Genomic DNA, 60,390 nt, shown 5'->3' with positions numbered 1-60,390 from the left:
CCATTATTCATTTTATTACTTAGGCAAAATTCTCATTAAAGACTTAAGGGATTGGCTCAAGACTTGATATTTCAAAGGAGACTGCATTTAGAACAGAAAATAGAAGCAAAATCTCCGCAAACATCCGAGCGTCTCTTTAAACTCCTTCTACAAACACATTAAGTCCATCCACTGTGATGCAAAGAGGGAAAGTTAGTTCAGCCACAATCCCCACTCTTCCTGCATGCCAAGAGATTGCTACATGGATTTGTCCTGAAGATAACATTGTTTACGCTCTACCGAGGTAGCCTTAGCACAAGCCCGCTCTGCTGCTTATCGTCCTGGCGCCTGAGAAGGTCTTGGATAGCCTGCAACTAAAAACACGGATGGCGATAGAGCCCTGCAGGTGTGCTGCCAGAGAACCAACGATGTGGTCGCTGGGGCAGACCGAGATGAAAATAAACAGCGTACAGATTTCACATTGGCCCGAGGGTCCCCAGAGAGAGATTGAGGGAACGGTGCGCAAACCGATCAGCAGGCATCGCTGCTGCCTGCTGGGTGTATGTGGTTTCTCCTCCAACGCAGTCGGAGAAGTATCTGTGTACATGCGAGGTACTGGGCGATTCTGCAGGTATGTTTTAATACTTAATTGGATGTTTTTAAAATATGGAAGTGGTTTACCCGTAATACATTATGCTTCCATCAGCCTTTGCCTAGATTTGACAATTCCTTAGGGCAGGAATTATCTTTCGTTGCAGCGTGCATATGGATGACAATTAAAAATTTAGCAATGTATGTGAGAACTGGAAATGACTGTAATTGCCTCAGTGTTTCTGAAGAGCCTTGAAACTTGCTTCTGCAGACTCAGACTAGAGTAGCTCTACGTTTGTACGGAGCGAGCTATCAGATTTCAGAGGTCAGTTTTCAATGTTAGAGTTTCCTACTGTAAGTTAAACCACCTTCCATCCCCAAAACAAAATCTCCCTCTTCATCCATATATAATCTCCCTCTTCACTCATATATCAAAGCACAAAAATGACATCATTCTCTGAATTCTCAAAATTAAAGTGATGAGCAGGAACAGTTCAGGAAGGAGTGATGTAAATTTTACCTTGTCCAGGCTTCTTGATAGCAAAGACAGAAAATGTATTTTTTGAGTATCCAAACCAGCATGAGAGTGAAGCAACTTAATTCACTTTCCCTCGATACAGCCTTAAAATTTTGAATTCGCATTGTCCAGCATGCACAGAATTCACATTGTCCAGGAGAGCAGTTTTATAATTCTGCAGTGTATTCCCCTGAGTCAAGCCATCATTACCTGAAATGACACTCTCAGCTGTTCAGCCAGAAATACATGTGTAGAAATACTCATTTAACTCCAACTGCAGGGCTAATCCTGGCGGATCAGCATTCAAATAAAATGTGTGTCTGCTAGGTAACTTCGTTTAACAGCCTCAAATTGCACCAGGGGAGGTTTAGATTGGACATTGGGAAGAATTTGTTCACAGAAAGGGTGGCCAAGCAGCGGAATATGCTGCCCAGGGAAGCGGTGGAGTCCCCATCCCTGGAGTCATTTAAGAGATGTGTGGACATGGCACTGAGGGACATGGTTTAGGGATGGCACTTGGTAGGTCAGGTTGATGATTGGACTTGGTGATGCTGAAGGTTTTTTTCCAACCTAGACGATTCTGTGATTCTCAGAATTGTGTAGGGACTATCAACTATGGTTAGAGGAGACATTTTTCTCTCCCCTTCCTTCACACCAATGTTCAGCAAACAGCCGTTGTGCATATAGACAGTCGGCTTGCCCATAATTTGTGAACCTGGACAACGCCAGCATATGTCAAGTGTTCCAAAATGTCTTTTCTGTATGGTCTGGGGGAAAAAAAAAAGAAAGAAAGAAAAAAAAAAGAGTTGCAGAGAGAGATCAACATGTGATCACCATATTTAACATGCATATTTAACAGACAGGCATCTGAGTCCATGGCCTCGGTGCCCTGCTTGTCCCCATGTCACCATCCTGCTGGTCCTGAGCGCACTGTGTCCTCCTGGCTGCCCTGGTGTGCTCGGGCACCAGCTGTACGCCAGGCACTTTTGCAAGCTTTGCAAGGGAGTTGGACAGTAGGTGACAGGTTTTCAGGGCAGCCTCTAGGTCACCTGCCGTGGGTCACCTCCCCACACGGGGCTGACACAGCGCTGGGACGAGTGAATGAAGCGTCGCTCCCTGCTATTAGAGCAGTGCAATCCATCCCCAGCCTGACCTCATGCAAACCCTGCTCCTGTATTTATAGAGTGGAAAGAACAAGCACGGCCACTGCCAGCAGAGCCGAAATGCACGGGGTGGTGCAAAAATCTTCCCTACAGGTCCAGATCTGCTCTCACGCTGACAGGGGCTGCCCAGCTCCCCATACAGATGCTGCCTTGTGCTGCCCTCTCCCCATCTGGCCCTTCCCTCACCTGCCCCTCTCTTCTGGGAATGTCCTTTGCCAGCAACAGTGAGGGATCTCCCTCAGCATACAGCAAGCAGCACCCTACAAAATATAGACAAGCTCATGTAGACAGAGCTAAACCTCCCACAAGGTGTAATTTTTCCACTTTTGTTGCTTTTAAATGCAAAACCAACATAAGAAATGTATACAGGAGGTAAACAAGCAGGAGAGAGACCTTGAGACCTGTCAGCTCTGCATTTGGAGAACCTGAGCCCTCAGCAACATCTATGCTAAAGGTTATTTCACAGTGGCTCAAAGGAGAGGCTTAAGGATTTAAGGATTTTGTTAATCAGGCTGCGACACACCTCGAATCGTTCACCTCCGTGGGCTTCCTTTGCAAGAAGCCCGTGCTTTTCCGAACATTTCCAAGTGTAGTTCTCATTACAGCAGCAAGGATGAAAGCAGAGCAGAAGCAGGTCGCGTAGCTTGCAGGCACAGCAGTGCTCGGTGGTTTCAGGGTCTGCGCTAGGGATGGAAGAGCTTTTGGAGCAAGCACCCAGTGGCCACCAGAGCAGCCGCTGTGCCACGCTGCCAGGCTACAGGCTGTGAGAGGCTGGGCGATGCCTGAGGGGAGCGGATGGTCCAGATGATATTCCCTTGCATGCGTTTTTCGGGTGGCAGCACCACAAGAGTATGCAAAGAGCGAGAGGTTTTTTTTAGGGATGAAGCACCTGCACATTTGGACCTTACGACTAATTTTGGGCGGCTTCACTGAACTTGAAACAGTGTAATAAAATGTCCACCATAAAGAAATCGTACTGTAAAAGAGACTCTTTTTTACCGTCTTAAGACCCTGATCGGATGAATTATTAATTACAGGGTCTTTCTGCAGTGATCCTTTCCTGGGTTCCCCCCTCACCCCCAGGGAGGTGCCAGAAAGAGCGAGAGGTGTCTGTTAAGCAATTTTTTTGGCATCCCCAGCTCCAAGGCAGGAAGCCTGTGGTTATATTAACTCTCTGGATTTGGGGGGCAATGCACTTAAACTCCTCTCTCCGTCAGTTACCCTGGAGCAGCGAAGTGCACCCCTCTTTCCGCAATGATTTTAAAGCATTTTGCAAGGGGCAGGCTCCACCAGCACATGACGTGAAAAGGAGAGGAGCAGCCCCAGTGTAAGGGAGGAGAAACAAGCACAAACGTGTCAGATAACCTGCGTAGAGCTGTGCGGAGAGGAGGGTGTCCCTCAAGCCTCTTGCCCCGTGGACATCCGCAGGTACCTGAGCAGCCTTGGCTCCTTGGGGTGTCCCTGGCACGGCACTTCTGGTGTGGCAAGTGACTCATCTCCAGCCTTGCTAAGCAAAAATCATCATCTGTGATAAGCCTGCACACAGACCGTGGCTTCCTGCTGTACGTGACAGATAAAGAAAAACAAGAGGCTTCCAAAAAAATCGCAGAAGTGGTAGAGGAAACTGTTGGTGTGTGCTACAGCCCAGTGAGCACACCTTTTCTTTTTCTGCGGGTGTTTCAGTCTCGCTGCTTCGAGGTGCGCTGCTGCAAGCTGCGTTTCCTATCTGCCTGCCTGCACCCTGATGGTGTGAAAGCTCCACGGGGACAGCAAAGCTGCGGCTGATGTGAGATACAGCCCAGCGAGATCGGGCTGCTCGCTTTGTTCGCACTGTTTATCTGTTCCCCTGCCAGCACGCTTCCCCGTGCCCCTCTGGCGTGCTTTAGCACAAGCCAGCCCTGCGCCATGATTCCCCTCATGCACACAGAAACTGCCCCGGGCAGTCATCGGAAAGCCAGGCTTAATTTAAGTGAGGCATACTGGCAAGAAAGGACAAAGGTGAAGCTTTTTGCCCTCAAAAAGTGTGAAGCTGGCTGCTGCAGTCTGCTGCAAAGGAGATTTCATTTAGGAGCACACACACAAACGTGGCCCAGTAAAATACCATTCAAACTGTACTGGCAGCAGATCGCATTCTTGATGCTGATGTGGTACAAATGGCTTGATGTTTAAGTCAGACAAGAAACAAGATAAATAAATGTATCTACTGCTTTTCTGCCTTTCCATTGGGTTCACACAACACTGTCTGCATCCCTCTTTTTGGCATCACTCCCCCTCTCCATAAGAGGGGCTTTCTACTTCCCCGTGCTCTTGCCCTTTGAAATGCTTTCATATGAAGTGCTGTGGGTCTCTTGTGTTTAAAGAGGAATATTGATCACAGAGGTATAGAAAATACATTGGTACTTACAGTTGAGTTGGAAAAAGTGCTTCTAAGGTATCGTTACTTTGCCACAATAGGATGCTGCAGAGACTTCCATATTAATGTCTGATTTACCACAGCATGACTGATGGAAAATGAGCAATGTGCAAGTGCTGCGACACGGGACATGGAGAGAACAGCAAATGTTTTCATGCATTGATCTGTCTGATGAGTTGATAAACCAGTGAGTTCTGCCTTTAAAACACACTAGAAAAGCATCCGAGGCTTCAGTTTGAAGATACTAGTCTTTCCTTTCCTGGGGCTGAAATGAGTTGAGATTTTTGTTCTTGTCAACTCAACCTCCGTAGTGAAACTTCCAGTGAAAAAGTTTCCAGTGTGATGATGACGATGCCCGAATGGGACACCCAGCTGGGAGGGCAGGAGTGGAAACCCAGCTACAGATAGTCCCAAAACTGCCATCAGGCAGCATTTGGGCTTGCAAAGACCCGGTGAGAATGTGGTGGCTCCATGAGCTGAACCTGTTTGGAAATACACGTATGGAAAACTCCCCAGACAGCCCTGTGTTCTGCCCCTGGGCAGAGGCTCTCCCCCTGCGTGGGGTCAGATCCAGAGTTTGGCTAGCTACAATTACGCCCGCTCTGTTTAGCAACTTCAGCCTTAATCTTGAAATGTTCCCTGGTGCTGGGTATCCTTGAAAGACTGCCTCCTGCTTTCAAATGTCACTGCAGAACCTGCCTGAAAGTCCAGGGGATGGAGGCTTCTCAAGGGTTCAAGCACTCCCGAAGATGTTCTTCTGTGCAGGTAAGGATTTCTGATCCTGCCCCTTCCTGCCCACGTAGCTGTGCCAGATGCTCCTCTACTCTGTTCGATGGTAATGGTCTTTTTGGGGTTGTTTTTCTTTCTGTACCAGGTTGCAACATGAAATGGAGGCGGTTTGCATTGTGAGCTCCCACTTGGCTTCCCATCGGTCACGGAGGATGTTGTGCCTTGGTTGCTGTCAGCTGGTATTACGGGAGCTGCTGTGATGGTTTATTCGTGCTGCATTGCTGTGCCTAAACTCAAAAAAGGAGGCTCTCTTCCAGTATCGACGAGTTTGGCAAACCACAGTGATATGAGGCTAACTCTTGTACGTGGTCCGTGTGAGACTGAACTGCTCTCTCTGCTGTGGTAGCGGGGTTTGCAGCACCCCAGTCTCGCTGAGCGATGGAAATACTGGCAGCTCTCACAGCAGAAAAGGGATTTTCTGCCCAGCATAAACCATTAGCAGAGCTATAGCATATTTGGTAAATAGACTAAGAAGGCGAAGCGAAGCTAGCAAGCCACTATACAACAGGAGGCGTTAAAGAAACCACCGTGTTCCCCAGCTTTGTATAATTAAATAGCTGCTCTGCTTCACTCCAGCCGTGGTTAATCTGCAGCAGTTGTTGAGCCACTTTGTTTGTGTAATACGCAAAGGCAGCCTGCAACGGGCTTCGGTTAGATGCAGAGATTGTATTGTCAAGACGAATAACGCTTGATTACTAAGAGATGGAGTCCTAGCCAGGAACAATACATCTCCAAGTTTACGCCCGTACGATCGGAAGGATAATCTATTGATAATCCAGTTTTTAGGAAGAGTAACTGGAAAAACAGTGTGAGCAGCTGAGATGGCATTCTGCTGTGTGTGTTTGGTGAAAGGATGTATTAGCACTGTCCCCAGCACTTAATCATTGAGTGCAATACACAAAAATAGCCAGGAAAGTTGCAGACTCTGCTGAATGGGTTGAAAGGTTGTGGGAACATGTTCTGGCACAGCCTTGTGCTGTGGTGAGACACACAACAAGGGAGAAAGGATAAACCTTCGTCTCCCTTTCATTCAGCATCAATTCGCTTCCTGGAGCAGAAAAGAAATTCCATTACTCATTTAGGGTAACACTTTTCTAATGAATATAATGTGGAAATTTCTCAGCTGTAAATCTTCGGTCCTGCTCAAACACTGGGAAAAAGCTTTCGTATATTACACAGTGAAGTATTTGTAAACACAGATGAATTGAGTTTAACAGGAACTTTGGTCAGCTGAAAAATAAACCGACAGCGTATTACAACATGACAGCAGACAAGCCAGGCACGGAACCTGCCTGCGGCTCTTAATAAAACCGCCGCTGCTGTGAGTAAAGCCCGAAGCCCGCTGCTGGAGCGAGTTGGAGAGCAGATACCCAAGGAAATTAGGATGAAGAACCACCTGGTTGGCTTCCTGTGATATATGTGAAGAAAAGGTCTGTAAAAACCAGTCATTGTGCCACAGTTAACATCCAGTTAGGTGCCTTGATGCCAGCCTGGCCAAGGCATGAATGCTAACAGTGCCACGAGCTGCTGCTGTGCACACAGGCCGTGCCGTGCTTGTCGCTCTCATTGTCGCTGTTTTCCACCTGACGTAGCTGGGGGTGCTGGGACGAGGACATTCAGAACTTGCTTTCATGTGGAAACACTTCCCTGTTGCCTTCTGGCTAGGAAGCATTTCTGGTTTTACGTAGCACCAGTCACCCAGCGGCCTTGCATCCCTTTCTGAAACACTCAGCCAAAACTGACCCTTTCCAAGGGCAGATTAGGTTAAATCAGAGCAGGCACTCCCTACCCTGGAGTAAGAGCAGCCTTTCAACTTGCATTTGCTCTTAATCAGGTTGGACTGGCAAGCGTGGACAACTGTCCCATTGCACAGAAGAAAAAAGCGAGAGGATACAGATAGCAGTCTGATATGGAGGCACAGAGCAGGCCTCCCAAGCCCTAATCTTTCTTTTATGTACCTAACAAGTGTGAGAGGTTTGGTTTCTCCTGCCAATGGCATCTCTTATGCAATGTACTTTGTCCTTTCAGTTTTGTTCTTACATCGATTATTTGTACCTCTGCTTACTTCTGCAAACATCAGCTTTCTCTTTATCATTCGTCTCACTTCTTAGAATAGCTGTGTGTGTACAAACAACTGACTTGTTGTGATGCAACACTCCCAATTTTCACATGACCACCTTGCCATCAACTATCTACAGCAAATCAGTCTCTGCAGGCAAATCAGAGCTTGTTTCATTTATTTCAGTCACATGTTGTTTTCAAGAATCTGATGGATTCCTTAATCTCACCATACACATGCTGCCATTTCCTCTGTCAGTAAATCCATGAAAATTAGCAGAACAGAAATAATGGTAACACTGAATAATTCAGTAATACACCCTGACAATATTTGCTAAGCTCCTGTCAACACAGCCTACTTGGCTCTTGCACCAGCACGCAGTGTAACAGTCCTATGGACTATTATTGGTCTGTTTTTTTTAGATACCTAACACCTTTTGCAGGAATATAACAACAGACTGAGATTATATCACACTGGTGTTAACGTTAGAAGGATAAAACCCCAAACCAACAAGGGTGCTCTCTTATTTTGCCAGTTACAGGTAGGTCGATGTAAGAATGACTGACCGGCTGTACCCAGCTTGGTCTTTGGTGCTTGGATTTGAGTCCATCTCCTCCTCTGCTGCGCTCTCAGCAACAGCACCTGAGAACACACTCATGGGGCAACCAGGCAGTTGCATAATTTACGAGACAAATAATAAAAAAAAAAAAGGCATGGTTACAGAAGTGGATGATTGAAGATACTTTACAGAACAATTCAGCCATTCTTCCTTAGACAAGAGGGGAGAAGTAAATCATAAAGGTGAGTCCTTGAGGTAAATGAAAGACAGAGTGGCTTTGTGTTAATACCGGTAGAGCTACTGCAGTGGCACCTTGATGCGAAGGAATGCAGCGCTTCCCTAGCTGTGGAAATATTTTGGTCTTTTGTATGAAGAATCTATTTAGCTCATGAAAGAGACTGATACGTGTTTCAATCTCACTTCTGAATTTCCTACATATTGGATAAAATACCTATAGCAGTAGAACTATCTTTAACAGAGACCAGAAATAAATAATCTGAGCTAATAATTGAAAGGCAAAGCAAAATGAGTCAGAATCTTTTCACAGTATTTCACCTTTAGAATAATTTATATACAACTGTAACAGACTTGTGATCATTTAAATTCTTTAAATCAAGGGTGAACTGCTTCAAAAAAAAATAACTGCTGTAGCTTCAACACAGTTAAAGGCATGATGTTGAAATTACTGAAACAGGATATTTGAACTTCATTATACATAATCCTTTCTCGACTTTAAGTCCAAGCCTAGTTGTACAAGCCTGGAGTAGTGGGTCTTCATGTTGTAACCCTGCTATACTTGTAGTTCCTAAAATTTTCTTATAAGGCTCAAATTAGGGTGGAAACTTACTTGCTCTGATTTAAAAATAAATAAACCAATTTGAGGCTTAAAAATGAAAAGTAATCCTTGGCTTTAATTTTGCTTTGTCCTTTCAGGACAAAGCTTTCCTAATAACATAGCGCATATTCCTATGAAATAATTGACATGAAATGTTTCTTGTTAAGGTATTTTATAATAAATTATACATGGGCTCCTTGCTGCACTTCATGGTTGCTTTCTCCATTTCCTTGCTTTCCATCATGTTTGGTATTTTGTGCAGTGCAGGTGGAGCACTTGGTGGTGGTTAAAGATGGTTTTTGAAAGTCAACCCAAGAAGGATACCACATAGGAGCAGAATGTATTTTATTTATTGTAGACTGGGTCACAGATGAATCACAGAGAATAAAAAAATGCAAGCCATTGGGTTAACTGTTACCAGCAAAATGTAGAGAAACAAAGTGTGATTATTTCAACTCACTTGGAAAACTGTTTAGGTCAGCTTCAGAAAGGAAGAATGAAATTTGATTGTCATGGACCTGAAGATGGTCCAAACACTGTTTTTCATTTACTGCCAAACCAACATTGGCTACAAAAAAAGTCTTAATACTTGACCTTGAGGGATGTCTTTAAAAGACATTCTGGATGCAAGGCCTACATATAAACCCTTGAGTATTGGGACAGTTCTAGCCAGCTACCAAACGCTTTTGGTAAATTCCTAGCTGAAAAACATCTATTTCTAAACAAAGCTTATTAAGAAATTATATACCACATACAGAGAGCACCTAGAACCTTTTTTCTATGGCACAACAGTGTATTTTCCATCAACCTTTGTAGATCAGTCTACAGGGTGGTATGAAGGTAAGAAATCCAGATTTCAGCCATGGTCAGCTGTGCCAAAGGAAGACTTTAGCAATCCCTGGCCGACAAGAAGTTACCAATTCTACGCTTCAAGAAGTAGTTTGATGGAACAGTCCCCTTAGTGGGCATTGGTGTCCCCAGATTCTCACTTCCATCCCCTCAATGGTTTTGGTACAACTGTCTACCGAGTCAGGGAACTGTGGCAATTCAATTTTTGGTTTTCTTTGTAGTTAGCTTCCCCAAGAGATTCTTAAGTAGGCACTGTTACCAGAAGAAATGCTTGCCAAAGCCAGCTGACCAGGCATCTCTACAGAAGCCAGGAGTACCTCTTTACTTTTGCCAAGTCAGGCTAGCTCAAAGCCACTGCCAGCCTGTAAAACTGCTAGTAAGCTAAACTAGTTGACTGCTCAGAGCTGAGCAGTGCACGGCATAACTTTCAACACAGCATTAGTAACACCTATTGGAAACCCTATTGGTAACCCTATTGGAAAGGGTACTGTCATAAGCAGCCCTGGCCATTCCCAAATCCCACTTGGCAATTAGAAGTTAAACACTGAGGAGAAAGATATCAGTAAGCAGTATCTTCTGTGTGGAAAAACCTGCAAAATAAAACCTGCATAAGGTGGGCTCGACGTACATATGGGGTTTGGGGAATAATAACTCAAAAGAAGATCTCTCGCAACCATGTAGTACAGAATTTCTGTCAGTCCTTTAGAAGGAAAGATGATTCAGAGATATAGCTTGCTAGCTGAAAATAAGAGCTCAGTTCCTTGAAGGCATAGCCCCTGGTGCTTAGTTCAGCAAGTGTCTCAGGTAAAGACAGCACCTGTTACCTTAAACCACTTGACATATGATTTGTATCAGTGATTTGGTGCTCCTGCAATCATGACTCTGTCACAAAATCAAGGCACTTTGACATGGAAGAATAATAAGCTTCAGTTACTTCTCCTAGGCTCTGAACCAGGCTTCCGCACCCTAAGGTGACAGGAATTACAGCCTATGTTCCAGAAAACAAGTTATCCTGCTAAACAGGTACTATTTAGGAGGTGAAAATCTCCCATCCCCACTAATGGTTACCACTGGGATGAACAATCTTTAGTGTAAATCATCTCTAGGTAGTCATTTACAAGATACAGGAGATAATACTTTGAGTGTAGAACATTCCTGGAGGAGGAAAATATTGTGAAATATATGGTGGAACGTGAAATCCTATTGCTGTTGAAATAGCTGACAAGACACTCATATACTTTAAGACGGTCCTTATCTCCTTATTCTGCAACCTGTTATGGAAAACTGGCTGTAGGCAAGGCAGTTTGAACCCTAAGCAGTCGCTCTTATTAATTACAGTTAAGACAGAATTCAATCACAAAACTACCAGATTGCCTTGTTACATTTCTGCTACTTCCACCTATACAGCTCAATATCCAGAAGTAGGTTAATATTAAACTAACAGATTTTTTATTCCTGTTTCACTCAAGATATTATCAATTCAAATAATCAATTTAAAAATCCTTTTTTTTTTTTTTTAAAAAGAGCACTACAAAAAAATGCCCAAAGCACTACATTACCTTCCCCACTTTCTTCTAACTTAATGACATCTCCTCAAAGGTCATGGGATGATGGCTTGTAATTCAATAAAGAAGAGGAAGTTGTTCTGGTCCCTACACATACCTGAGAGAGGGCCCTTCCAGAGAAGGGCGACCAAGCTGGTGAGGGGTCTGGAGAACAAGTCTTACGAGGAGCGGCTGAGGGAGCTGGGATTGTTCAGCCTGGAGAAGAGGACGCTCAGGGGCGACCTCATCGCTCTCTACAGTTACCTGAAAGGAGGCTGTAGAGAGGTGGGGGTTGGTCTGTTCTCCCACGTGCCTAGTGACAGGACGAGGGGGAATGGGCTAAAGTTGCGACAGGGGAGTTTTAGGTTGGATGTTAGGAAGTACTTCTTTACCGAAAGGGTTATTAAGCATTGGAACGGGCTGCCCAGGGAGGTGGTGGAGTCACCATCCCTGGAGGTCTTTAAAAGACGTTTAGATGTAGAGCTTAGGGATATGGTTTAGTGGAGTACTTAGTGTTAGGCCGGAGGTTGGACTCGATGATCTTGAGGTCTCTTCCAACCTAGAGAAATCTGTGAATCTGTGAATCTGAGTGCTCCTGCTAAAAGCTTCAACTTGATGATGACTACTGTTGTGGTTTTTTTTTCTTTAAATTACATTACCCATTTATTTTTGCTTTGTAACTATAAGAGACCTTTCATAGAAGCCAGTTCTTTCATGTATTTTACTTCCTTGCAAAATACAATCCACAGCAAAACACAAACCAGCATGTTTTCTTCTAATCCCTTTCAGCTACCATAGTAATTCAATGATGCTGTAAAGTAGGTCTGAAATTTTCAGACAGAAAACATGAGTTAGTTGGAGCACATCCCCATCAAATACCTCAATACTTTCGCAATATAAAGACTTAATAGGGATTCTGAGGTGCTATTTATTTATTTCAGTTCATAGGAACTATCATACCAGAAGACAGACTAAATGCTCCAATCTAAGATACAGATCTTTTACTAACCACCCCTCTGGAAACCATGACCACAGAGTTATTATCATTAGCCAGCAGGACAGTGATCTCATTTCAGCTGGTGACCTTGTTCTATCAGCATCAGTGATGACTTACAGATGGCAAAGCATGTAAAACATTAATATGTAAACGTTGTGAAGTGCTTTCTAAGATGTGAAGTGCCCCCTAATTTACTAGGTATTATTTTATAAATACTGTATTATAAGTGTTATAAAGGTATTTTACAAGCAGTTATTAATGCCTTTGCTGCAGGCTGAATCTGTAAGAAGTTTCTGAGCAACCAGCTGTTATGGAGCACTATTTAGGATAGATTAAACTAACTTTTGTAACACACCTTGCCAATATTTTATGTTGGAGAAGTGACAAGCTTTTGGTCTCAACAGCTGTAGTGCTGATGGTCCAAAAGCCAGCTAAGTTGGTAAATACAGAAGTTTTCAGACTTGGAGAAGGAAGGGGGTGGCAAGAGGAGTACAGGTATTAAGTACATGATTATACTCTCTCTCCTCTTGGAATATAATCAGCTGTGCCATTGGATGGAGGTGGATACAAGGGCATTTGAAAGTCTTCTGTATTTATTTACACTTTCATGACTTCCTTGCTCGGTTGTTGTTACTGTATGAGAGGAATAACTGGAAATGCCATTCACCATGAAGTGGCTCAGCTCTACCTCCAGCACAGGCTTCTTGACACACAACACTTGCTTTTCTGGAGGGTGCAATGCTTCACGCAGTACTCTTAAGCAGAGAAAATTTCAACAGCAGATTAGTAACATTAAAAGACAAGCTTCATGTACCTGTCAACAATGCACAGCAGAGCTGTTGCTCAATTTGGGATATAACAGTTGCCGTGTAAAAAATACTCTGTTTTCTTTACAAAATAAGATCCATCAGCTGAAGTGATTAAGAAACCATGAGTCTCTAAGTGTTATGATAATTTTCCATGCTCGGCCGATTTCAAATGTTAATGGTTTAAAAAGAGGAGAGTAAAAACCCAAGTTTACTGAGGTCTGAAAACAAACTGTGTAATCCCGGCACATTGCTCTGGCAGTGCTGCTAAATCTGGTCTCAATACCACAGTGTCAACATCCATCAGGTGCAACTGCCACACACTGCTTCAGTCATTCTGTGGCTTTCTGTGGAAGTATGTGCAGATCTTCCTCATGGAAGATGGAGTGGTTACAGCCTAGAAAAAAAATCAACAACAAACAAACCACAAAACCAATAAGAAACGTTTCTTGGTTAACAGTTCTCATGCTGCAGGAGTCTTAAAGTCTCCCCTCCGTCATTACTCCACTTTGTTTAGCTTCCCAAATAAGATAGGAAATGAAAGGTTCTTTACTGTAATCTGTTTGTCTCACAGATAAGAAGCTTACCACCTACAGGAAACACTGGCGAAAAGCTGGGGTTGTCTTACTGCTGTAGGAAATGCACTCTGGCTGCAGCTCCAGCTTCCCTACTGCAGATTACAGGGCTGCAGATCCCCGAGATGTAACAGAGCAATGAGCGCTGCTGCTACTCTAGGCACCTTGGCAAGCCTCGGGCGTAGCACAGGCCATGAGCATCACAAAATCTGAACTAGAGCATAATGGGCAGGACAGATGATTGCTGAACAGTAATCTCTCTCCAGGGCAAATCTTTACATCTTGTGTTTAAACCCACACTATAAGTACTTGTAGGTTTACTATAACCAAGTTTTCTTGGCACAACAATAACATGAATAGCTCAACTGCTACGCATAACCTAAGGAGTGGTGGCTTGCCCACTTCACATCTGCTAGAAATGCTGGAAGAGGTGAAATCAATTAAGACATGAGATACTTCACCAAAATAAGCCTTAAACTCGGCAACAACTTCTAGCATCAGATGTTCAGTTGAGAGCACAACTAAACTGTGACAACTGAAAATTTACCTGACATTTACTGAAATAAGACTCAGTCAAAGAAACTGTTGGACGTCAAGTCCAGTTTCAGAGAAGAGACGAGTTTGGTTTGTTTTTAAAAAATGTAATTATCATTTTTCAGTATGCATGCTAAATCCTCAAGCCCTCACACCAACTTTTTTAGCTGCTTTATAAGCTTAACTTTCAGATCCTAGGATGAGCTCAGTGCCAGGCTTCTTGTACATCAAAAGTAGGATTATGTAGGTCAAATCCTGTCCTCTGTCTCTTTTGCAATTTCTTTGTTTTCTGACAGTTTTCGATAGAATGAACTGAAGGCATTATTTAGCCCAGAGTTTTAAGATAAGTAACAAATTCTTTTGCTACCTGGGCTAGAATAAAATTTAGCTCTTTCTTCCAATGCTAACATGTCTTTCCAGTAACGTAAACAGGCAGATGTGACTGTGAACTCATAAACAATAGATCTGCCAGGAAAGGTGCTGTCATTACTGTGCTTCTTAGAGAAGAGCTGTATTACAGATGACAGCTACATCCTTCAAACATCCAGCTGGGGACTACGAGGATTTCTGAGCTCCTGTGTGCTCTAAGTTCCTTTCAAAGGATGGACAACACCATCCTAAGAATTCTCTTCCTGCACAGAGGGGATTAGTAGATAACAGCATTAATGTATCTAACTTAGTAGGCCAGAAATCATCTCTTTTGTCTGTAATCAGATAATTCTTTGAATGCCTCGGTGGGAGAGAGCTAACCATGCACAGAAAGCGGAGTGTGCTAGCTAGGGAAAACTTCTTTCGTTGCCACTGTCCCTGACCGTCCCACTTACATTTTTCGGTGAGGTGGCCACTGCCGCAGCATCCTGTCGTTTTGCACTGGGACTGTGAGATGACGGGGGGCTGCCAGCTTTGCCAGTCCGTAGCTTCTCTCCCAGAGCAGACAGCCAGTTTTTTCGTTCAGGTGAACTATTCTCTTTATCTACTACATCCGTGCCTTTTCCACAAGGAGATTGGAAAAGAAGAGAGGGAGTTTGAACGTCAGATGGATTAATACGGCTTCCAGAAAGAGAAGGCTCTTTTGGGCTGTGGCTAGAGCCTTCGTGCTCATTATCCATGTCAGCCGGACTTAGAGAGCCTTCATCGCAAGCTTTCTGCTCTGCAGCCAAGTGACATAAATTCAGCTTGGACTTCTTAGCCACATGGTCCAGTTCAGTCACACAGCTGCAGGCCTGCAGACACTTCTGTCTCACGTCGCCTTCCTTGCTGCAGTCAAGCCTCCTCTTGGCACGCTTTTCAATCTGTGAGTGTGGTGCTTTAGGAGTGCTAGATGCTTCCAGGAGACCTTGTGTGACTTCTGCCAGGGCTTTTCTAGGAGAAAGAGCCTTTTTCCCCACTTCTGGAGGAGAAGAGGACGGAGTCCTGGTTACCCAGTGTTTAATGGACATTTTGGAGGAAGGCACAGGTTTGGGAGAAGCGCATGGGCTGGCTCCACTCCGCTTTGCTGGTGTGCAGGCTGCAGCAGTTTGGGTTTTGAGAGAGACCGTTAGAGTGTTTGTAGAAAGAGGAAGGTCTCCAGAATAACTGGGAGCACAGGCAGCCGGACGTGGCGAGGAAACGCACGGATTGCCCGCTGTAACAGCCTTGGCAGGAGTATTCTGTAGGCTGGCTGGTGATCCTGGTAGAGGAGAAATAAGTAGTTTAATGAGGAACATAGAACAGCAGATGAAAGGCAGACCTTTCATAAAGGCCCCTTCCAGGCAGGAGATGGATTCAGCACTCACCCTGCTTCTCAGACATACTCTGCTGAACTACAGATTGCATAGATGCTTCTTATTTCAGTTAAACTGATACAAATCCTATTTAAAATCCTTTATCATATGGCTAAGTATAATACAGTAGATTGTTTTAATGTCTGACTTCTATTCATATTCCTTCTAAAACTAGAACCCTTACTTAAGCTACAGCTGAGGGACTGACGGATAGGCAAAACAGATCTTGAATTTTCTAAGTTTATCTAGCCTTGCTGGCAGCTTTGCAATGGCTGGGTCCAGACAGCTCTGTTTTGGGAAACTGTCTAAGAACAAGGTTGGGTCCTTACCTGCAGCTGGTCATCTGCACAGTCTTTAATGGGGCCATGATTGAATTGAGGAGCAAAGGTACCGTAAGAAGGTCCCATAGCTAATTATAGTACCACAGAAACTTTATGCTACAATGCCTTCCCAAATGAATGATGCTGATAGTCAGGTGTTAACAGTTGCATATTTTTAAGATAAAAAAAAAAAGTGAGAATGGGAAAGGACGTCCTCCTCTTGTCCTTTTGAGAGAACTTTCTGCAGTGCTGTATTAGTATGAAGTTGGTAGATTTTTTACCACACCCAGGGAAATGTGATAAGTTCTTCACCTCCTGAACAAGGACTTCAGTTCCAAAGAAAATAAAATCTGTCACTGTAGTTCAGTAATTTCTTTAAAATAAATGATCCCCAGACAAATATGTCACAATGCTATTTGAGCTCACTAGTCAAGATGTAAAAATCCCCTGCTCTTTTTTCCTGAGTCCCTAGCTTAAGTTTCTGAATACCCAGTTTATTAAAACAGTAGTCATAGGTAGGTTTACACCCAGAACCTCATAAGGATCTCAGTAATGACAGTGGGAATAATATATAGAAAAGATCTCAATCTGCAGCAACATTGGAAATTTTTTTTTTTATGGCACCCTCCAGAGACCACATTAGCAGGTCTCTTAGATGCCTGATTTCTCATTCATGTAACTTGAGGTGATGCAATTAAGTAGGATAGCACATGAGTTACCCCAGGCATTTCCACTACCGAGCACAAGAGCTCTAAATGTTTTCTGTATTCCAGGGGTTTAATCTGAACTCCTAATTCTCAACATTAGCTGCTGTACTGTAAAGCACTTCATTAGGACAATGAGAAGTCTACTGTGAATAACCTGCCATTTTCTTTAGGTCTCTAGGCTGTCTGACAAATAACACGTCAAGTGATCACCTACACAACTCTTTGATTACATACCCTAATAAACCTCTTTTGATCTTTCCTTTTACTGCATTATCTAGCCCTTTAAAATACAAGTACTGGTGCACCATATCAGGACCCCATATTAACAGATCCCACAACAAACCACCTTAAAGCATAAACAGAATTAAAGGCTTTCCTGATAAAGTGTGCTACCTCATAATAATTTACTTCAGCCTGGACTAGGAGAAAGTGACTGCCAAGATTGGTTCTCTTAACCTTTACTTTAATGAGCACTTACAAAACAATAATATTTAAGCTGGGGAATTTGTTATATTTAAAAATTTAAGCTACTAGAAGAGAAGAAGCAAGCTCAGCAGTTCTCAATCCATAATGACCACCTACAAATTCATACAGCAGATATAAATGTGGCATGATTACCTGGGTATGAGTATTCTCAGTCTCAAACCAATCTGAGAGTTATACTGTGGAGACAGTGGATAAGCAAAAAAAGCTATCCTGAGAGTCGGACGGGAAGCAAACTAGCTACATCCCTGAACTTGAGATAAAGAAAATCAACACGAGGCTTTTTAGTAAGACTGCATGCATTATTCAGGCTTCTACTCAGTTCCAGGCTGTTTCCATTCATGCTGCTGCTCCACATAGTGTTGCATGCTTGTGCATACTTTAAATACCTGCAGTCAATTTGCATAACACCAATGCAGGTATTTGAGATGTTTTCCACCTTCTCTGCTACAAACGCTCTAAAGTGGTAGTACAAATCTCCAGATTTAAGACTCATGAATTTTTCAGGCACAGGCCCACTCCACAAATTTGGTTTCACAAAAGCGAAGAGAAAGTAGTGCAACTTCGGGAAACCACAAAAGTAGTTTCCAAAGAAAAGGAAATTGCTTGCTACACTTCATGATATAGGTCAACGGTTAATACCCAACCTCTGCCTCACAACTTGTTCCACATAAATAGGTGGAGAATTACACAGATCTCATCCCAGCAAGTCTGAAATAGTACTTAATTGCCAATGCTGAATCAATCTCTGCAGATAACTCCCATATTCCAACAGCACGTGCTTTGTGCTCAACAGCCAAGGTCAGCAGGAAGCCTGCTGTTGTGCTTGCAGTGTCTGTGTACTTCCTTTTCCCTCCTGTGTTGCTTTAATGCAGTAAGAACAAGGAGAAATAAGCTATTTTTCCAGTAAAATTGCCAAAGCTGACTTGTAAAATTTTAGTGTACAAATTACTTCAGGTTTTAGGCTTCTACACTAGACTCATGCTTACTTCTGCAAAATACACGAAGTGTATTTTTCAGCCCTCTCTGTGTGCATGTACACACAAACCATTTACCAGCTACAGAGCAGACCTGGCACTCTCCCTACTATTGTCCTGCAAACTTCCTGCAAGAGTTACTCACTGGCAAAAGGTTAGATGTAATGTTATCCCATTAGTGGGATTTGGAGACCTTCAGCCTTTATTTACGTTAGCCAAGGTGAAATTCATTTGGAAAGTGGCTAGAAAAGATAGGTGGAACACAGGAAGTCACACCAACAGCTGCTAAAAAGCTATTTTATTCTTAGTTCCAGAGCTACGCTACAGAAAAGCTCATCCTATTTCACTCAGGGGAGGGGGGTGTGTTATTCTCCTTTCACCCACTCTGCTGTAACAAAATGCAAATTTCACGCAAGTCAAAGCAATGCTATGACCCAGGGCTCCTTTCTTTTTGTTCTAGGTACTGTCCAGTGAGTAGATTCTCCACCAGAGGAGCAGCAATTCACAATCAAGGCTACGCTAGAGACATTGAACTGATTTTTCCTGCTGCCAATTCTTCAAATGTACATATTATAATCATTTAGGCATCATTAGGCAACCTTAGGCATTCTTGGGTGTGATATAGTCCAGACCTGTCTGCTAGCTTTGAAAGCATGCTGCATAGTTTGTTTGATCACCTAGGCTTTGTAGACAGGTATTGTATTTGAATTGATGAACGCTACTGATTAATTTTGGAACAATATGATCATGTTGTGATTGTCTAAAGGCATTCTTGAAGTCCTTTCACCAAGTGCCATTTGTCTGTATGGACAGTCAGTCCCACTGCACAAAGCTAAAGAAAGAGATGTAATATTAATATCAGCAAAGAAGACTGACCAGAGTTCAGCTGCTGGGCAGAAGGAAACAATTCAGAGTTTCCAGGCTGTGCCATCAGCCCTTTACTTGGTAAAATAGGAACTGAAAAAAACATTAGATCTTACTGCTCTCTGTTACTATTTGACATGAAAAAAAATATGACTTGTTGCTACAGCTAATAACCAAACCCTCTTTAGCTGGAGATGTAAGAAAGCAGCTCTGAAGCAAGTGATTCTGGGTTCCAGCGCTGCCAGTTGAAGTCCATGCACACGGCATCTCCTTTGGCTGTTCACTTATCAAACCCTGCTGATGCCCACTGAAGACCTGGCTGCCTGACAAGCTATATTAATATTTACTTTGCAGGCTGGTCATGCAAACTTCATCATACTGTAAGCTACTTCAGCCAGCTCATCTTGGTGGTGGTAGAAGTATTTATAAGAAGACGTGTTTGGCTGGCTATATAAACTATTGCCTAACACAAAAAAAAATAGAAGAGTAAGACAAGCCAAGGTCTTTTGTTGGTGAACCGCCAAATTTCAGAAGCCCTGCTGGAGAGCAAGATATCACAGGGGCCTTACCTGCTCCACGTTGTTCTGTTTTCTTCTGTGTGACCCAGCCCACCAAGTTGGTTTTACTGAATGCTGACTTCTCCTCCTCAGGACAATGTTGTAGGCGCCAAATTCTCACAGTGTTGTCATCAGAGCAGGTGGCAATCTGCAATATAAGCGTGTTTGTTGCAGTACCCGGGGCACTGCAACATGACCTAGGACAGCTACACCCAACACACCAAGCCAGTATGAATGCAGGGTGAAATCTGGTTGGCAAGGGGACAAGATTTACCCTTAAAGCAAATGAAACAACTCAACTCTTATTTCATTGTTGTACCATTGACAAGTGTTTGCTTTAAAGGGGAAGGCTGCCTCTCAGGCAAAAAGCCTTCAATTCTTTTTGTTAGAGAAATCCCAGCCACCAGTAACCCTTGGCCTTGCACAGCTCTGTAACAGAGGACAGCCTGCTCAGGAAGGGCCAGCACATATTTTGCAATTTCCATCACTCAGTAGCCAAAAGCAGACATGCTGCTTCTTGCACCTGCATCGAGGTCTGTCTCTGTTACTCAGGACCTTTTCTGCTTGGGGACAGACATTCTCAGCACACTGAGAAGGTGACACTGGAAGGCTGTTGCACCAGCCTTAAGTGCTATCTCTGCAGACTCAGATGTCTGGCAGAGAAACCAATTCTGCTAGAAACATTCACCTAGATTCCTGCTGTTCCGAAATGATCTGCGGAAGTTATTTCAAACAAGCAGCAGCACCTACCTAAGCCACGCTTTTATGGCTCTGTTTGGACAGGTTATCTGGTGACTCACATGGGAATCACCAGCAAGAAGGAAATGCTGTAGCCAAAGTTCATAGTAATGTGGATGGGAAAGTGTCTATACTGTGATCTGTGACACCAATATTGCCCCCACCGAAAGCAACTTGGCCTCTCAAATCACTTCAAGCAGCTTACTGACCTTTCTTAGCACCGCATTTTGTCTTTTCTCCATGCTTCAGAGTCTGTAAAGTGGGTAACTATTTTTTACCTGAGTTGATATAGATTTTAAAGGCTGTATTGCTCTGCATTTCCAAATCATAACGATCAGGATGCTGGGCCACAGAGACCAGAGATTTTATCAAAAATACCAGTTCACATATTCTTCTGCGTCTTACACAGCTAGAACAATTCTCCCTGTCTGTCTGCAAGACTCCCACTCTCCTATATTGTAAAGTTTTTTTGAACACCTGGTGCTGCAGTGAAAGCTAGGTAAAGTGGCTGACTTGCATACCTATGGGATGCAAGAAACTTTAGCTATTATTAGGATACTGTCTAGGATTTTTCGGAGTTATTTCTCAGTTTGAGCTAGGCCAGTCATTTAAACCAGTTTCCTCTGTTAATTCTCTTCCTTCTAGTGATACTTGGGGCATAATAACTGACATAAGCATAAACTGCAGGTTTTGGAGTCTACACACAAATATTTGTCAAAAAACAGCTCAGATCTTGAAAAAAGTCACAATGAAAGAGTCCATGTGTCTTTTAGAGGGCATTCAAAACTTCTTACCACTCTGTACAAGACTGGCAGATGTATCAGTGGTCAGACAGTTAAGTATGGAACCACTAAGCAAGCTTTTGGCTTTTGAAAGCCCTGATGACATAGTTTCACAATTTTGTCTCTCACAGGTAGTGTAACAAGCTCTCATCAGGAGAAGTCTTTGTTCATTTACAGTTTGCTAGGTCTTATCAAACAGCTCAAATTATTACAAATATCAGAACCTTTTCGTTATTTTTTACTCATGCAACAAGCTTGGTTTACTGCCCACCCCCTCATCCTGAATGAACATTTTTGGAAATTATTAACTAAGAACTTCCTTCCAAATCAACAAATATTGCTGCAATTTTGAAAAGCAAATATTGTCACATTACATCTATTGTTTCATAGGGAAGACAATTTTTCAGAAAACAAACCTTTGTGAAGTCTGAAGGACACCAAGCAATGGAGGTAACCTCTTGAGAGTGACCAACAAGTATCCTTGGAGGCAGGCTGGGTTCAGAAACCTTAAAAATTCCATAGAAAAATAAGTATAAAATCACAAGACCCAGAGCCTAATATACACCACTGAGAAGGGCCTCCGCAGCCCACCTGTGAAGCATGCAAATACTTTGTCTTTTCCATATGAGACAGGCAAGTTAAATGCTTCCTGCCTGTAACCATAGTCCATTGCAGCTGAGAGGCAAACCCAAACCTAAATCCCTGTTCCTTACTTCCAAGACTTCTTTTTGGCACTGGCTGCCTGAGGAGCTGTCGCACCCTCCCTGAAGACACCGCAGCTCTGCAGTTGTATAAAAGCAGTGTTCTCTGGAGGACTGAATGTCTCAAAGCAAGGGAACAATTTCACAGGGATGATGTTAATAAAGATGGCTATTCCATGGCAGCTGTTCAGTGGACCACGTAGAGTAAGACCAGAGTTTACTTCACCTCATGGACTAGCCAGAGATGTCTTAACGCTCTTCCTTCCCCACAAAGCATCCCCACATCACGTACTGCTGACAATCTCTTCTGAGAGACACGGACTGACGGAGCTCTGAGAATCAGTTCGTATTTCATCTCTAGAGCTGAAGCAGCTGGCCAGCACTGAGAGGTACAGACTTGCCTGGAAACACTTGCTTAATTCCTGCTGCACGTGGGATTTCTGCCAGAGCTGTCAACCCAACACACTACACAAGCGTTTTGCTACATTAAGTAACTATCTGTTCTAGGTAAGATGCTTAAACGTTTGGGAAGCTCATACTTTGAATGAGAATAGGTAAATATATTCTGCTGCTGTTTTGCAAACATCCCTACCACAAATGGTTTATTAAAAAAAACAAAACCACCACCACCACCAAAGTTCAATAGATGAATCTTCACTGGCTTCAGAACCGGTATTTGTATGGCTGCCAAATGTCTGAACCTCTTCCAGCCAACCAACTGGACCACAAAGCCTCTTAAGAGTTCACAAAAATGCTCCCTATAGCACACACACCCATTAAACTCGAACCCCGTTTCTCTTTAACCGTTCATAAATCTTTCTCATTTTTATTATTAATCCATATTATTATTACTCTTCAATCACAGCTCATGTGACAGATACAGCTGAAGTTAGCATTAGGTGGCCCAAGGAAGAAAACACACAAACATACACGCATGCACACACAGATTACATCCAAGCTTTGCATGCTTTCAGCAGACAATCCGTTCCAGATCTATGAGTCACCATTATTGACGTGATATTATAAGGGGGATTATAAGGAGGATTTGCATATATGACTAAGTGAATGAACTGATCCTTTACTGTGTGGGAAAAGGAGTAGATGTTACATACAGGTTTCAAAGAAAGATGCAAAACATCTGGGAAGACTTCTGATCTACACAGAAGTTTTTTGGTTACGTTTTTATTATTTTTTTCCTTGTGGATCACCTCCTATAGCAGCCTGTGGAATTGTAATCGAATATCCAGCTTCTGAATCTAGTAACTTGTTCTGATATTGTGAGAAAAATCAGGTTCTTCGTAACAGGCCACTTTTTTCCCCTGACATAGCAGAGGCAATCACTGACTAAATATCCACTAAATGCCTTGTTCAGATTATTCCTTCTCTGCCAAAACATGCAACGTCATGGAAACTAAATCCCTATTTAGGGAATAATCAGAGGTGCAGAGAACACCTTCATTTACTAATAGTCTTGCAATGCACACATAACAGACTGAGTAGTCACTAGTAGTCGCTGACTGCTAAAAGGAAAGCAGAGGAAGAAAATAACTCTTGCTGGGCCAAACTGGTTTTACACTGCAGTGGTGTAAATTAATAATGTAAATTGGGTTTAATTGGTTTGTGTACTAAAGTAGGATAGGATGCATTCATTAGAATATGAACAAGGAGGAGGCCAACCTACACTACCCATACTAGGGCGCTAGAAAAAAAAAAAGCATTAGCAAGAGTTTTGTATTTCCTTATTTCCCTGGAATGCTGAAGTACTCAGAGTCCAGAAACCCTCATTTTAAGCCTTGCTTCCTAAGGAAGGGAGGCTTCTGCAGCAAGGGGACCCATCTGTCTACTTCAACCTTTAGCTGAAATTGTTCAGCAGGTCCACACCCAAAAGAGGGCAGTGATCTTGAAACAGCTTCGTGCTGATGAGACAGAGCATGCAGCCAGCGTTTCCCGTGGAGCAAGGCAGGCAGAACTGCAGCCCTGTCCGTTGCATTTGGCAAAAGACAGTAGGCCAGCCTGTGCATTTCACGTCAAGATTAGCCACAGCCCATGCTGCTTTTTGCCTGATTTGACAGGATATTGTTGGAAGTCAGAGCTATTGTGGAAAGGTTAAAAAACAGAGAAACTTAGGAAATGAGACTTTATTAGTTATTCTACTCATTGAACAGCTGTTGTATCCATTATCAGGATTCAGCATAAAATGGTGTGTATAGGTTTATGCTTAATGATACAGAAGCACATACATTCCAACACTGGGACAGACAGACCAAAGGGTAGCTTAATGTAGTTATATTGAAGGATAATGGAACTATGGAAGTGTACACCTATAAAGTACGTTTTTTATTACGGGGGAAGTAGCTCAGCTAGGTACCATTTCTGCAGACAGAAACGTCTCTGCTCTCTGGCTTTTATGATCTTAGGGTTGTTTGAGTCAGTTCATTAACTGACAGATTAATAATTAAAAAAACAACCCAACACAATAAAGTGAATGTTCATTGTCTGAAAGTGATGTTATACACAGAAGCAGACTGAAACAGCGCCCTCGTCAGCAATACCTTCTAGCCACAGTATTCCCTGGGAACTGCTGACCCAAGCACAGCTTGGCAGTGCTTCCAAAGTTCCTCGAAGAAATAATCTGGGTGGACAACGTCTTACTCTGTCTTTTATTCCTTGATAAGGTCTTGGTCTGCCTTTATTTCTCTCTAGATGTGGAAAGCTAGCGCTCTTCATTAGGTTCTTTCCAACATTACCTGTTAACTGTTCATGAAATATCTAAGCACATATTTTCACAGCACTCTAAATCCTCATCCCAGGAAAAGATACATGTGTTTCAATGTCAGTAAAGTCTTCCAACATTTAAGACAAATTAAGAAGCCTCTGCATATGACAGATCTGAAAAAAGAGACCAAGTTTTACTGAAGGTCCCTCTTTCTAACATGACTGTGGGAATAAAAGAAAAGTGATTACCTGATTACTTATTTAATAAGTATGCAATATGATCTGTCACCCACATGTGACAGCAATAGAAGCCTCCTGTATGCAAATACCTTTAAAATGTATTTGCATAAACATTGAGATGTTATGACGTCCTTGAATGCTCTTGACCCAGTTCCAGCCACTTTTCCACGAAAAAGCCAGAACACGTGAATGCAGGATGCGCAGCCCAAGTTTCCACAGGTATTTTTGCTGAACTTGCAAAGAACTAAGGAAGGCTAAAATTACACTGCTTGACATGGAACTGGCCATGCTACTGCACTCCTGCTACTTCTGAGTAAGCAACCTAGCTGCTTACAAGAAGTGTTCTCACAATCAAAGGGACTACATGCTCAAACTACAACAAAAGAAGGGTGACCCTCTTCCCTCAGAGCTTTCTATTTTACTTTCAAACTCATTCTGAACAGGGCAAACAATTCAACAGTCCCTAAGATTACCCAGAACCTGAAACGAGCAGTCATCTGCAGCTTCTGTCTGCTCTACTTCAGGTAGGAAGTCTACTCTATTCCTGTACAGCTGTAAACTATGGAGAACAGAACTTGAAGCACGCCTTATTCTGAGGTCCCTGCTATTAACTTTGTGACATTTGCATTTCCTACACGTCAGCACAAGATGCCAAGTGACTAAGCCTCTCAGCTGTCAGACAGTGCTTTGGAATTTTTGCTGAAGGCTCTGGCTGAGCCCTCGCTATAATACAAAGGCTTTAACTACTGCAAATTACGTATGAGAAAAAGCTAAGTCTGCACCAAGAGCTAGAAAAGTGGAGGTGGGGAAGAGCGCCCTTTAAAACAATTAAGTTGTTTTTTTTTTTCCCTAACATGCTCCATTGCTAAACATGAACCAAGAACTCTCTACTTGTCATAGTTGCTTGAATCAACAGGATTGAAAGAGGACTGTAATGCCCATTAAAACCAGATTACAATCAGCAACTTGCAATAAGCAGCAGTGATGATAGATGTATTGATGGCAGGAGAGTAGCTCTGTTTTACATTAGTTACATCTAGCCTGGACAGCAACACGCTCTGGGCACAACATGCCAGGAGCTAACCCCACGCTGCTTTAAGTAGGAGTGGGAGGCAGGGAGTGTCCTACGTGAACATGAAAAGCAAATGAAACGAAAGAGCAGAGCACTTCTGGGCAGCCAGCCTGGGCAGGCCCGCTCCCTTGGGTTTCTCCCAAGCGTCTCACCTTCCAGATGTACGCGTTGCAGTCACTCGAGCCGCTCACCAGAAACTGGTCATCTGGGCTAGTACTGGATTTGATGTAAAAGCTAGAGTTCTGGTGTCCGCTGAAAACCGCCACTGTGAGAAAAACAATGAAAGTAAAAACACCACTCAGCGCACAGCTGTGGGGTTGGGTGCATAAGCAGGGCTGATCTTACAGGCTTTTCCTGCCCAGCCACGTATCCTCTAGAGAAAGTGGTTGTACTGCTCCCTTGCTCTAGGGCTCGGAGCTCCAGCCGGCAGGTAGCAGGAAGCATCACTCAACAGCAGCCCTCATGGCCCCTCATACAAAGCAGGTTTACCTGAACGGCTCTCTCCACAGCATTAGAAAGCAGTGGCAGGTTTATTAAAGCTTTGACCTGGTTGTGATACAAGCAGAGCCCAGACATCACGTGGGCTACCCCAAAGCTCTGGTTATGGCCCCTCATCCCTTCTTCCCAGTGCCGCGGCCACCAGTCCCACTACATTAACAAGGACAGTCGCACAGAACGCTTACGCTGAAGCAACCAAGGCATTTGCTACTCCTTTCTCTGGCTGCCAGCATCTCCATTTCGTCAGCAAAACGTCCTCTGTGTCAGCTACGCTCGTCAGACATCTATATTTAATGTCCCCGTAAAGCTTCACCTCGAGGCCCTGAATAGCTGCTGCTCTTCCTATTGCAAGCACCGGAAGAGCCAACGGCCAACACAGGAGCTGGACATGGATGTGGAGCACCCCAGCCTCGTTATCGGGGTGGAAAGGGCAAGTTTCCTGATTTAGCACCACGTGGGGCTGGCACACCCTCGCCCGGCCCTCGGAAGTAGCGACACTGTGAACGTTGCAGGATCCACAAGAGCGCAGCAGGAAAATGGCAGTCAGCAGTCAGTTAGAGGGCTTTCAGACTCTTTTCCGTCGTGTTTTTGGCAAAGAAGGTAACCCACAGACCAGAGGACGTGGTTGCCTCTGGCTTTCTTTGAAATGTGGTGAGACCCCACAAGATGCTTTGATTTTAACCTGCGGCTCCTTCTGCGCAGTGGTTACAGGCAAATCCTATTACAGAAGGATTTCCTCACAGCTCCCTTCCAGCTAACGCTGTCCTGGTATTAGATCGGAGCTGCTGCCGTCTGGATAAAGACCAGCGAGGCTGGAGGCCCTGCGTCCCCGCCGGCACCTCACGCCAACCACAGGCCCGTGCTGCCCTCTGCGGGAGGCACGGCACACCATTCCCCGGCCAGTTCCCCAAAAGGCACGCACATTTTTCAGCCGGCTGGATGAATCAAGATTTCTCTCCAGGTTTTATCTGCTACACACGAGTCAACGGAAGGCAATAGCTATGTGCAGAGGCAGGTAGCGGAGTGTCTTGGGCTTTGTCCCGTTCTTGCCGGGGGACAGGCCGGTGGGAGAATTTCCACAGCTCAGTGGTGGCACCCAGGATTAAAATCAACAACTGACCTATTAATATTTAATCCTTGCACTACTTCTCAGCTTTGGAAGCATTCCCACCCAACAGACTGCCTTGCTGAAGAGCATACAGAAGGACACATTGTTCATTTAGTTTCAACTAACTGAAAGACTAAGAAAAGGCAATGGAAACTAAATCATATGTCTGTCTGGAATGCATCTAATAAGATTTGCCGCTTTCTGAGAAGTGGCCATTGGCCTATGACAAAGAAGCTTAGTGCACCAAAGTCTGTGACCCGTCCTGTCAACAAAAAGGTCACAGATGCTGAGCTGAAGGAATCTAAAAAGTTGAGAAAAAAATGAGAGAAAAGAAGCATCTCCACGATATGCTGGGAATATTTTCTCCCAGAAGCTGCTGCGGAAGCTAAATTTAACAGACACCTTAGAATATCTGAGTACAACATAATAGGTGATCACTTCACATGGATTCAGACCTTAAAAGTTGAAAGATCAGAGATTGACAGTAAGCAGAAGATTCAAGATTGCTTCAGGCGGGCAGCAGGTGGACACTAACCATTCCTCGCAAGATAACCAGAGTCAATTTGCAAACTACTCTTAGTGTCAGTCTAGCTGAAGCAGCACCTGCACTTACATATGTTTTTGTGCTATTACCTTTATTTATGATGGTTTAAAACTAAATATGAAGTCTTTGTAATATTAATATATAAAAGTATAATATTCAACAGGTGCCTTCTTTCCCAGGTACTTTCAGACATAAGAGAATCAAATAGGTTTTCTATGCCTTCAAGCTGGTCTCTCTAAGTCACAGTGCATGAGGTAGAAACCTGTCTTCCTATGCTCTGTAACATCTGGCTAACGCTGCCAGATGTCAGTCCATAACATGCTCCTTGTCTCTCGACTGCCCCACAAAACTGCTACACCAGGGTTCCAGCAAGTGCCGTGAGCACCGAGGGCTGGGGATACCAAGGGCTAGGGGTGAGCTCTTTGCACATATGCCATCACATCAGCTGCAGCTCTAACAGTGTTGTTTTCATGGCTGATCAAGAACAAGTTTGCAGCAGAAGTCTGTATCCATGCAACACAACAGCAAGCCAGACAGCTGTTTGATTTTAGTAGATGCTTGCTCTTATGGATGACCTCAAAACTTACTGTACACAGCTCTATTTTTAACAGGTATTTATCACAGATATCACTCTTACCTGGAGTGGTCTTTAAACTTGTCATATTGAACATGTAGATACTGTCGTCAGTGCAGTTAGCAAAGAGATTAGCACCAGTGGAATCCAAAACCAGACTAGAATATCCTTAAAAAAAAAAAAAAAGAATTTCTTTCTAAGAAGTAACTCCAGAAAACATTTTGGACAACAGGCATTCTCAAAGAAATGAGAAGAGAGGGAAATTTGGAAGTGATATCTATTACGCAAGATAGATTGTCATTGGAAAGTTTACTTGTTTGACAGAGCACTTGCTGGAGAAATAAAGTGCCTAGAACAACGTCTACATTTTCTCATGAGGATTCAGGGTACTATTTAGAGAGAATTCCCACCTTCAGAGCAGGCAAGCAATTTATCTGATAGTTTCAAATGGATAGCAGGAACATCCAATTGTAGAAACAAAGGTTAAAAGTGAATAGAAGTCCTCATGCTTTGGTGGCTTAAGCCATCCTTTGATATGCTAGTGACTTAGCTTTAAGCAGAATCTTTTCCTGCAGGCAAGTTATTTTATAGCCAGCTCCTCAAAGACTTCCCTCGTTCTTGGGACTTATACTGACCGTTACTTATACTGACACATCAAGACGGTTGACAAGTCATCAGCAATTACTGTGTTGCATCAGAGCATCATAAGGTACTAAGTACAGAGCAACATGAACAAAGACACTATTGTTTTTGATGAGAAACAGCTTCAATTATTGTTCGACTCTCAAAGGTTATGATGTTAAAAAACAGCCCCTTCTGTTGTCTTTGAAAGATACAATGCAAACAGAGTTCAATCTAGATTCAACTCATGCATCAGAAGTGCTAGCTAAATTCCACCTACAGAGCTCTATTATTCCCTCATCTCCAGTTCTGAGAACACACTGCTGAAGCTTATGTAAATTTGTATCATTGGTACAATGATACAAAAGTGGAGCACTTTCAGTTGTCAACTTGAAAATTTGGTATTGGTGATCAAAATATCCTGCTGAACTCAGTCTTAACAATATTTGGCTAAAAATACAAGAGATGGCATTGTCAGTACTTCTTAAAATCACCTTGCAAATTTAGTAAATACCTTATCCAATAACTTACCCAGTTTGCGAGTACTGGTGCCAGGGTAGCAGAAAGACTTGAAAGGCAACGGCTCCTGACGGTAAGCAGCATAGTTCTTGCGCAAGTCCCAAACTTTGATCACGCTGAAATATAAAAGCACAAATGTCTCTAGCTTGTCAAAGCTCAAAAACTTCTTTTGCAATGCAGATAGAGCCTTCAATAAACACAGGAAGACAGGTTGCTTATTGAGGAGTGCCCAGCGATTAGGAGTACAGCAGAGCAAAAACAGAGCAGAGATGTGCTGAAAGCAAAGCAATTATTCTGCCGGGTACGGATGAGGAAGCAGTATTGTCTTCTGTAACTAACACAACCTACAACATGAGCTCACAAGTCAAGTTTCCTCAACTAGTAAAAGGAAAGAACAAGGATGCCTTTATACTCCTGACAGTTATGTTTTTAAAAATCAAGTCTTTTAAGGTTTTTCTTGCTCTTCAGGAGCAAGCCTCTTCTTGAGCCATAGGCAAGAGTATTATCTGTCTCAGAAAGACTCTGGAGAATACACCTCCACATGGTGCATCCTAAAGAAGCAAGACCTGAAAGTGTAATCTCCATGATAATCGGTGGGATGTTTTGCTTGCGCTCCAAGATGCTGCAACAGATCTGGCAGCTAAAAGAATGCATCCTTTATAACTCAAGGCAACATTTTCTCAAATGCCCACACATATCCAGGCACCAACCACCCACTCACATCCCAAAACAGCTCCCTATCTAACAATAGTCTGTTTACTTGTGGTCCTATAGGTCCATGAGAACAGACAGAGATAAGAACTGTTCTCATTCTGCCCCATAGCTAAAACACTAAAATGAACATTTACCACATATGCAGTTTGTCCCAGTGCTGCAATCTTGAATAAGGAAGAAAAGCAGCATTCAGCTCTGGCAATGCAAGCTGGCAGCAAGCTCAGCTGACTATAACTAAAGGTAATTGTAGCTTTGTGGGCCACTGTGTGATCTTTGGAAAAAAAAATATCTTCCAATCTTTTTATGCCACTAAGAGCACACAGAATAGCATGGGAAAGCAGGCATCCTCCTTCCTTACCCATCAACAGCTCCTGCAGAGATAAGAGTATGCTCATCCTGAAGCAGCACCACAGTTACACTCTGTTGGAAATCCTTAAGAAAAAAAAAGAAAATTTTGTTTGCTATCAAGGTCAGCAAAATCTTGCTGCTTTCAAGGCCAAGTGAACATTATTGAGGACACCTCCTTTTAGCCAGACAATCTTGTTCCTCTTGGCTGTAGGCCAGCCTGAGTTTTGCTCTAGAACTAGCTTGAGCTTCTTGGGCTCTCTCCTAACAGAATTAGCTTTGTGCTTTCTAGCAAGCTGGTCCCCACAGGCAGAAGAACCTGGAATACCAGATGCCATTTCAGACACAACCATCCTTTCAACACTCCCCCACCCCATCAGTGAAATTGCCAGTGAGTTCTAAGTATTTGGACAGCAGTTTAGGATTACACCTTTCAGGTCAGAGATAAGATAGTTGTCTTCATCAATGAAGATTTAATAGATTTTAATAGATTAAATAAGACCAGTTCTTAGTCTGGTGAGGCAGTCATTTATGTGGTCAGACTTAAGGGGGGGAAGAAAAAAAATATTGGAACGCTACCTATCTCCCCCCCCCCCCCCCCCCAAAAAAATGCTGGCCACTCCTTTCCTCTCTGGAAAATAAGAAGTAATTTCACATGGTATTCACACAAAGATGGCTTTGATGGCATGTGGGTTGTTAGACAGATACACAACATCTAAAATTAGCCATATCAAGTGACCAGTGACCATGACACAAAAACCTGCATAGATAAATTGGAGCATTTACCAAAAACAAGCCAAATACTTCTCACCATTCAGAAGGACTTAAGGGTGTTGTTTGATGAGAAGCTCAACACAAGCCAGCAATGTGTGCTTGCAGCCCAGAAAGCCAACCGTGTCTGTGCTTCATCAAAAGCAGCATGGCCAGCAGGGCGAGGGAGGGGATTCTCCCCCTCTGCTCTTGTGAGACCCCACCTGGAGTGCTGCGTTCAGCTCTGGGGCCGCCAGCACAAGAAGGACAGGGACCTGTTGGAACAAGTCCAGAGGAGGACCACAAGGATGACCAAGGGGCTGGAGCACCTCTCCTATGAAGGCAGGCTGAGGGAGTTGGGGTTGTTCAGCCTGGAGAAAAGAAGGCACTGGGGAGACCTTACAGCCACCTTCCAGTACCTAAAGGGAGCCTACAAAAAAGTTTGAGAAGGACTCTTTGTCAGGGATTGTAGTGATGGGAGAAGTGATCATAGCATTTAAAAAAAAAAAAAAAGTAGGTTTAGATTAGATGTACAGAAGAAATTCTTCACTCAGAGGGTAGTGAGGCACTGGCACAGGTCACCCAGAGAAGCTGTGGATGCCCCATCCCTGGAGGTGTTCAAGGCCAGGTTAGATGAGGCCCTGAGCAACCTGATCTAGTGGTGGCATCCCTGCCTCTGGCAAGGGGGTTGGCATTAGGTGATCCTTAAGGTCCCTTCCAACCCAAACCATTCTGTGTTTGCTTAGGAAGTCTACTATGAATAATCTTGTTCTCAGAACAGAGGCCCCCATTTCACTTGTATACCAGATACCTACCACCAGGGGAGCAAGACCTCTTAAGTTCTGCCTCTTCTTCTTGGGCTTGGAAGGAGTCTGCTTGTCAACCACATTGTGTGCTCCACTGATTTGATTCACCTGCCTATAAAATCCATCTGAAAGAAATCAAAAAGACACTTCAGTTAATAGTTTCTATGTCTACACAATTTTGCCACCACTTTAATAAAACAAGCAGGACCTGGGAATAAATCCTAAAAAGTGGCTGAGACTAGCCTTTAAAATCAGTAATATATCCAAAGACAGTAATTGTTAGTTACATACTAAACTAATGAGAACATAGTAGAAAACAGGAGCATATACTGCAAAAAATTGCAGAGGTCAATGTAGCACAGGCACTGAAGCCAAGACTAGTATGGGAAGGCTGTCCTTGGAAATCATTACCCCGCAGTCTGTTCTTCAGCAGGCCTCCTGATCTTGAATGTTCAGCTGATTTCATCCTGAGCAAAACTGCACTTACAGGAAGGCTTCCAGTGCTTTCTAATTTATTTCTTTATTTTCTGTTTAGCCTTTTGTCCTCTAGTTCTCACTTTATAATAGTAAAGCAGTATAATTTTCATAAGGTTACTTTTCTCCTTCCCCCCCCCATGCCTTCCACTCCAGTCAGGTGCAGCCTCCCTTTTACCCCAGTTACCAGGCTCAAGAACTAGGGAACCTGAGACAGACAGCACAGTGAGATGTTCTGGCAGCACATGCCAGGAAACTGCTAGTGACAGAGCAGGGAGCTGAGGAGTATAAGGGCGTGACCTGGCAGGGAAGAAGCTCTAAGAAGCAGAAAGAGAGGAGCAGAATCAGCTCAGCCTGCATTTAGGTGTTCCCACAATACATTCAGTTGCTCCTCAAACTCACAAGGTCCTCTGCTCTGCTCTTTCTGCCATCCTTCCTACTCTGGTAGGAGACTTCCCAGCTTTGTTTCATCCCTCTAGATGGCTCTGGCCAAAACACCTCTCAGCCAGCCCATTTTAGTGCTAATATATTCTGATTATAGGTACACAAGGATATGTTCTGTACCCTCTTATCTCTTTACTGAGACAGAGTATTAACGGGACAGTGCGTAGATCAAGCTGCAAATCTGAGACAGAGTGGAACAACATATTAGACAGAGAAGAAATACTTATTCCATCCTTTTAGTGTACTAAAGCAGTCCCCTATTATCCGATAATCTTCTCCCTCTTACTAAAGTGTTGCCTACATTGTAATTGAAAATGTTAGTTCAATAATTATATTTGATAACTGTTTAGCATGTGATACGGAGCTTTTCTGATACGTATCTGAAAGTTCAGTTACCTTTCTTGTTGCATCTGGTATCCCAAACCATGATGTTTCCGTCTCTGCCTCCAGTACAGAAGACAGCTGAGAGAGAAATAGAGAGCTATTAGCTTCCAAAATGTGATAATTTAATGATCTGAATGCCATCTATGTGCCCCTGGCCCTAGAAATAGAAAGATCAGGCCATTGGTCTGCTGTGCTTTTTGATTAGTTTCCTTATTCTTCATGACCTTTCCTTACTACTATTCTAGAAAAAAAACCAACTGCTTATAAAGAATATTTCCATGCTTATGTATGTAAATAAGGACCAAGTGACTTCAATATCACATCTTGACATCATGTCTAACTTGTCCAAGATCAGAAAAGGGCAGACAGCATCAGACCACTGTGAGGTTCCAACAAGTTGCTTTTGCTTCACTGGCTAGGTCACTGTTCAGCCTGCCCATGCTATTTGTCACTGTCATGTTCCAAAATCCCCTTTTAGCCCCATAAGTATAGATGCGCTAGGGGGATAGAAGAAGGAAAAAGACAACGGGGAATATCAACATTTACCTTTCTCAAATCTAGAGAAAGCAACTGACTTGAGGCTACACTGGTGACCTTTGCATATGCCAAGAAGCTCCCCAGCTCTCACATCCCACACCTTGGCTGTCTGGTCTCCTGAAGCAGTGACCTTCAGAGGAAAGAATAAAAAGCTTTAGTCATTTTCTGCATGCAGTTGCCAAAGCATTAAGAATAAAGGTAGATGGGAAAAGACTTCTTACAATCCTGTATTCTCCTGGTACCCAGGCAAGGTCAAATACAGCATTTGAGTGAGCCTGCCATTCTAACAAGAGAACAAAAGCCAGGATTAGTTCAGTGCGTTGCAGCATGATGATATTTTGCAGATGGATAAAGAACATCAGACATTTAAATCAGAAATATTATTATTTGTCAGCAGCTTGCCCTAGGCAAGGAAAACAACACAGAACAATTCACCTATTAGTGCTTTTTCTAAGAGCACACTCACACGGCTGCTTTGTAAACAGGATTCAGCAATGTATATGAAAGGATACAAGTAATGCCCACAATTGTGTTTTTAATCAACTTTCAAAAAGCTTGCTTGGATTCCAGTAAGTCACATACTTGTCACATCAAATGAAGATCACATTCTGTTATAGAACTTACCCTTAAAGATCACTTTGCTGGTAGTTTGAGCTTCGGTATCATACAGTCTAACAAATCCTTCTTCATTTGCAACTGCCAGTATATGCTCAAAATTTGGCGCTGAAAAGAAATCGAAGTTTATTTGTCTATTATTTGGCTGACTCAGAATTACTCCCCTTCCTTCGTGATGGGAGTACAAGCACCTTAAACAAGGTGCACACCTAACGGACAGCTCTAAGGAGAAATAGTATTCACATAAAAATTTAAAAGTTAAAAATGCAGGAATATTGCCACGTATTTCTTTCTGGATGTTCTATTCAAGAACTCTAAGTGGGAAATCAAGTGGCAAGGAGCAACTTCTATAGTAATGCATCTTTCACCAGTTATGATAGCTCCTTTCCTCCATCTTTATGGCCTGCCCTCCACAACATCCAGTACTTTCCTTGGATGTGGGCTGGAAAAGCAGGAAGCTGCCTTAGAGAGAGGCATGAGAACTAGAGTAGTACACATGGGAGATCTAAAGATCTTTGTCCTAAAGATCTAGGAGCTTCCACACATGCCAGGGGCATACATCCATCTGTTTGATTTGTACTTACTATTCTCCATCCTGTTACATCTTTTATATATTTTGAACAAAGCCATATTTGCAAATATTGCATCAAGAGGATGTACCTTGAAACAGACAAAGCTGAAACGCAAAAGCCATTGGAATAAATGCTCTTCAGTCATTTCTGTAAGGAAATGTTTCCACTAGCACACCTAGGAGCACTGTGATGCAGTATATATAGGATGTAGGAGCAAACACAGTTACACCCTCACAGAAACACGAAACTCCAACGCCAAGCCTTGAAGCATTAAAGATAAGCACGGCACGCAGCAGATCCCACACCCGAGAACGGCCTCCCAGGAGGCAGCTGTACCTGCAGAGAAGCGGCAGCCGAAAGGAGGGACCGGCATGCCCGTTTCCCCGTAGGAGAGGTGGTCATCTTCCCGGCGGCACCGGTAGCTGTCGAGGAGATGCTGGAGGGGGAGCGCCGAGGGCTGACCTACAAACGAGACGGACGGACCCGTGACCACACGGGGCACGGCGAACGCGGACCGGGGGAGCCCGGAGGCCGCACGACGCCGGGTCGGGGGGTTCCCGGTGCGGGGGTCCGGCGGTACTCACGGGGCGGCACGGAGGGGGTGGCGGCGGCGCGGCGGAGCAGCGCCCGGCACAGCATGGCCAGCAGCGCCCAGGCGCGCACGCCCTCCCGCCAAGCGGCACCGACTCCCGCCACCAAGCGCCGCGCCAAAACCTCCTCCGCCCCCCTCATTGGGCAGCGGCCGCGCGGGCGGGAACGCCCCTCCGCGTTGCGATTGGGCGGCGCCGGCGGGAGGCGAGCCCCGCGCGGGCCACGCCCACCCGCCGCCCATTCACACCGGGGTAGGTGCCGGGGCGGGGGGCGGGTGCGCATGCGCGGTGCCGGCGGCGATGGCGGGTGGCGGCGGGAAGTCGTTCCTGGCCGAGGCGGGGTACGGCGAGCAGGAGCTGGACGCCAACTCCGCCCTCATGGAGCTCGACAAGGGTGGGTGAGGGAGGCAGGCGGTGCCTGGGGGGTGGGCGCAGGGCTGCCCGCGCCGTAACCTCGGCTCTCGCGCTAGGCCTGCGGTCCGGGAAGCTCGGCGAGCAGTGCGAAGCCGTGGTGCGCTTCCCGCGGCTGTTCCAGAAGTACCCCTTCCCCATCCTCATCAACTCCGCCTTCCTCAAGCTGGCCGACGTCTTCAGGGTCGGGTAAGCGGCGCCGGGTCGGGGCGGGAAGCCGCTTGGTGCTGCCGAGCTGCGGGGCCGGCGGGCAGGAGGGGTGGGCGCACGGCCGGCAGCAGCAGTGACACCTCCTGGCCTCACCCCTGCCGGGCTGCGCCGGGAGAGCCGCGTCCCAAAGCGTGCGGGGCTCCGGCGTCTGCTTCCGCTCCGCTGCTGGCAACGGGTTGACTTACCCGGAAGAGAATTGGGCCGAATGTAACACTAACAATGCTAGGAAACAACGTCCTGTTAATACCCCGTTCTCTAAATCAGCCCACTTAAACGTGCCGTTTCTAAAGCGTACGCTTTACCTTTTTTCATTAACCCTCAGAAGTAATAACTTTGTATCAGTCGCTTTCATAATAACTCCTTACTTTGTACTTAAGGTGTTTGAATTTGCATTGTAAAGCAGCCTGATAAAGATAAGCACGTGTCTTCTGATAGAAACAACTTCCTGAGGCTCTGTGTGCTGAAAGTTACTCAGCAGAGTGAGAAGCACCTAGAGAAGATCCTCAACGTGGATGAGTTTGTGAAGAGAGTTTTTTCAGTAATTCATAGCAATGATCCAGTGGCTCGGGCTATTACACTTCGGTATGTATGCATAAATGAACGTGACGTACTTCAACACTCTAGCTGATTATTAGCATACTGATCCGCAATAAGAAAATCTGCAGCTACCATGAATGAAGCGTAGGAGTTTTCTTCTACACTTATCATACAGGTGAAAGCAGAGCTGATGCTGGACACGGTTGAGAACACGGTTGGCCCTCTTGGCTGCCAAGGCATGCTGCTGGCTCATGTTCAACTTGCTGTCAATCAAAACTCCCAGATCCTTTTCATAAAAGCATCTTAAAAATGCTTGGTGCTTCTAGTGCCAAAGCGTGCTCTTAGTTTTATAAGAATTCTTGAAGCTTATCACTTTTTTCCTTTCAAGCTAAAGGTACCAAAATGTAATTGATGTTTTTATTGAATGACAAACATAAGACTCAGGCCAACACTTTTACATTGCCTGCCATTACTGTTTGTTTGTTTCTGTAATCAGCATGAAAGGAACACATGCTTATATAAAAACTGAAACTTCAGAGCAGTCCTTTCTTGTTTCTATTTGGTTTCATCTTGCGTTTCTTCATAGTCATTGTGCTTCCTGATCTCACCGTGATCTGTTTGTGTAGGATGTTGGGCAGCATGGCATCTATTATTCCTGAAAGGAAGAACGCACATCACAGTATTCGTCAGAGTTTGGATTCCCATGATAATGTGGAAGTTGAAGCTGCTATATTTGCTGCTGCCAACTTTTCTGCACAATCAAAGTAAGATGTAGTTTTTTTCTCCATTTTTCATATTACAAAGAATGGGAACTCCATTGACACTGTCACTCACAAAATGTAGTATTTTCTCCTCTGGTGCCAGGCAAGTCATTTATAATAATTATGTGTAATAACAGTATCGTAGGAAAGTCTGAATCGAGTTTAATAGGAATCTTTTTTTTCTAAAATACTAATGAAAAGCTCGTAAATATGGGAATGCAAGGCAATAGAGCAACTTTAATCAAGGATTATTTTACAGAAATTATAGTTGGCAACTATGGGTAATGCTGCTTGTCACTTCGATACATATTTAAAAGCTTCCATTTTATCATTTGATCATTCCCGTGTGTAGGAGTTCCAAAACCCCTTAAGACTGGGCAAGCACTCTTGTAAAAGGTTTTGTTATTAAAATCCAAGGTTTGGTACTTCTGTTGATTTTTATTATTAATAACAATAGTAATATATTTATTCTTATTTCACCCAGTACTTTGTCTTTTTCTCTACAGGGATTTTGCTGCAGGAATATGTAACAAAATCAGTGAGATGATTCAAGGTACATACAAATATTGAATGATAAAAATAAAAGCTCTAATTACTCTGAGAATTCTTTATTATCCGTATATAAATATCAGATATCAGAATACTGTTGTCCTTATTCTCAAATAATTCCAGTTTTGAAATTAAAATAGCTAAGAAATAATCCAATATCTGGCTCTTAAAATCCAAGTTATCATAACGCCCCTTTAGTAAAGAATAAAAGCTCATCTGTAGTCTGGTGAATGAGATTCTATAACACTATTGCAGGTTGCTTCAGATAAGTTAATATGTGTATTACCTGCAATGAGGCAAGGAGCCACCTTTCCAAAGAACTCTTAAAGTGTGCGGTACTGTTATAGTTATGCTGGTAGCCAGTGGACGAGTTATTTGAAACTAATGCAGGTGTCTGCACGATCCACGTTAAGTGGTGATAGTAATTAATGCAAGAGTGTTGTGTGGCTTGGTACTGCCAAAAGACAGTACAACGGACTAATCGCCTGGCAATGTCTCTGTTCCCTGTTACAGGTTTAGCCACACCTGTGGACTTGAAATTGAAGTTGATCCCTATTCTACAGCACATGCATCATGACGCTAGCCTGGCCTCCAGCTCCCGACAGCTGCTTCAGCAGCTGGTAACATCATATCCTTCTACCAAGATGGTCATTGTTACTCTTCACACATTTACTCTACTTGCTGCTTCTTCTTTGGTTGACATTCCTAAGCAGGTAATTCTTCCTGAATTCATTCCTTCAAATTAAAGTACAAAGCACATTTCAAACCAAACCAAAAAACCTCAGATGCTAGATGATGTTGAAAATATATTAAAGGATATGCTGATTGCCACTACATGCTGTAGAGAAAGAGTACTCTAAAACCGATGTCACTTCGATATTTCCAGATAACCCCTTCAAAGTAGGAACCCTTCTTTATAGCTTATAAACTATCTTTCTTGGAAATCAAGTGAATTAAGAAAGCAAACAGGTCTTTTTGTTTTGTTTTGTTTTTAATCTGAAAACCTCCATCTTTCATGTAGAATCCATGCTTCACTTCTTACTGCTGTATGTTCTCTTGGGTAGTGGGTATGCCTTTCACCTGCCCTGCATGCAAGGAAATGAATAATTCAACTGCATAGAGTGCATTCAAAAATGTGTTTCTTGAAGGACTCTGAAGAATTTGAGTCTGTTGCTATAATTTATGTCTATAAACCAAGTTGTGGGAAAGCAATGATGGAAAAATACAATGCTTCTATGTTCTGTTAATGTGCTTTGTGGATATGATTTATACAGCAAGTCTGAACACAGCGACATTTGAGATCCATCTAACTAATCCTTGTAAAGTAGTCATAAAAAAATTATTGGCCTTCCTTTAATGCCATACAGCTATGGAATGCTGGTGTCTGTTACTGTTAGACTAATAGCATTGATCTGTCTGAAACTTCTTCGAATCGCTGATGGCTGTATTTCAGAGATAGTGCTGAATCTAAGCCAACTGAAACAACACTAGAACACTTGATGTGCTTTTTTTTGTGGCAGGAAGATGGTGTTTTAGGCTGTGTTTCCACAACACAGCAGACTATGCTGCTTATGTAAGTTGAGTAGCCAGAATGGAGTTGGAGAGCAAAACCACGGTTGACATGTTCATGCAGTCTCCCATTTGCTGGTTGTTCTATCTCCAAATCTCCAAAAAATTAATGCAACAAAGGAGACTTTGTTAAGTGTCATTTCAATTAATTTGAGATAAATACTTCATGTGCTGGTGGGTGGTTTTTTTTTAATTTTATTTTTTAATCTGTTTGGGGTTTTTTGGTAGCTGCTAATACGTACATAGTACATCTACTGCTCTCTTAACTGCAGATTATGTAGGCACCTGAATTAGTGTCAAATGCCTGGAATACTTGCTAATAGCATAATCATGACAATGTAAAGTGTTTACTGAGGTTCTTGGAAATGTTTTATTAGTATTTCTGTAAGAGCTGAAACAGCTCTCAGGGCTTCTTGGGAACGGAGGGCAGTGAAAAACACGGTGCATGAGCAGAGAGGGAGAGAAGAATAGCAGGAATTGGCTGGAATCTTGCCAGGGAATCACAGACTGAGTAGAGGCTTTGCCATGTAGCAAGCAAACAGACAGGTAGGGCATAGCAGTTTTAGAGGAATATTCCCAAAGTTCCTTTTTGAGTACTTTTGAAAAGGCTTCCTTCTAGTAGCATCTCTTTCTCTTAATTAATTTACTTTGTTATAGGTCCAGCTTCTGTTGCAGTACTTGAAGAATGACCCCAGGAAGGCTGTGAAGAGGCTTGCAATCCAAGACTTAAAGTTGCTGGCCAACAAGACACCGCATACGTGGACTAGAGAAAATATTCAGGTTTATGCATTTTTAAGCTAAAGTGTATTTTTAAGCTAAGGTTTATTATGAAACTTTGCAATTAGTTATAGAACTCTTTCCAAAAGAATAATTTTGGAAGTGAAGGAAGAACGTGCCTCTCCATATCCTTAATATAGACAAAATCTGCCAGAGGAGCCAAATATTAATGAATAACTGAAGTGTTACAACTGAGGAAAGGCATTTGTCACATAGTAGGCCTTTTTGACGTAAGGAAATAACTTTTGCACCTGACAAACTCATTTAAGATAGTAGACATGGGAGATGAATGTTTTTGTTAATGCTGTGATACTGAACATGTATTAATGCCCTCATGTAACACAGAACGTCTGTGGGATGTGTCAAAGCATGTCATCCACCAAGGTATACTTGAACAGATGAAAGTAACTTTGATTTTATCACTAAGAATCAGTGGGTCATTTTCAGTAATGTCTTTGTGACTCTTCTTGTATGAATGAGTTCCTAAAAGGTGTTTATAGCGTATCTGCATTATCTGGGGAAACCATTGTTACATTGGAAATAAGATTGTGTCTGTCTTTCAATTGCAGCTGTACATTTACATTTCTTTCCCCCCTTGCCTTTCCCTTTTTCTGGTAGAAATGACTGTAGAAAATAACTTCAAGTTAGATTAGATTCTAATTGGAAAAGTAAATATTTCAAAAGCTTAATGGCAGAGGCTTATAGCTCTGCTTATCTGATTTTAGTACTCTTGGAAAGCTACTTTTGCTATATGTTGTTGGAGTATAAGGCAATTGGGGAGAAAAAATATGTAGTTTTTCCTATGTTAATAGTCACATGAGAAATAACACATGCTTTTCTTCGTCTCCAGTACAAAGAGATGATGATTTAGTGTGTCGAGGTTTTTATTTTAGTGAAATGCTTCATTCTCCATAATGTTTTAATACCAGAAATTTATTTCTCTTAGGAATTTTAAGGAATTGCGTAACGGTATATGAATTCTTTGTGGTCAAAATGCTGCTCTATACCATTATATCCTGGTGGTAGTTGTCTTAGTACAAGTGAGAGACATGGTAATGTGGCTTTCATCGTTATATGATGTCTTAAAATAAGTATTTTTGCTAGTTGAAATGCACGGGAGAAAGTTCTGCTGTCATTGGAAGTAGACCAGTGACTAGGTTAGAACCAAATGAGTTGTCTGAAGCATGTTACTGCTTGCTGAGCCACATACAGTGGTCATGAGAGATCTTTCTGAATTCTGAAGTTTAACATTTTGAGGTGGGGAACTCTTTCCCATATATTTAAACAACTTGATAAATGTTTATACAGCAGGGACTGGGACAGACCCTGTTTTTCTCATGGCAAAACCTCCTTCCGGAACCATTTCAGCAGTGTTAACTTTTTAGCATTTTGGGTCTGGGTAGGTCAGAGAGGAGGCTTTGTCTTCGGACTGTGGAGGCTTTACTGACTTTCAGACTTAGGCATCAGCTTCTAAAACCTAAAGCAGATCATTGGGATATATATGTCAAGATATTTTCTAGATGTGTTTGTCCTCTAATGCTTATCAGGTGGGCTAAGGGAAATTCTGCTTTGATTCTTTGACATTTTTTCCATCAGTTTTGCCTGTTTTGGTCATAGGCCCTTCTCATGGTGTTTTTCGAGGTTTTGACTTCAGACCAGAATGTATTTTTGTTTATATATAAACACATACCTGTTTAATAACGCTACTGTGTAAGAGCAGCATTTGGTCCAAGAGTGCTGTTGCTGAGCACTTCAGATGTGTTAACTAAAGAGAACTTACCAATGAAGACACAAGTTCTTGTGTTTAATGAGATAGAAATGAAAAAGGGGAATTCGTGCAGTGCTGCATGTCTGTGTATCCTGGCTGTTTACATTGTAATTAGATTGGAAAGGGACAACTCCTAAACCATGATTTTCTGAAAGTTACTGAAGGTGCATTTCTTCCTACTGACTGCAAAGGTAACTGACTGCAGCCTGCAGTCTGTCCTGCTAATTCCTCTAGATTTCCTCATAGGTACTATTTCAAATATCCTCTGTCCCTTAGTCCTGCAGATTGTTTTAAGGCAAAATGCCCAATATAGCTCTAATAGACTGGAGAATTGTCTTTAAAAGCTTTTGCAATGTTTGATCTATGAGAAATGGTAATACGTTTGTCACTGTTTTTTAGTCAATAAAGTGGTTTGTAAGTGGTGTTTCCTAGCATATGAGACCCACTGTCAATTTTTAGCAAGCCATGTCCTCAATCTACTAAAACCAGTGCTTCAGGACATGAGTTCTACCTTCTGAATTCAGTATAAGTATTTTCAATGGGAAAAATTCTGATTCATAGAACTTCTCGCAGGCAAGTGCAACTAAATATTTAATACAGATAGCTCATGGGACTTCCTTCCTTTTGTATCTTCTCCCTTCTCTTAATCTGTAGGCGTTGTGTGAATCTGCTCTTCACACCCCTTATGATAGTTTGAAACTGGGCATGCTATCCGTTCTCTCCACGTTATCGGGGACCATTGCCATTAAACAGTACTTCAGTAGTGCTACAGGTAAGAAAAACAGATCAGATGATTACTTTTAGCATTTTTGGTGGATTGGCTACCTACTGATAAACAGGTCAATCACTAACCATTTTGTGGCATATTCTTAAAGTCTATTTGTTGTCCAGGACGCTGATTATCAGGCTGTTTTCACTGTATGAAAACTTAAATGGGATAGTATATACCAATAGACCCAGTCACAATCTAAGCTTCTGTTCTGGATTTTGTGGCTAATAAACTTTGTTTACCGTTGGGTTTTAAACTTCTCTATATACACTAAGGAAACAGCATGCATCTTAACTGGTCAACCTGTATTCTGTTTAAGGTGCTTTGAAACCATGGATTTGCATGGTTTATTAGTATGAATAAACTGAACAATGAAGCATGGAAGCTTTATGGTGTGAGAAAGAGTAGACATTTCAAAATGATTCAGGATGTCTCGTTCTTAAAATGATGATAGTTCCTGAAACATCAGCCTTTAGACCTGGATACTCTCTTGTGTATGTTTAACTTGCATTCATGAAAGGCTTTTGTGTTTGTATATATTGGAATACATGTTAAAATGATAGGATGAAAACATGTGAAGTAAAATAAATGATTAAACAAACAAAAAAAGCACCCTAAGTCAATGTAGGTTTTGTGCTTAAATGTACTTGAAAGATTTGTGGTACAACTAAGGAATGTGCTCTTTTATGTCCTGTCTGTCTTATCTTTATTTAGGAACAGCAGCTACAACTGCAAGATCATTTGATTTAGTGAAACTAGCACAGGAGTGCTGTTACCATAATAACCGTGGCATTGCAGCTCATGGCGTGAGAATTCTAACTAATATATCAGCCTCTTGTCAGGAAAAAGGTAAACGAAAGCAAGGATGATGAGTCAGGCTTACGCACTTAACACATGTTAACTGGTCTTGTGTGTAAGGCTGTCTGATCCTTTACCCTGCTTAGGAAGAATGGGGACTGTAATCGAGTAGAAAAAGTTTTGTAGGATTTTATGAATGGTTGGTAAGATTCCATCTTCTGTTAACTTATAGAAAATTACCAGGTGCAGCAGAACTCCTGTTAAATAAAAGCTTGTCTTACCTATGCTGTAAATTACTGAATTTCTTGTTAACCTTTGAAAACTCTTAGAACAAAGTCTGTTGCAAAAGAATAACATGATATTTAGAAGTCATAGTCTAGAATTTTTATGTTGACCCTACGTATGTCACAGTTGATGTGACTGCTGAATAGTTACCTGAGAGATTGAATTGTTTGAAATCAAAATAAAGTAAGGCAGAATTATTAGGAAAATACTCATCTATCATCACTGCAACACCAGTGCAAGTATTATACTGATTATGATCAGAAATTGTAACAGGGAACTGACTGACTGTTTGTTTTTCTTAGATCTTCTGCCTTTGGAGCAAGATGCAGTGTTTGGCTTAGAGTCTCTTCTTGTTCTTTGTAGTCAAGATGGCAGTCCAGGAGCTCAAGCAACCTTAAAGGTGACACTACTGTTGTCTTTTCATTAGCACAGCTGTAAGTTACAATAATAGTTTGTATAGCAGAAGGGCTAATGTGCACCATATCCTTTTTGGTGGAAGCATAGCATATTGGGAAAAAAAAAATTCTGTGTTTTGCCAGTAGTTGGAGTTCAGAGTGGTAGTACACAACTGTAACATGACCTCTCTCAGCTCTAGAGTAAGTAGGTTGTCATAAGGCTAAAAAGATGCGTCCCTCTGATGAACAGCTGTTCATAAGGAAACGTAAACTTCAATATGGGATCGAGGTGTCTCTGGAGGATGGAGAAATTTTTGGAGAGAACCTGGTTTTTGGAGATGGGGATGCAATGTGTACATGATTACAACACTCCTATGATCTATTATTTTTATTATTTCTGCTGCTACCAGGAATTTTGTCTAGTTATTTACCTGTATTTACCTGTAAAGGCTGGTATTTACCTGTAAAGGCTGTTATTTACCTGTAAAGGCTGATATGAGAAAAAAAGTTTATTGCTTCTTGAATTTGTGGTATGTTTGTGCTGTGAGCTTAGGGCTGGAGACTTGGGCTCTTAGGATATCTTTTCTGTGTGGTATGTGATTCTGAAAATACTATCTCTTCCGCATTTCTGTAATCACACTTTCAGTTAAGTATCTGATTTTGGTTTATTTTCAAGTAGACATTGTATTCATTGTACGTGTTGATGTGTGTGAATTGCAGATCACCTTAACTTGCATGGTGAAGTTGGTCAAGAGCCGTCCTCACCTGAGCCAGTCGGTGGTTGAGTCTCTGTTGACCCAGCTGCACAGTGCCCAGGATGCTGCTAGGATCCTCATGTGCCACTGTTTGGCAGCTATTGCCATGCAGCTGCCCGTCTTAGCAGATGGGATGCTAGGAGACCTGATGGACCTCTACAAAGTAATCGGGCGATCTGCCACAGATAAAAAACAGGAACTCTTGGTAAGACCTCCTGCTGGTGAATAGCCCTTGATGGATAAAGCCTACTACAGATGGAATTTTATTTTTGTTTAGTTTTTGTTTTTGTTTTAAAGGTGGCCTAAGCCGTTGGTTATGCCCAAGTTGATGTGCCAGCCTATAGCCTTATTTTCAGTTTTCTTTTAAACTTTGACTATGTAGTTCAACTCTATGAGGTGTGATTTCGATGTTGGATGCTGGCATATGTGTTCCATTAGATTTGCCAGCAGATGGCAGTGCTTAGACAAAGCTAGCTATAGAAAGTATTGGGATAGTCTGTGAAATAATACTTACAGAAAAAACAAGATGGCAGATCTCAATTTGCATGTGGTAATCTGATACGTGTCATTTACAACAAATGTTTTAGTTACCCCAAATATTAAGAATGACATATGACAGAGAAGACTTCTTCAGTTAAAATATGCGTTAAGTCTCCTATGTAGTTTTGAGTCCAAAATCAAGCAAACCATTTCTGTTAGTTTAAGAAATGGGGCTGGGTTGTTTTTGTTTTCTTTGATTTTTTTTCTCCTTGTTTTTTGTTTTGTTCCTGAAATCCACTGTTCTTCCTTCATCCTTCTACTCTTCACTAGGTTTCTCTTGCCACAGTGATATTTGTTTCCAGTCAGAAAGCCTTATCTTCAGAAATAAAAACTGTTATCAAACAGCAGCTTGAGAACGTCTCCAATGGATGGACAGCCTATAGGATAGCCAGGCAGGCTTCCAGAATGGTAAGTGAAAACATCTGGAGAAAAATGTTCTGGTGTGGTTGGAGGGATACTAGTGATTTCTTTGACCTGGAAAAAGAAAAGAAAATGATAGGAGTCAAATGATAGGAAGAAACCAGTGTTGGGGGGAAGAATATATAGCGTTCCCTCTTAATTCACTAAAATGCTGATTCAGATATGTACCATTCAGGGCAGTCATCCCATCAGGATGGTTTTCCTAGCCATTTGTCTTTTGGAAGTATTTGAGAAGGATAAAGGTAACAACCTCAAAAATGTCCTTGTTTTGAGCACATGGATTCTGCATTGCCTGGCTGTAGTGATACAGGCCATCCTGGTGTGTGCTTCTCTTCAGTGTGAAGAAAGGAAGGAAAAGATACTGTTTTTCTGTTCCCTTCCATCAAGTCATAGCTGGGGTTAGAATTGCATAGAAACCCTAGTACAAGATGCTGACATAATTTTAAATAGATAAAGTACATAATGCAGAAGAGAGGACTGAGCATAGTGCTGTTTTGGTAAATCAGTCAGGGTTCCTGGTTTTAGCTCTAAGCTGACCTGATAGTTCCAAACGCAGTGTTACTGTGGGGATGAAAGAGATGTTTTCAGGTTTTTGTTGGTTTGTGTTTAAAAAAAAAAAAAGCTCGACAAGATAAGAAACAAATCTAGAAATGTACTGGCCTGTATAAATAAGTACTGTAGTTCATACAGGCTGATCTTTCCATAAAACAAGGCTTTGTGGTTTTATTTATTGTTAGCATTGTCATGATCAAATGATTGAAGGAAGTTTCACTATATTTATTTTTGAAGTATGACTAATTCTGGTGATGTTGCTCTTCTTATTTGTATTTGTTACTTAGAAACCCATGGCCTTCTTTCTTACCCCTTCTATACCTTGTCATTACAGGGTAACCATGACATGGCCAGAGAGCTGTATCAAAGCCTGCTGACTCAGGTGGCCTCAGAACACTTCTACTTCTGGCTGAACAGTTTGAAGGAATTTTCCCATGCAGAGCAGTGTCTGACAGGTTTGCAAGAGGACAACTATAGCTCAGCGCTTTCTTGCATTGCTGAAGCTTTAAAGTCATATCACAAAGGAATAGCATCACTGACGGTTAGCACAGAGCTTTTACTTTATTGATAGTGGTTTTGTATAATGTAGGTCTGTTTAGTTCCTGTTCTTAAACCTGTGAAAAGTTTTTGCAGATGTCTGACATCTGCCAGCCTCTTTTTGAGAGGACTGCAAGGAAAAGCCAGTTTTAACCCACTGTAACTTCAGAGACAAGGTTCTGTAGCTAAGCTGACTAGCTAGTATCTCTCTTTTCTGCCTTCCCACCCCCTCACTTCCTGTCTTGATCAAATCATGCGATATGACAATTTTATTTTTTTTCTTGAAGGTACAGTACTCGAAATTTTTCACTCCTTGTATTGGCTGAATAAATGCTGTTGTAATGATTTAGCCTGGGAATTTGTCTGAATTGGCTCCTAGCTTGTTGAGATGCAGAGAGGATTAAATTGTCCTCCTTCCTCCTCCTGAGTTCACATTGCCTTGTATTTGACAATATGATCCTATGGAATCCCAACAATAAAGCAACACCAATTCAGTAAGAGGAGGGAGGACAATTCAATCTCACATCCACAGAATTCATGTGGCACCTGCTTTAAGCACATATTTTCTGCTTCTCTAAAGTAGGGAAAATAGCAAGAAGTATGTGCATGTGTATGGTGTCTATGTAAACAAAAAGCAATAATGAATATGAACCTCCAGTTCATGTTGTCGTCTTTAACAAAAGATGGTCCAGCTTCCTACAGTACTTCTTCATATTTTGGTTTTCATGAAGAAGTTTTTACATATGGATTTCAGTATATCTTCTAAATAAAATGGCTTACTTCTTTTGCAATTACCAGAACTGTCAGTGTCATGACAGCTCAGATATCAGTATTTACTAAAGCTCAGATACTAATATTTATTAATAAACTGCCCCTATATAACCTGGAAGGACATAAATTTTGTGCCTTTGTCCTGTGAGAGAAAGCTCCATTGTTCCTGAAGTATCTGTCTTTAATTTGTTGGCTGGGTGAATAAGGCTTTTAATTCATGCTTCAATATTTCTCTAACATCTAGAAGACATGAGGAGACCCATCTAATTAGATGTTTATATTTAATACAGGCAGGAAAATATTGTTGCTGAAACAGGTCAGTCTGTGGCTCAGTAATTTAATCTCTTTCCCTAGAGTTTTCTTTTTTTTTACTGTTGAAGAATTACTGTCCTCATCTCATCTCCTCTGCTGACTTGATTTCCTGTGTTGCCATGCATATTGCACCCAGAAAAGCACCTCCTTCTGAATTGTTGTGGTCCGCAGGAGTAAGTGCAGGTTTCAGAGGGTTAGAGAAAAGGAAGCTGTCTTTTTTTGTTGTTGTGATTTTTTGTTTGTTTGCTGGTTGGCCGTTGCTGACTCGTTGCACCGCTACAAATTTCTCACCACACTTGAGTCTCTCAGCTGTGAAAGGAGCTGCTCGCTGCTTGCATCTACATAACTCAGTGTTTCAAAGGGGAGCAAAGTGTTGCAAAGAGCACATGGTAGTCTAACTGCAGAAGATTTTAGCTGTCTCTCTTTCCTCTGGCTCCAGCTTTACTGTCGCTTCTGTTTCAGTGTAGAGCATCACTCAGCACTGTTGGCACTGCAGACCATTAGTGCAAGTGATGAAGCCTGTGTAGTTGTCCACCTTGTAGCTGGAAAACACTGTACCAGGTAATCTGTTGCAGATGTTCAGTCAGCCCAGTTTAGCAATGATGAAATATGCAGGCAGTGTCTGATCTCATCGGAAGATTTCTCAACTCCTTCTTGATATACGTGCACCCCTCCTTCTTGCATTGCTGTATGCAGAATGTTTTTTCATGCAAGTTTCTCCCCTTGAGGGAAAAAGTCCAATTACTTTATGGACGAGAGGTGTATGGGACTGGGAGTTGTCATCAAGTCTGTCAGCCACAGTCCCCTCTGTCTCACAGTGTGCTTCCTTGTATAGTTAGCAAGGGTTTTGAAGTAAGACTTACTCCTTTTGACACAGAACACTCATCTCTTTGGAAACTTTTCTTGTTTTTCACTGCTGGTAATCCAGAGAAGATACCGAACTTGAACAAAGCGTTTGTATATTTAAGTAGCACTAACTCCAAATGCGTTGATAAGTGGCATCATTTGAAGAACTTAACTGAGCCAAAGAACTTTCTCTGTCATTTTCAAAAAGTAACAGTACAAAAACAGTACAAAAAGAACTGTAACTCATTTATTGGCCATGGCTATATGGGGAGCAGATAATATAAATTGTAGTATTAATGAAACAAGCTTGTATTTCCACTTAAAAATCAAGTCCGATTTGTGCTACTAAAAATGTCTGGATTTTCTGATCTGTACTGAGACTTCACTCTACAAAAACATGAACTCTCTGTAGAGTAATTACAGTACAGTGAGGTCTTTTCCTCAGAGGATTTTCTGAAACAACCCTTGCAGAATAAACTGAAGAACTTCCATTCAAAAGTGGAGGCAGGGGGATGGTTATGCCCTTGGAGAAGGGGAAGTAAAGTGCTAAGGGGGGTGGAATAGCTTGAGTGGAGAACAGCTTGAGTCTTGTTTAAGACATTTTCTTTGGTTGAAATCTAACCCAGTAGTTCAAGGTGATTGCAGTTGGCTGATGTTTCCTCACTTTAGTCAATCGTAGGCCAGTTCTCAGATGACATGGGATGTTTGGTGAAAAACTTGTTTGTTTTCCTGTCAGAAAAAAAAATGGTTCTTGGTAAGGTATTGTAGAAGGGTTGTAACTTCTCGCTTCTAGAAGTGGCCTCTGCTGTTGTGAAATGAGAAGCACTGGGTAAGACGTGCAAAAGTTTAATACTTATCCATTCTCTGTGTAAAATAATGTCCTGGTGCTTTGTTTTGCAGGCAGGTTTCCTCTCAGCTAGAGAAAAAAGGGTGGTCCTCTCAAATCCATCAGTATAGAAAAATAAGTAATGGATTTTTGGCCTGACTAGTATCAAGTCTTTTGAGTGCTGCAATTTGCCCCCTCCTAGATTTCTTAAGCTGTCACGGATGCTTCTCCGAGTCAGATAAGCTCTTAAGGAACAGAATTTCATAGTGCCATAATTTCTAAAAAATAGCATCTTTCCTCCTGGGGTTCTGTTGTTTACTCTTCTTGGTTGTCACTGAACTGTCCCTGTCTTCATCAAATGCAAGTGCCTTTGTTCCTGTCCGTTTCACAATTCCAAGAAAATCAAAGTTGATTACTCCTTTTTGGTGCAGGTATCTTTAGCCAGTTCTTTATCTTGTGGCTCATGCAGAGAATCACTTTTTCAGTCATCTGCGAATTGGAAGGCAAACACAGAGTGTTCTCCCTTATGGCAGGGACTACCTGGACTAGTCATTTGAAGTCTAAAGGCTTCGCCTTTGGAAAAGGGGGAAATAGGTGCCCTAATAGTATTGTAGCAGCTCAAGTCACACTTGACACAAGGATGATACACTTGAAATACGGCTTGATAATTATCTAAACTTCTGTGGCCTTAATATTCAGAATGATTTACATCGAGCAAATCCGTTAACTGTGGTTTTGAAAAACAGCTTTTGGAATTGATCTGGAGAGTTCAGTTGCCTGATGAGACAGTTCAGTGACATTGCAAAGTTATTTTACCATGTTTGTTTTTGACCCAGATTGCCAACATTCCTATTACTGTGTTTCAGGCTGCTAGTACACCACTTAATCCTCTGAGCTTTCAGTGTGGATTTGTGAAACTCAGGATTGACCTTCTGCAAGCTTTTTCTCAACTTATTTGTACCTGCAACAGCCTAAAAACAAGTCCACCACCAGCTATTGCCACAACAATTGCTATGACATCAGGAAATGATCTCCAACGGTGTGGACGCATCTCTAACCAGGCATGTGTTCTTGTTCCACTCTTCAGTGTAGTTACTTTTATAACCGGTATGAATTTTATTTCTCAGCAGAGATATCAGATGAAAGAATTGAAAAGCATCAGTGAAGAGTCTGACTGAACAGTGGGCCTTGGTTTTCCCCTATAACTGTAGGGAAGCAGAGCATGTTTTTTTCACACAATCATGCACACAGTTTCCAAGAATATGCAAGCAGTAACCCAGGCAATACACTCAAAATTGCAGCAAGACCTTTCCACCTTGCTTTGAAACACGTCAGGTACTGTGTTTATATTAGTTAAAAGTAAAAATACACATTTAAGGCTCGCACTGTAATTCTTCCTGGTGAGTGTTGGCAAGCAGCTTGGTACCATACAGAATACGTGTGTTTCTAAATGCACGTAGCCTGCAAGAAGGAGTCAGTTGGTAGTCTTTGAAAGACAGAACAGTTTGGTTTATCAGTGGGGGAGAGTGGAGGTTGTTCGTGGTTTTTGTTTTTAACCCAAAAAAGGATATGTTTGTGTTTTGTTACGGGAAAAATACACATATAAAGCATGGATAATACTCTGTCACTTTAATGATCATTATCTGTGTGAAGAAACAAAAGCTTTCCATATCTGTCTGAGTGTTGTCTTATTCCTTCAGTTGTGTATGCTAGTATAATGGTTTTCTGGATATATGGTTTTTTTTTTGACTGGTAACTTGTCTCTGTAGATGAAACTATCAATGGAGGAGTTCCGAAACCTGGCTGCACGGTATGGTGATCTCTATCAATCATCTTTTGATGCGGACTCAGCGACCCTAAGGAATGTAGAACTGTATCCTTTTAAAAGCTCAGAATTAGTCCTCTCGTCTTCTCATGCAGACAGCATGAAGCTTAACAGTCCTTTCTTCTATGAAAGCTGGCACAAAGCCATTTTGAAGCAGTTTACCTAAAAATCAGGTACCTTTGTTTTTTTAATCCATTTGGAAATGGATACTGCTGTGCTATTGTTTGGAATTAGTTTCTGAAAAAGTTATGACTCAAAACTTGCAACTTCCAAGTATAAAACTTGGAATTTCGGTAGTGCTTGCTCTGTTTCCTAAAGGAACAGTGATAGGATTACTTCATGAAAACCAGAGAAGTAAGGAAAAGCGCCAGTAAGTAGTACTGCATTTCTTGTTTTAGGATCCAAGTTTGTAAGTCTCTTAACTCCTTATTGTTAATACCAGACAACAGCAGAGCTGCCTGTTGATTTCGCATGCGATTGAAGCTCTGATTTTGGATCCAGAATCTGCAAAGTAGGTTTGATAGTTAACTTCCTACTCTTTTGCTTTTTATTTCTAAATCCTTGGGGCTTTAAGTCTAAGAATTCAAGGAATGTTCAGAAAGTTTCCCAGTGGACCCTTGTGATTTTACTCAGGGTAGGCTTGAGGACACCTGTTGTTACTATGCTGTAGCTGGCAGTGTAGAGACTGTGTTTCAGATTCTGCATTTTTAAAATTATTTATTTTGCTCTTGAGAGCTATATCGCACTCATCTTAGATATAGACTTCCATTAAAATAAACAGCTTTTAATCTCTGGCCATGTATTTTAATATGTGCCATTCTGTGTTAACTCTCAGAATCGTAAGTGCAAAAAGTAGGTATATGTTAGTCCTTCATGTCTGAAGGAAACATGTTAGACGTGTTAGATTAGCTTAAGCTTTCTAATGTAAATCCAGTACTTTTAACTTTTTTTTTAACTGTGGACTCGTATGCACTAGCAAAATTATGTTGAAGCAACTGTGAATTGAATCACTCTTTTGAACTCTGAGTCAGAGATTGAAGGGAAGATAATGTAGATAAATATCTTTATAAATGCGTGATTCTTCTAAGTAGAAATAAAATTGGACACCCCAGATGACTGTCCTACTTATTATGAACTAAGCATTGTTCAGAAGATACATTAATCATACTCCTTACAAGTATGAAGCTGTGGACTTCAAAAAGTTAGGTGTTTAGGAGGCGGAATTCTATTCAGAACATGAGATTAAGTTTCCAGATTTATTCTTAACTCTGACTGGCATTCTTCCTTTTCTTTGACTTGTGAGGCTTTTTAAAACATTGTAAACACTGCAGGTTTAAATAAAAGCTAGGGGAAATAAGTGTGCTGAGTCTTTTTAAACCTGTAACTGCTTCATGTGAGAAAGGATGGAGACACAACATGGTGGATAAGATATAGTTAAGAAAGAGTTTAAATGTAAAGTGCAAGTCTTAGAGTGAAAAAATAATAAATCTGTCTGCCAAACTGTTTACTCTGTTTATTTCTTAATGGACTTTAAGTTGTAACAGAAATGGTCTGATTGAGAATGTTTGGGATTGAGTGCCCTAGATTAGGATGAGGAAAATATACTAGGTACAACAAAATACTTTATTTTCTAGTTTCCAGGAATACACTTCAAACGGAACAGCACATGTTGAGAGTGAATATGAAAGAAGAATGATGTCAGTATTTAATCGTGTACTAGAAGAAGTGGAATCCCTCAACAGGAAGTATGCTCCTGTGTCTTACTTGGCAAGTAATTGTTTAAACGTATTTTCTGTAGGTGAAGGTTCCAAAAACCCATCAGCTCCATAGATATATATATATATATATATATATATATATATATATATATATATACACATATATATGTATGTATATATCTCCATGGTGGTCAAGAAACCGAAGAGCACACCTTAGTTAGTTAACATAAGCTGTTAGTGGCACACACAGCCTGGTCCCTAAGGATATACTCTAATACTTGAAAAAAAAGTTTGCTAAAATACCTGTAACCTTATTGGCCTGATTAAAAACAATGCTTTTAAAATTCTGATGCTAAGAATATGGCAGATGTTGATAAATGTCACAATACCTAAAAGTAACATCAAGTCTCTGACAGGTCTCTAATGACACCCACATTCAAATAGTGAAGCATGGTGTGTTTACTCATGATGTTGTCACGAAGGAGTTCTTCCCCCACCACACACAGTGCTGGAGGGTCCAGCACTAGCCCGGCTTCAGTTTCTGAGCTGTTGGCAGTTAATACTACGTTGCTGGAGTATAGTGTTTCTCTTATCAGTGCAGGTCATCAGAGAACACAATGTAAAGCTTGCTGAATGCAAACAGTGAGCTGATAACATACTCCTTTACAGTGCTAATATAGTGTTGTCTCTTACTGTTACTGAACATCATAAAGCTGAAGTGCGTGTTGATGGAAACAAGGTTGTTCCTTTGTTATGGCTGGCTTCTATTTGCCTTTTTTCTAAATTCAACAGTCCTTACCAATTCCAAATTGCATATAAAAAAATGACTTGTGTAAAGTGTAGCTGAGGTAAACCCTGTAAACTTAGTTGTCACTGTCTCTGTGCCAGCTAAGCTCAGTGGTTTCAGTAGCACTTCACTCTTCTGAACAAGAAGGATGGTACAATGCAGTAGGGGAAGGAAGAGTGGATAAAAGGCTTAAAACTTATATTATTGCACCATATTAAGTTGTGGGAGATGCCAGTCTGTTTGCTTGGGGGGGATTACTATTTATTTCAGAGAGTTTGGGTGTCAGAGTTTTGTGTATGAGTGTTTTAAGCTGCTGACTCTAACGCTAGGACTGAAATAATTTGCATTTTTCTTTTTCTTGGCCTCCTTGTGCTACCCCGAGCAGAAAACCTTCATAAAGGAGAGAACATAAGCAGAGGCTGAATGTAGTCACTGTCATTGTGGTGGCTGTTATCATATGATTATGTCAATGTATTTCTGACTTTTAGTGGAAATTACTGCAGTTTCATTACTGTGAGTGCATGTCTTTTCCATATTCTATGAAATATTTCATCTTATTTGTTTTGTTTCTGTTTCTTACAGCATACAGCTTGTCTGTGCAGTGCTGTCATTGCCTTGTTGAAGGTACCTCTTTCTTTTCAAAGGTACTTCTTTCAAAAACTACAGTCTACAAGCATTAAGGTAAGTACTGCTAAAATGCGGCCTAAAATTTCTCTTTATAGAGTCTTTACTTCATAAAAAAAGCCTTACTGAAGGCACAAGGCTTCAATATCTTTAGTGAAGGTACTTAACAGGCAAACCCAGGTGTGTACTGTAGTTAGGAATAACTTAATATGTATGTCATAACTTGAATAATACGTATGTAATCGTTAAGAACCACTAGGCTGTGACTTAATCAACCAAACAGGATTGAGTTCTTTAATTGCAGGATCTTAAAATAAAATCTGACTATAATTTTTCTTGATTCTGCATCTGCAGAGCTAAATATGTTCTATGGAAAGGCAGCCTTTATAAGCTTGTATTGTTTCTCCTTTTCCTTCAAAAAGCAACATTTACTATCTTGAAATAAAATTGTTATATTTATCGGTTGACTGAATAAGAATGGCTATATGACACCTTCAGGAGTGGGGGGTTGAGTGGATTTTGTATTTTTAACTCAAATGGTCCTTTTTCTGGGAAAAGTGAGAGCCTTAAGATACATATATATTATCTATTCTTACAGCTTTTTACTTCTATGCTTAGCTTCATATACTTAGAGCTTACTTGTGGATGTTTTCTAGAAGACTTTTACTCATTTTGAAGGTGTTTAGTTAAAGAAAGAGGTGCAAAGACCATGCCTGATATTGCTGATGATGCTTACTAATTTTTATAGTAATCACTGATACAAATTCTATGTTTACATCTGCTGGTTTCTCTACCAAATCCCTCCTTGAAATTTTACTCTAAGATGATGTTCCATTTCATCCTGGAATTGTCTTTGTTTCCCAAGAGGCATAGGATTACATATTTGTCTGTCGTCTTGTGTTTCAGCTTGCTCTATCCCCATCTCCAAGGAATCCAGCAGAACCTATTGCAGTACAGAACAATCAGCAATTGGCCTTAAAGGTGGAAGGAGTGGTTCAGCATGGGTCTAAACCAGGCCTTTTCCGTAAAATCCAGTCAGTTTGTCTAAATGTATCTTCCGTGCTGCAGAGCAAATCTGGACAAGACTATAAGGTATGGGTAGAATATGGCCAGGAGGAATCTTAAGCTTTAGTGCTCTATTTCCCTTCTCTTTGTTTGCCTCTGGTTGAAATTAATGGGTTCTTCTCTAATCCTCTCACTCTTGACAGTTGACACTCAAGTACCAGTGGGAGCTGATCATAGTGCTTGGAAGGGATCTGGGATTTCTATGCTTGCTGCAGCTTTTTAGTAACAACTTTTCTTCCAAACTGAAGAGACTTTGTTTGGAACCAGTCATTAGAATTTTGCTTGAGATGAGGGAAATTCAGTCTAGCTATATATCAAGGGAAACTCTGGAGGGAAAAAAGTCAGGAACAAATTCTTCTCTGCTGTGTAGCCTCTAGAACTTCTTCGTCCTCATATTAAGGGTTTTTTTGAGCATGGAAATCAGAAGGACAGGCTGCCCAAATAAAATAGCACCTGAGAAGATGCCTGTTAAAATCAAGTGAACAGTTTTATCAAAGATTGCATGCCTGAAGTTCAGGTTCTGCTAACATAGTATTTAGTGAAAGGTCTGTTTTGGTCGATCTGGGGATTTTGGGGCTTAAGGGAGGTAGTTGCTTCTAAAATAGGACTAGGAAGTGTGTAGTGTTTGTCTGATGTGCATTACTCTGTGAAAACCAGAACCCTGGGGGGTGGGGGAGACTTGGTGTTAGCTGCATCGTTGTCAATAGATGTTAAAAAAATGTTGATAGATATTAGATAAAAGAAAATTACATCTGTCAATGAAAAGCATGTCAAAACTGACTCAAGCATGCATGTGCATTGGTCTTGGAAAACTGAGGACAGAGGTTTGGTTGTTTTTTTTTCCCTCCTGTCCTTCAAACAGAGAACATAAAACTTATTTTAAGAGGTTATATAAAATGGCATTTTAACCTTTCATGTGTTCTCAGATTCCTATTGACAATATGAGCAATGAAATGGAGCAGAGGGTGGAACCACACAACGACTACTTCAGCACTCAGTTTCTGTTAAACTTCGTGATACTTGGCACCCATAACATCACAGTAGAGTCCTCTGTAATAGATTCAAACGGTATTGTTTGGAAAACGGGGCCTAAAACAACTATTTTTGTTAAGTCTCTTGAGGATCCATACTCCCAGCAAGTTCGTCTTCAGCAACAGCAAGGACAACCATCATCACAGCAGCAACAACAAAGAACAGCATACTCACGGTTTTAATTTTTAATTCTTAAAAGTGTCTCTTTTGTGGTCAGCGGTATGACAGTTTTTCTTTGATGCCTTTTTGGAAAGGTGTATACTTTTTCTAGAAGGTTAAATCTCAGATGTCAATTTGTTGCTTTTTAGGTTGATTATCCACAATAAATTTGAACTTGATTCAGCAGAGGAATCAATTCAAATTTGTAGTTGTGCTTAATATTAGACCTTCTCTATGATCTCTTCACTCCTGTTTACAAACCTGCTGCAGTAGGCTCCATGAACTTTGATAGCAGGGGACACCATAAGAGCTGTTTCACTAGTACTTTCTGTACTTAATGGTTTCATTTTTATTTTTTTTAAGCACGTGATTTCTAATGTTAGGACATCAGTAAAAACTTTGGCTAGTTAATACAGAATTGAGTGTCATACCAAGGTTTTTTTTTTTTTTTTTTAAATGTGAAAGAATTGGCAGGAATATCCAGAGGTTTTTCTTTTGACATTTTAATAGCAACTCTCAGTATTCGGCTGTTGTATTTGTATTACCACAATTCATCAGCACTATTTGATGCATGCATATGAAAGAAAGTTGCAGCTTACTTCTCATACCTGGTTGTTACAAAGGAAGAAGACTAATGTCAGGGGAGTCTTATAAGAAGCAGGATTTTACAGGTGGGAGCAATAACTGTTTCTCAGATGACATAGCAAAGATTACTGTGATGTTTTTACCTTCATGTATATGTATTTCAGAAAGAATTTGGTTTTGGGACGTTTTGGTTTTTTGTTTGTTCTTTAAGAGGAAATTAACTTGCAAGTCGTTTTTTCTTTTAACTGCTTTGTTTTTAAAAAAGGAATTTATTATGTCTAAGCTTTGTAGTCTTGTGTACTCTTTGAGTGATTTAATAATCCTAATCGTTAGTTTTACAGGATAACGTGGAAAAAAAAAGGGGGGGGGGGCAATACTAGAAATTGATTCAGAATCATTTTGGAAATATGTTGACTCGTACATAGTTTTCATGCTTCCTTTGAAACTTAAAGGGTTGAACTCTGCCTGTGTCTGGACTCCCAGACCGCATAACAAGGATCACATAACAAGTCACTCACCTGGTCCTAATAAATTAGCTTTGCTTCTCACTGCAAGAAACTCTCCCACTTGAATGGGGAGGAGGAAGGATGGCACTTCTTACAGACGTCACAACTTATAAATGGTTTAATCCTTGTCATTGGAGTAGAAATTTCCATTGTTTTGTAAGTGAATTCCTGTTATTTCTTCAAGTTGATTTCACTGTAAAAGCTGACTAGAGCTTGCAGATTCTTCTTGCTTGATATGCAGAGAGTGCAGTTATTAATTATTACAAGCCTAGGTTTCTTTAGCTTAGCTGGATGAAGAATCATTTTCACTGTGTCTTCCCTTAACAGTTGCTTAAGAAGTCAACTTTCTTCCTCTTGGCTTGAGACTAACAGGGAAAAAAAAGTTGGAAGTGCTCTTGGAAGATTTCATAATACCTTAGTCAGATCCTAAACAGAAAAGACGATGGGATGCAAGAATAGAATAGGAAGATTACAGAATTGTTGAAAAAATCAAGTGTCCTTCTTAAATTTGATTTTTATTTTGTGCAGGAGGCAAACTACCGCTGTCTACAGAAAGTGGTGTTTTCTGTCCCCACTTCAGTGGCTATGTAGTTAGTTCTGTGTGTGTCCATACATATATAATATATGCATACATGCATACGCATGCCTATAACTACAAATAGCTTATAAGGTCCAGAAAGAGATGATTCACCCTTTGCACATGCAGCCTGTCATATTGGAGACCTGAACTATTTGTGGCTGGTTGTTTTTTCATTAAAGTCCCAGGTCATTTTCTTAGCCACAAAACCCTTCATATTGTAATACAGAAGAGAGGAAAAATAAAGCAAAAAGCTCCAGCCTAAAAGGTTAAGCAATTTTTCATACTGCATAGAGAATGTTTCTTGCTCAGTTATTGACTGATATGTTGCTGGAAACCTGTGATGGCAGCATTCTAAACCAGCTTAGAAACAAAATGAAATTCCCACATTTGGAAGCAGACTTTTCTCATAAGTCATACACTATTCACAGTGCATAGCTGAGCTTATGAGAAAGCTAGTAGAATAAACTTGGGCCAGGTCGAGGCTTTCCCTGGTTGAGCCTTAACTGTCTGCAAGCCAGTAAGATTAACCATGCTACAATGCAAAAAAAAATAAATAAATGTTCCTTCTCCAGACAAAATTGTTTGCCTGATTTGAGAGGCGTTCAGAACTCCAGGGACTCGTGTCAACTTTGGAGCCAATAAATAATACCTGAAATCTGAATGCTAGGTATGGGAGCTTGGGGGGTAATGTCTTCTGGAAAGTGCCAAGTACTGTTTATTAGAAATTAACTTCTATAAGATGGCTTTCTGGAAAAGTATGTGAATTTCCGACAAATTACGAAGGATAAATCTGCTTCTGGCTCCTTTGCAGGTTAGATGTGCATGCTGATCAGGCAGGACCCTGAACCTGTTATTAAACTGCCATTTAAGCAAGTACAGTGTTTTAGGTTATGTCAG

At 41.7% G+C, this 60,390-nt stretch overlaps 3 protein-coding genes across 4 annotated transcripts in view; 2 read left to right on the top strand and 1 right to left on the bottom strand.

Annotated features, from left to right (window-relative positions):
* Nucleotides 1–9,110, top strand: part of LOC310896014 (uncharacterized protein) — an 11,028-nt gene extending 1,918 nt beyond the window's left edge. The window contains exons 1-3 of the mRNA XM_083827800.1: nucleotides 1–610; nucleotides 5,356–5,428; nucleotides 5,538–9,110. The exon at nucleotides 1–610 is cut by the window's left edge and continues 1,918 nt beyond it. Of these exons, the coding sequence (XP_083683926.1) occupies nucleotides 366–610; nucleotides 5,356–5,428; nucleotides 5,538–5,549 (330 nt within the window). The 5' untranslated portion in view covers nucleotides 1–365 and the 3' untranslated portion in view covers nucleotides 5,550–9,110. The remainder of the gene's footprint in view (nucleotides 611–5,355; nucleotides 5,429–5,537) is intronic.
* A 2,822-nt stretch (nucleotides 9,111–11,932) lies between these two features.
* On the bottom strand, nucleotides 11,933–36,507 carry DTL (denticleless E3 ubiquitin protein ligase homolog; the record flags this gene model as incomplete). The annotated part of the gene is made up of 15 exons (XM_083827785.1): nucleotides 11,933–13,498; nucleotides 15,035–15,879; nucleotides 19,894–20,029; nucleotides 21,818–21,907; nucleotides 26,282–26,394; nucleotides 28,917–29,021; nucleotides 30,006–30,109; nucleotides 31,066–31,139; nucleotides 32,618–32,733; nucleotides 33,923–33,988; nucleotides 34,457–34,577; nucleotides 34,669–34,730; nucleotides 35,072–35,170; nucleotides 35,971–36,096; nucleotides 36,219–36,507. 15 exons carry the CDS (start codon nucleotides 36,505–36,507, stop codon nucleotides 13,430–13,432), a joined length of 2,415 nt encoding a protein of 804 aa, XP_083683911.1. The 3' UTR covers nucleotides 11,933–13,429.
* On the top strand, nucleotides 36,489–60,051 carry INTS7 (integrator complex subunit 7). 2 transcript variants are annotated; one of them, XM_083827783.1, is made up of 20 exons: nucleotides 36,489–36,618; nucleotides 36,695–36,824; nucleotides 37,281–37,427; nucleotides 38,009–38,146; nucleotides 38,650–38,696; nucleotides 39,206–39,405; nucleotides 40,919–41,041; nucleotides 43,461–43,578; nucleotides 44,290–44,424; nucleotides 44,961–45,058; nucleotides 45,774–46,013; nucleotides 46,619–46,756; nucleotides 47,655–47,861; nucleotides 51,479–51,673; nucleotides 52,382–52,485; nucleotides 52,880–52,948; nucleotides 54,072–54,204; nucleotides 55,525–55,623; nucleotides 56,473–56,658; nucleotides 57,558–60,051. In XM_083827783.1, exons 1-20 carry the CDS (start codon nucleotides 36,525–36,527, stop codon nucleotides 57,843–57,845), a joined length of 2,889 nt encoding a protein of 962 aa, XP_083683909.1. In that variant the 5' UTR covers nucleotides 36,489–36,524; the 3' UTR covers nucleotides 57,846–60,051. The 2 variants fall into 2 exon arrangements, with proteins under 2 accessions (XP_083683909.1, XP_083683910.1); XM_083827784.1 differs by having other exon boundaries at nucleotides 36,510–36,565; nucleotides 37,246–37,427.
* Nucleotides 60,052–60,390: the final 339 nt, after the last annotated feature.

Source organism: Anser anser (genome assembly GCF_964211835.1).
Source record: "Anser anser genome assembly, chromosome: 3".
NCBI lineage: Eukaryota > Metazoa > Chordata > Aves > Anseriformes > Anatidae > Anser > Anser anser.
This window is presented reverse-complemented; position numbering and strand designations above follow the sequence as displayed.

Coding starts and splice junctions, on each gene's coding strand:
- INTS7 (XM_083827783.1), top strand. CDS start 36,525: ATGGCGGGTGGCGGCGGGAAGTCGTTCCTGGCCGAGGCGGGGTACGGC. Junction 36,825..37,280: donor GCCGACGTCTTCAGGGTCGG/GTAAGCGGCGCC, acceptor GTCTTCTGATAG/AAACAACTTCCTGAGGCTCT. Junction 47,862..51,478: donor AAGGAATAGCATCACTGACG/GTTAGCACAGAG, acceptor ACTGTGTTTCAG/GCTGCTAGTACACCACTTAA.